General features: G+C 34.5%; 2 protein-coding genes and 1 pseudogene across 8 annotated transcripts; all 3 read left to right on the plus strand.

Moving 5' to 3' along the window:
- Nucleotides 1–11,815: 11,815 nt before the first annotated feature.
- LOC112774725 (protein FAR1-RELATED SEQUENCE 5-like) lies at nt 11,816–21,548 on the plus strand. The gene is made up of 6 exons (XM_025818473.1): nt 11,816–12,847; nt 19,972–20,163; nt 20,268–20,427; nt 20,765–20,915; nt 21,288–21,357; nt 21,477–21,548. Exons 1-6 carry the CDS (start codon nt 11,816–11,818, stop codon nt 21,546–21,548), a joined length of 1,677 nt encoding a protein of 558 aa, XP_025674258.1.
- A 1,237-nt stretch (nt 21,549–22,785) lies between these two features.
- LOC112774741 (uncharacterized protein At4g19900-like) lies at nt 22,786–28,134 on the plus strand (annotated as a pseudogene).
- Nucleotides 28,135–35,210: 7,076 nt separating this feature from the next.
- LOC112789865 (glucosidase 2 subunit beta) lies at nt 35,211–39,340 on the plus strand. 7 transcript variants are annotated; one of them, XM_072232581.1, is made up of 6 exons: nt 35,211–35,518; nt 35,688–35,801; nt 36,473–36,568; nt 36,966–37,142; nt 37,225–37,367; nt 39,210–39,340. In XM_072232581.1, exons 1-5 carry the CDS (start codon nt 35,422–35,424, stop codon nt 37,341–37,343), a joined length of 603 nt encoding a protein of 200 aa, XP_072088682.1. In that variant the 5' UTR covers nt 35,211–35,421; the 3' UTR covers nt 37,344–37,367; nt 39,210–39,340. The 7 variants fall into 7 exon arrangements, with proteins under 7 accessions (XP_072088682.1, XP_025687744.1, XP_025687746.1 ...); XM_025831959.3 differs by lacking the exon at nt 39,210–39,340 and adding an exon at nt 38,244–39,135; XM_025831961.3 differs by lacking the exon at nt 39,210–39,340 and adding an exon at nt 38,331–39,135.
- The last annotated feature ends 32,749 nt before the right edge of the window (nt 39,341–72,089 follow it).

Here is a 72,089-nt window from a genome sequence, read left to right on the forward strand (position 1 = left end):
TCAATGCTGCCATTGGGTTTCAATTTCAATTTGAAGACCCATTTACAACCTATTGGTTTCTTGCCTGGAGGTAAAGGAGTGATCACCCAAGTCTTATTTGTATTCAAGGCTTCTAGCTCAGCTAAAATAACATCCCTCCAACAAGATTCGGTCACAACTTCATAATGTTTTGGCTCAACGGATGATGCAATACTCACAGACAAAGTTCTATGTGTAGTTGAAAGATTATGATATGATAAATGGTTAGAAATAGGATGCCTACAATTGGTTATGGTTGCTGTCTCTTTGGAAGTTTGCATGCAATAAAAATTCTCTAGATGAGCTGGTTTTCTTTTTATTCTTTCGGATCTCCTAAGGGGTTGTTGTGAGTGAGCATGATGAGATGATGCAATGCTATTGTTATTATGTGATGATACTGCATGTGATTGAATGGGAGGGTTGAAAGAAATTGTGGCAGGGATATAAGGTAAAGTGGTTTGGGTATATATGAATATGTCATCAAAGTTAAGTGATGCATGAGATTTGTTGTGAGTCGGATCTAATGATGTCAAAGGAGATGATGCAGTATTACTTTCTTTAAAAGGAAAAATATTCTCATAAAAAACATCTCTAGATACTAGCAATTTATTATTGGTGATGTCAAGCAATAAGAAACCTTTTGTGCCTTCTTTGAAACCAAGAAATACACACTTTTTGGCTCTAGCATCTAATTTAGTCCGATGAGCTGACAATGTATGAAAATGTATGCAAGGCACCCAAACACTTTAAAATTTTCAAAAATTGGGATTTTGTGATAAAGAATCTCAAAGGGGCCCTTGTTGTCTAGTAAATTGCTGGAAATTTGGTTGACAATTTGAGTGGCATATACCGCTGCCAAGTCCCACTAGCAATGTGGAACACAAAACTCATACAAGATTACTCTGGTGACTTGAAGAAAATGTTGATGCTGTCTTTCAACAATCCCATTCCGTTGAGAAGTTTCAACACAAGAGAATTGATGCATAATTTTCTTTGATTTGTAAAATTCATGCATTTGAAATTCTTTTCCATTATCATATCTGATGCATTTAAATTTTTTTTTTCAAATTGAGTGTGAACAAAAATTACAAATTGTTGAATTAAAACTGCTGCATCAGATTTTAAATTTATTGAAAAAATCCATGTATATCTCCTATAATCTTCTACTATTGCTAAAAAATATTTGTTTCCCTTGGTGGAAATAATATTGATAGGACCCTAAATATCTACATGAATGAGTTCAAATGAAGATTGAGTTTTAGAGAAACTGTGAGGAAAAGGTTTTCTTTTATGCTTAGACAAGTGACATGAATCACAAGGAAGAGCAGCAGCATCTTTATTAAATTTGAACTTTAAAACTGTGGGATACAACTGTTGCATGGAATCCAATTTATTAAATGGAATATGACCTAGTCTAATATGCTAAAGTGCTTGATTAGTGTGGTGTGTGACTGGTGAAGCTGCTACTGTTTGTATAGACATAGTTGTGTGAGTGTTCAATTTTTTGGTATCTGATTTTATTACATACAAACTCTGAGTGAGTTTAGCTGCTCCAATCATCTTCATTGTAGTGTAGTCCTGTATCTCACAACCAAATTTGTTAAAAATAAATTGGCAACTAATTGACTCTATTAATTTTGAGACTGAAATCAGATTTAATGCAAAATATGGAATGTAAAGAATATCAGTGAGATACAATGTATTAGAAATTTTAACTATGCCAGAAATCGAAGTTGCGACAATGCTTTTGTTTGGGAGCCTAACTCTAACATGATTGATTGTTTGATGTGAATGAAATGCAGCAAAAGTATGTGTAACATTTACCGTGGCTCCTGTGTCAATAACCCATGATTCACTATTCTGTGACAACACTATGGACATGATCATAGAATTACCTGCATCGGAGGACGTAGGGTCTGGGATAGTGGAAAGGTTGTTCACATTATGAGAAGTGGTGGATCCATGGTGTTGGAGCAGTGTTAGTAGATCTTGCTTTTGTTCTTGTGTAAATGAGGCTTGGGAGATACTACTTTCTTCCTTGTAGATATCAATAGTGTCACTGCCTTTCTCATCAGTTACCTCAGCAGTGATGTTGTTGATGTTATGGGCTGTATTGGCTTTGATGTGCGGAAGAAAGGCATGCTTTCGGTAGCAATTGTCCACTAAATGTCCCTCTTTGCCACAAAATGAGCGTTGACTGAGTGTGTTTCTTCCTCCATAACCTCTTTCTCTGCTACCTCTACCATTTCTTCCACGACCTCTGCGTCTAAAGGAGGTGTGACTATTTTAATTGCTGATTGCATTGATTTGCAAGTTGAAATTCATGAGATATGAACTGGAAGCTTGTCTCTCTTGTTGTAACAGCATCGAGAAAACTGTATCTATTGGTGGGAGGGGTTTCATCAGCATTATGTTGGATCTAACTGTGGTGTATTGTTCATTCAATCCGCGCAAAAATCTAACAACAAATGTATCATCTCTATAGGTTCTGACAATGGAGAAGCAATTGAAATTCGAGACATAAATAAACGTGGGAAGAGGTCTATAATCCTCCAATTCTTCCCATATGCTTTTCAACTGTGTAAAGTAAGGTGTTATGGATAGGTCACCTTACTTGATCGAGAAAAGATCCTCTTCAAGTTCTGCAATCCGGAACACATCTCTTGAGTAAAATCTCTTTTTTAAATCTTCCCACAAATTATTAGCCACACCATTCCAAATCACACTATTTCGAATATCTTGGCTGAGAGACAAATTGATCCAAGAAACTACCATCGTATTACACCTTTTCCATGCTTCATAAGTTGGATCGGTTTCAATCAATTTTGGGAGAGAACCATCAACAAATGCGATCTTGTTCTTTGAAATTAGGGCTCGCAGCATCAATCTTGACCACGAATTATAATTCTTGTGATTTAATATTTCAGATATGAGGGGGTTACCTGGACTATCACCAGGATGAAGAAAGAACGGAGATGAGGGATCCATGATAGGATTAGCTGGAGGACGAGGAGAATTTGCCTGAAAGGTGTTGATCTGAGCTACCAGAAAAGCTAGGGCATTGAGATCGATGCCACTAGGTGCTGGTTGTGTGTTAATCGTTGGAGGATCCATGGCTTGAAATTCAAAAATCAACGAATCTGAGAAATTGATGCAGATTCGGAACTTCTTTTCTTGATCTCGTTGATTGGAAATGCTTCATTTCAAGATGTGTGGTGTGTGAAATTAGACAAATCTCATCAATCTCTACGGTATGAGTTCAAGAAAAGAGGAGAAAACAAGAAGGGAGAAAGAAACTGAAAAAAAGAAAAAAATTCAGAGAAAAATTGTGAAATTGTGAGGAGAAGAAACGGAACAAAAAGAGTGACCGAAGTGATTGCAAGCGGCAATCGCTCACCGCACCATGTAAAATTCATAGTTGGGAGACATTGAAAAGAGACATAAATTTGAATTGAAGCTCTGAATATAAAAGACTCACAAACCAGAAGAAGAGAGGGTAAAGTTGAGGGAACTAACAATTATAGTTCTCACTCAGCTAATCTAATGACTTTTTAACTAACAATTGATTATATACACTAACCTTGTAACTAATTATCTGTACTACACTAATATATGCGTATTACTGCTATACTCACTCTTTTTATATGTATGTGCCTATTACTACTATACTCACTCTTTATATATGTATTAGTTTATTACCTAACTGACATTTATAAACATTATTTTTAAATAAAAATTATTTATATGTAATATGTCAAATTTAATGTTTACAATAATTTTTAAAATTTTAAAATATTTAAAATATATAAAAATATTTATAATAAAATATAATAAATTTAAAATATTTAATAATTTTATTAATTATAAAAAATTATTTATATATTTATTTATGTTTTAATATGTCTAAATAATTTTAATAAGTCAATAAAATTAATTAGTAAGATCTGACTTATTAACATATTAAGATTTTTATAATAATTTAAATTTAAATTTATTTTATAAAAAATTACACCAAATACATATTAAATTATAGATGCGTGACAGATCACTTAATCTATATCCACCTTAATTACAAATAATAATTTACACTACATTATATTCGATTAAAATATTATCTTCAACTATAAATCTACCATCTTAACTGTAGACTCTTATCTCAAATTTTTTTGAGATAGTAGGTCTGATTTCTATTTTTAAATTATTATAACGAAAACTAAAGAAGAGACATAACGAGACTAATTTTTTCATAATAAATTTTAGTATATCACTTAATTATTAATTTTTATAATTTTTTAAAATTTTGGAACAAGATAATTCGTAAGGAGCATATTATAATTTAATATTTAAATATACAATATATAAAAATAAATTGTATATTTTAATATTAAATATATAATATAAAAAAACGTATTACTAATACACAGCAATATATTATCTTACCTCTAAAATTTTAAAAAATATTATAAAATTTAATAATTAAATATTAATTACAATAAAGTTTGGTCAATATGCAAAAAAATTTACGGGGTAATGGGGTATATATATCATACGCAGGTTTACATTTCTACTTGGGGTGGTACGCATAAGAGTATTTCAGCTGGCTAAAATGCTTATCACATCCATATTTAACTTACAAATTATCATTATTATTAATGAAAACTCTACTTGATCACAACGAAGAGAGCAAAATAAATCGGCGTTTAAAATATGAACGAATAGTAATAAGTTATGTAGAAAATTTTTTACATCAATATTTAATTTTTTTTAAATACATATTATATCACCACTTTTATTAATATATTCTTTTAATTAAATAAAAATAAAAATATATTTTTTATTTAATTTTATAAAAATTTTAAATATTCTTACTTTATTTGATTAGACAAAAATACCTTTTTAAATTAATCAAATTTTAGAATTTAATTAATCCTAATTTTATAGTTTCAATTAATTTAAACAACAAAATAAAAACATATAAAAAAACAAAAATCACTCGTTCTTCATCTTCTCCAATTCTCCTAATCATTCGTGCCTCCCTCTGAAGCAAAGCAAAACATATCAAAAAAAAATAAAAAATCAATCGTTCTTCACCTTCTCCAATTTCCCTAATCATTCGTGCCCCCCTCTGAAGTAAAACAGTAAAAGTCCCAAACCAAAACAGCAAAACCCTAGCCCTAGGTTCTTTGTCGCTGGCGTCCCCAAGCTCAGCGCTTCCGCTTCTTCCTCTTCCCTCTGTCCAGAACCCAGGTAGCTCGGCACGTCGTCCCCATCCTCGCTGGCTTCCCTGTCCATGGTCAGGGGAAAAGTTAATATCTTCCCCTCCTTCCCTGCTTTCCTAGTTTCCAAAGTTTAAAATCTACTTTGCGACTTGAGCTGGAGTTTGCAGTTATTTATGTTCTTCTCTTACTTTTGCAGGGCGGAATCGAAGTCCAATCGCAAGTTAGATAAAAAGGTTCAATTTTACTCTAGTAAGTTTCGAATCAATTTTTCTGTTTCTTTCAAATATTGAATTATTACATACCAAAACTATCCATATATTTTAACTACATACAATCCTTGGTGTTACTGCAGAGGTGAAAGATGTTGTGGCTTGCTTGAGTGCTCAAAAGTCTATTACTAAGGTAATGATCTTATTTCAAACGACATTGTTTTTAAGATGGATTATGAAAATACTTTATTGTGCTTGTAATATGTTTAATGGCTAGTTAGATGTACTTTGCACTGTTATTATGTTCATAGACACTTTGAACATTTTTAGGGTTCTTTGTTGTGTATTGCATTTGTTATTGTTTTAGGGATCAGGCCTTCTGTTACTTAATATACATGTCTGTTCTTATACTCATATTTGGATGAGCTTGTATTTTACTCTTGATGTGAGTATTCCAAGGAAAATTTTATTTTTGCTTTTAAAAGAATCTATACTCTTCCTGTGCGAGAATCTTCGGCTTCAAACTTCAGATTTTTTATCCCTGCTCGCTCTGTTGCACATTCATATCCGGGTGAGTCTAGAACAAAAACAAGGGCTAGGTAAATAAAGCTTACAGGGTTACAGCCAGCATAAAGAATTCTTAGACGCCAAACAAATAACATTTTTCTTTCATTAGGCCATGTGTCATGGGGATGAGGGACCCCTTGCCGCATTGGATCGGGAATGTGGCCATTTCACTATTTTACATTGATCCACAGCAGATAGAGGAGAAGACTAAGCCTTTCTTTTCTTTTCTTTTAGACTGTTTCAATTTCAGCGGGGGCAGAAAAATGCTTTTGGAGATCGAGATTCATTTTTTATTCCATCGAAAGTTAGTAGCCCTGCTTTTAATTTTGCTCTGGTTGCTGAATGCTCAGTTTTTTCTTCTTCCTTTTAATTTTTTAAATTTTTGTTCAAATGTTGTTGTAATTTTTGTTGCTGTGTTGTAATTGTTGGGTTGTTGAATGATTATTTGATCTTGCCTAGCTTGTATAAAAATGAGATGTCTAACATAATAGTTGAGTGTTAATAGTACTGCTATGAATAAGGAAAAAGACTAGAGCTAGCTACTTGCCTAGCTTGTAATATATAGTGTGCATTTAATATCAGAAAAACTAGCCATGACCGCCAACCTTAGCTTGGCACAACCCCATGCATGCTCACATTGCATTCATTATATCCCTGCTTTGTAGCCAACCTCCAAATAATTGAGTTCTGCACTTAGTCTTATAATTGAGTGTAGTAGATTGCATCATTATTCTCTCTTCTTTTCTTTATAACACTGTTTGATTGATTTTGAAGGGAAGATGTGATATGGTTATTCCTCAAGTTATGTAACTATAGTTGTAATAATAACATTTGTTTGAGATGTGTTGAAATGGCTATGAGATTTAGGAAAGTTGGGTGTTGGAGAAAGTTAACCAGAAAAGACATATGTCCCCAGCAGCCATAATAGCTAGAAAGTATAGGTTTCATTTGGTTTCACTCATTAAAAATCTTCAGTTCCTGGTGAGTTTCTAGACATGTATACTACTTGTATAGTTGAAATTTTGAATATAAGATGTGATGTTTATATAAATTAAAATTAATCACTTTTCAACTCACATAGAAGAGTCATAGTACCATACACTTAATTGTGAATTTTGTTAAAGAAAAAGTTATTTATCAAAAAATTCTAACCTTTATTATTGGATTTTAATCAAACTGAATTAAAATTAGTTGAATTTCTATTTTCTGATAATAAGCCGCAAAATTCAGTAATAATAATAATAATAATAATAATAATAATAATAATAATAATAATAATAATAATAATAATAATAATAATATGGTAATACTACAGTTATATTAAATTGTTAGTATTGTCAAAGGGTAAATTCAAGACTTTGCCTATTAATTAGTTGTATATATGTATGTAACTTGTATCCAAATAGAGCTATTAACTCCTGCTTATTAATTAGTTGTATATATGTATGTAACTTGTAACCCCAACTTTATTCAACTATAGTGAAGATCCTATGAAATTATTGTCATGGATCCTTCATCACATTCTAACTTTTATAAATAATGAACAAACATTTCATTTATTATTATCTCATAAAGATTTATCTAATATCTAACATTATTGTTATCCTTACTTTATCAAATAGAACACTTTTTACGTGTGTAAGTTATCAGAGAAGCATGTGACTAAAATTGTGATCTTAGAACAGGGTAGTTAAAATAAAATAAGTGCATTGAGTGAATTTTATCACTAAAAAAAATACAAATTGAATAAAAAGAAAATTATAGTAGATCATACTCAATTTTCTTTTTTTATGCTCCTAGATAATAAGTCATTTCATATTTATTTGAATCCGTTGTATTCTTGTTTTCAAAAGAAAGACCATAGAAAGATAATAAGTCAGAGAATTTTTTTCGTAACTCTTGGTTGTCATATAAATAACATTCTTATGCACTAATAGCTCTTAGGTTTCATAGAATTTGATTGACCAATAATTATAATAATAAAAAATTGAGTTCATTTTGCCTATTCCATTCTCCAAGCATTTATTTAGTACCTATCATGTTAAAATTTTAAGTTCAGTCATGGAGAATGATGGCAAAGAGTCGTATAAGGATGGTGATCAATCTGAGGATTTAAGTGTTGAGTATGAGTGCAGTTCCGATGAAAGTGATGATATGGTGGATGTAACTATAGATGAAGCAGAGACAGATATAATTAGGGGTGTTCAAAACCGATCCAATCCGAACAAAACCGATCAACCAAACCAAAAAAAACCGAAAACTGAAAAAACCGAAAAAATAATTTTTTACAGTTTTTTGCGGTTCGGTTCGATTTTCGGTTTTGTTAGAGAAAACCCTAACCGAACCGAACCGAACCGGTGTTATTAAAAAAACCCTAATATAAAAGTAGCCTTCCTCCCCACTTCATCCTAATCTAGCCGCAGCCACTGATAAACGAAATTTAGCATGCCGATTTAGAATTCAATAATGGATATGATCGTGAGTATAGTCTAATCGACATTCACAACTTCGCATCAAACAATCCTACAATCTATAACTGAGAGTACTAGTCTCCCGAGTCGTCCTCCCTTGGAATTGCTAGAGAATGCATATTATTGATTAGGAAGCTTTGTTATGATTCTTCTAGATATTTAGCGAGAATAGATGGTAAACTATCAATATTAAAAGACTTGGCTTAGGGTTGGAATTAGAAATTCTATCATTATAGTTTCTTCAATGATGATAACAATTAGGCTTTACTTCATTTAGTTAACCCCTAGGTATAGAGGAAAGTCAAATGAGATTAACTAACTTGAGTCACAAGTCCTAGTTTTACCCTAGGGAAATCTAGCTTTAGTGCACTCCAAGTCAATTAGCAATTCCTAATTCCCAATCAACAATTGACATAAACTATTCAACGTTCTCTAATGGTCCAAACCCCTATGCCAAGTAAGAAACTTTTACTCCATAACTAGTATTGGCATTTTATCAAACACTTGATGAGCAAGGATGAAAGACGTAGTAAGAATGAGAAGAAATTAAAATTAAGAGCACTTCAATGCAAGAAATTAACAACAGTTAACTAAGAACAACAATAGAAATGAACTTCTCAAGAAATTGATAGAATCCAAAACTACAAAGTTGAATCTAGGATCTATGAGAATTGATCAATTACAAGCATTAATTGAGATTAGAGAAGAAGATCTATAATAGGAACAAAGTAAATTGAGAATTGCAAATTGATCTCACCAAAGAGTGATTGAGAATTCAGAAATTGAAGAAGATGAACCCTAATGAGAGCTTGAGGTCTCTCTCTCTACCCAAGAGTGTAACTACCACAAGGAGAAAAATCTAGAAACATGTAAAAATGAGCTAAAAGTCCCTTAACCCTTTAACCCCTGGTCTTTTAAGCTTTTCCCGCCAAGGCACTTCCCCAAAATGGGATCTCCAACTGTCTCCACGCCCAGGTCACGTGACCCCTTAAAAAAATCATATTCGGGCATCGGCGTGCGCGCGTACTTGGCCATCTCGCAATTCGAGGGGACGCGTGACGTACGCGTGCGCGTCCATGGAGGTCACGGCTCAGCCGCTACATGTGCCGGCTCGTGGCTTGGCTTCTGACTTTGGCTTCTGGCTGCGCAATCCACGCGGGCGCGCCAAGTACGCGCACGCGCCCTTGTTGAAGTTCCCAAGCCTCAATTTCTCATGCTCTCCTCTTTTGCACCCACTTTCCTTTTCTCCTCCGGGTCATCCATGCCCTATATCCTGAAACCACTTAACACACAAGTCACGGCATCGAATGGCACCAATAGAAGAATAGAAATATATCTAGTTTAGTGCAAAATAGGCATGCTTTCATCCATAAGGCAAAAACTAGGGGAGAAACACAAAACCGTGTATTTTCATATGAAAAGTGTATGGAATCGTCGATAAAACCCTTGAAATTGATACAAGATAAATCCTAAAATTGGGGTTTATCAGCCACCCCTCCCCTATCAGGAACCCTAACTCCTCGAGCTCTCTCTCAGTCTCTCTAGCGCAGTGTCTCAGCGCCGGACCTCCTCCTTCTTCTCCGCCATTGACGTCGCCGAACAGCACCATCGCGGTGGTACGGTCCTTTCCTCTCCCTCTCTCTTCCTCGTAGGCTCGTAGCGCTCCTCTCTATCCCTCATTCTCGACGGCTCCACACACCACCTCTCCAGTAGCCGTCTCCTCCACGAACCAACAGCCGTCGTCGTCGTCCTCAACGAACCGCAGCAGAACGCACTAGACGCAGTCGAAGCCGCTGCAGTTCGTCGCCCTCTCTCGTTTGTCGTTGAAGCCGTGTCGGTGTCCAGTCTCTTCTTCTCCGTCATTGAAGCAGTGCTGTCCTTCCATCTCAGGTTTTTTTTTGTTCTGATCCTATTTATTTTTTAAATTCTGGTTTAGTCTTCTTATGGATTCAGATTTTGTTTTTTAATTCTGAACTTTTTGTTCTATTTTGATTTGGGGTAATTCTGGTTTAGGGTTGGTTCTGAATTTTTGTTTATTCAATATTAATGTAGGAAAGGGGAAGGTGAAAGACGAAGAATTTGTGGAATTAGTGCACCAAATAAAAATTGTGGAATTAATTTGGTTGTGTTTCTGATTCTGTTTGGTTGTATATCTTGATTCAGTTTGGAATTGGTGCACCATTTTTGCAAAATTTTTGGAATTAGTTTGGTTGTGTATCATGATTTTCTTGATTCAGTTCAAGTTGATTTATTTTGTTAGGTATTGTTGCTGGTTAAATTATCGATTTATTTTGGTAATTTGATTCATTGTTGCTGATTTTGTTCTGTTTGTTGAAGTGTTTGCTGACTTGGTTATTCATTGATGGATTGCTGGCTTGCTGCTGGTTGTTGTTAACTTGTTAATCAATAAATCAATAATTTCAGTTTTATTGTTCTATATATTTATTGTTTGATTGTTGATTGTTGTTCATTGCTGATTGTTGTTCATTATTTTATTGTTATTTTTTGAAATTGCTAGTAATTACTTTGCTGTTCATTGTTCATGGTTGATTGTTATTCATTGTTCATTGTTGATTGCTGGTTGTTGTTTATTGTTCATTACTGATTTTTTAATTATTTGTTCATTACTAATTGTTTGAAATTGTTAGTAATTAGGTTGATGAAGGTAGCTATTTTGCTCAAATTGTAGCTAATTAGGTTAATCTTTTTTTTGAAATAATTTTTCAAATTAATCATAAAATCAAGTGCACTTTAAATAAAGGTGTAGTGGTCTATGTGTGTGGATCTTTTCTGATTGGAGTATTGGACATGTCAGTAGTAAAATTTAACATTGTTTGATAAGCTAGTCCCTAGAATGGGTCCTAAGAGATGATGGTAAAGATTCACTTGTGACCTGATCAAGTGCTTTTTCCAATTATTATTGTTTTTATTATGTAATTGTCTTTTGATTTCAGGTAGGTTTGCTTGAAGAAGTTTCATTGTTTTGTTGGAGAGGACACCAAGACGTGGCTATCTGTTGCTGGAAATTTGTTTTTATTTTTTATTGTGTTGACTATTGAACCTTTAAACTTCTTTAATTGTCGTGTTTTAATTTCTTTTTTTGTTGAATTTCATTGAATCGAGACTTTTGTTAGTTATGGTGTACTTGTATTCTATAATTTCAATGTTATGACTTTGCATAATAGTATGTGGTTATTTTTTGATTTGATTGAAAAAACCGAAAAAATCGAACCAAACCAAACTGGTTTTAATTGGTTTGGTTTGGTTCAGATGACCTTGACAAAAAAACCGAACCAAATCGAACCGCAGTTTAATTAAACGATCGGATCGGATGGCTTTTCCTTCAAAAACCGAACCAAACCGCACCGCGAACACCCCTATAATTAATGCTGATGGTTTTGAAAAGTTGATAACTGATTTGACCATCGAAGACATATGGGGACTGGTGTTTGATATAGAATCTCAAGTTTGTGAATTTTATGCCAAATATGCCAAGTGCTATGGATTTGTGTCTCAAAAAGACTTGAAAATGGTGGATGCCAATGGCAACATTAATACAAGACAGTTGGTTTGCAATAAAATAGGAGAAAGACATTGGAAGCACCTTAAAAGGGACAATCGGCAAAGGGAGCATAGGGCAATTACTCGTGTCAACTGCAGGGCGAGGATTCGGTTCATTCGTCACTATAGAACGGGTAAGTGGAAAGTCAGTGTCTTTGAGAGTGAACACAATCATCTACTGTGTCCACCTAAGTACAGACATCTTATTGCCGCAAATCGTGGGCTTAATGAGGCCGATAAAACACAAGCAGACAGCTTGCGAGCATGTGGTGTTAAAACTTGCCACATAATGGGTTACATGGTTTTCCAAAAAGGTGTATATGATAAAGTGGGTTTTACCAGCAAAGACTTACATAACCACATTAGTAAGATTAGGCGTGGCAAAGTGAAAGTCAGTGATGTATTTGCTGCGTTGGCCTATCTGTTGTCCAAGGCAGACAGTGACCCGTTATTTCTAGGAAAGTTCACCTTAAATGATGGTAGGTTGGATAATTTGGTGTGGGCTGATGGAGCAAGCATTGTTGATTACGAATGTTTTGGCGATGTACTCGCTTTTGAAACCACTTACAAGAAAAATGTGTATAACAAGCCCTTAGTCATATTTTTAGGGACCAACATCTATGGCCAAACAACTATCTTTGGTTGGGCCCTACTCTCAGATGAAAGGTCCGAAACTTTCAAGTTGGTACTGAAGGAATTTTTGAAAATCATGTCAGGAAAACTACCCGGAGGCGTTGTGATAGACAGAGACCGTGCTATGAGAGAGGCTATCTTAGAAGTATTTCCTGGTATACCACATCGTGTAAGGTTCCACATCAGTTAGGGAGAGAAACGAAACATGCCTTATAAGGGTGTGGATACCGCTCCTTAGCATGACACGTTTTGATGAGTGAGTGTGGGGGGTTTCGGCTATCATCTCTATCATAAAAGGCAAAACCATGAGGCCTTGGGTGCCAAAGCGGACAATTGTGCTAGCGGGTGGTCTGGGCTGTTACACATGGTATCAGAGCCGGAGCTCGGATTGATGTGCCAGCGAGGGCGCTGAGCTCCTTTAGGCGGGTGAATTGTAAGATCCCATATCGGTTGGGGAGGGGAACGAAGCATGCCTTATAAGGGTGTGGATACCTCTCCCTAGCATGACACGTTTTGACGAGTGAGTGTGAGGGGCTTCGGCTATCATCCCTATCGTCAAAGGCAAAACCATAAGGCCCCAACAGACGGCCCTTCCCAATGCATGCGTGCACACAGGGCTGTGCGTACGCATAGGTTGTAAATCCTCATTGGGTTGTGTGTGCGCACAAGGCTGTGCGTGCGCACATACCAGAAATCACAAAATTTTGCAACTTTGAAGAATTTCCTATTTTGACACCAAATTTTGAATGATCATAACTTCCTCTACGTAAATCCAAATTTATAAAATTTATATCAATTTAAAGATTTTTCATTGAACTTTAATTATAAACAATTTTCAACAATTTTTGAAAATTGAGGCACAAGTTATGACCCGTCAAAGTTCACTAAAAATCAGTTTTTACCAAACTCCACAAATTCCTCAATTTTCCAAATCCTCAAACCACATCCAACCAAAACAATACCAAACTTCCATTTACAACACAATCTACCCTCTTGGTTCACAATTTACCATTCATACCACCTTTCCATCACATTTCACTATCCTCAATCACCAACATCAAATACATATAACATTAAAATTAATGCTCCACCAACACATTCACCAATCATCAATCTATCACTATCATCAATAAACCACATCAATCAATAACAATCCTCAAAATCCTCATTTACCCAATTCCCACATCATACATCAACATCATCCTCATCATAATCATCACAATCATCAAACTCATCATATTTCGCAATTATCAACAATCAAGAGCATCATCAACATCCATCTTAAATTTCAACATCCACCAACACAACACATCAATAACTAATATTATTTAGCAACATCAACAATATTTCTCATCCAGAATCATTACACATCGTACCCCCAACACATACATTTTTCTCAATCTCATAATCATACATATATCACAAACAACCAGATATCCAATTCAATCCTATCCTATAGGCCACTAGCCTAAGTGTCTAGAAACATTACATATTACATAAAGGAAACCGAAACTTGGCCGATTTCCAAAATGCACCAAACATCAAAACAAAACCACCAAGCTTGATCCAAAGCCTCAACCAACTCCAACAAACTCCAAAACTCAATCTAACATCATAGATATATATCAAAATCAAAACCTAAGATACGTAAAACAACTAAACACAAGGGTTTATTGGAACCTTACCTTATCCAATGAGATTAGGGGTAAAATTCAACAATTACCCGCTACTAGAGATCACTTAAACAAACAAAACCACAAAAATTGCTCAAAACCCCAACCCAAAAACACGCAGAAACTTAGGGCAGAAAACTGGGGTACGAAAAGAGAGATTATACCAGTAAAACCTAGATAGAAAATAAGAGCTCGTTGAGAGCTTCGCATGGCCGCAAACGACTCGTCAATCGGAGGTCCGTAGCTCAAATTATGGCTCCCGGAAGGTGGAGGTGAACCTCTCCTCTCTCTCAATCCGAACTCTCTCTCATTAGGGAGGAGAATGAGTTGAAAAGCTCATTTAATGAGCTTATATATGTTGGGCCTTGGGCCCGGTTTGGATCCGGTCCAACTCGTTAGTATTTTTTGTCTATTTGGCCCATTTTGGGCCAAAACCTTTAAGATTAGTGTCCGGTTTTCAATTCTAAATTATTTTTGTCCTTTCAAAACAACAAATCAATTTTTAAAATTTTATTTTCCCAAAATAAGCAGTACAGGACAGACTAGAGCTGGAACTGCCAGCTTAAGCGCCAGTACGCATTTTTACAAAAACTTTTCGAAAGAAATACATTTTCCAACTCAGAAAAATTCACTGAAATCAAATTTCACATTTAAATTTTGTAATTAAAAATTCTAAATCGTGAATCTATCTCGGGCACTTAAAATTATTGTTTTTATTAAAACGGTTTTTAATGTAATACCCCGGTTCTTACATTCTCCCCTCCTAATAAAATTTTTGCCCTAAAAAATTCGAATCACTCGATATGTCCCCACCAAAGAGTCCTAACGCGTCGATGTTCCTCTTTACCTTCCGCTGCATCACTTTGATTATCGTTATCAAGAATCCGAAATTTTCCTTAAAACAAGATACTGCTTTTGTAACATTTTTCAAAACCTTCAAAACAAGTTTATTCTAAACCAGTCCATTGTCAAAGCTTTCTCAAAAGAGTCAAAAATCATTTACTCGAAAGTCAAATACTTGAAATCACATTTTCTTTAAATAAAAACTTTCAATTTTTGATCCCTTTTGACAAGATAAATTAGATACCAAGTTCACAAATTGATAAAATCATAGAACTCACTTTTATTTTAAATAATATCATCCAAACCAAGAATTTCCGACATAGTGTCAAAACCAAATCATTTAAACCAAAAGTTTCAAACCAATTTTCAAAATCATTTTAAACTTTTAAAAGTTTTTCAACAAAATTCAAGACCATACTAGTTAGAAACTGAAAATCAAAGTTAAAAACCACGAAAGCATCTGTTGTTATTTCCGTTGTCACTACTGCTGAGCCGCACCCATCAACCAATATGCCACAAACTCCACGAACGGATTTTTCAAAACATGCTGAGCTCGTAACGCATAGGCTAGGTTATCCATCCTCACTACCTCTCCGTTAATGTAATCGACCTTGTTTGTGAGTTGCCATTTGGGTTTTTTTTCCACACCAAACAATTGATATCAAGGTGATCAGTCTCAATATCTCAAGTTCAGTGCTTCAATTATCCCCAAAGGCACTCACAAATAAGCATGCTATGCACATCAAGTAGATAACCTGAATAGCATGAAAGAAAAATGACCCAGAGTGTGCACCGAAGCACAATCGGTCCATCCCTTAGGTTCACGACGATGAACCGCTCTGATACCACTAAATGTAACACCCCAATTATCCTAAGCATTACCTCTAGCCGTAAAGCAAAGGTTAATTCAGAAGTTATGACAATTCTAAGGTTGATACTTATATATATATATATATATGTATATAGAAGGAAATGATATATTCTAGAAGTCCGATAAAGGATTAAGCTCAAAAACAAAATTGCAAAAGCGCGAAACGTTCACACGAAGCTAACGCGTAAGATACAAGATATAGATACAAAAGAATTGAATATATATGAATATATATATATATATATATATATATATATATATATATATATATATATATATATATATATATTAGTATAATAATCATAGGAAACTAGCCGCAGCTTGTGGAGTTTAAACCGACTAGTTACAAATAGAAAAATACAGAGTTTTGGAATTAAAAACAGCTTATACAACTATTCTCTCAAATAAGCCTCTAAGGCCATAAAGATAAATATACAAAAGGCGAGAGAATACTACCACAAAAGTAAAACAGAAATATATAAGGAAAGAACCATACTCCGCTCTGTTACCATGTCATCAATTTCACCGAGGTGAATTACGACCTGCATCTGAAAAATAACAACAAAGTATGGAATGAGAACTGGGGGGTTTTTAGTATGGTAATAGTGCCCAATAATTTAAGATGTAAGGCTCCGGGACACCGAAGGCAATCCTAGAACTTCACATCACATACGGATAGTCAAGCTTAACAAAAATAAAATAATTAAATAAGAAACTTAAACCATAAATCGAGTTATCTAAACTTAGGGAAAATTCTAACTAATACTAAGCACACCGCTGCATCCCACAACCTTCGCCAACCTAACCTCCGTACGATCCCATTGCCACCGCCTACCTAACCTCCTCAGCACCAGACAATCACAAATAATGCAAACAAGTAACACACAGGTAGTAATCATATATAACAAGTAGTTCAAGAAGCAAGTAGACATATTATACAATTAGGCAAATCCAAGTAGTCAAAGCAAGCAAACACATAAGAGATGCATATGATGAATGTCTATCCTATTGGCTCGTGATATCACTTGTCGGTCCGTAAATGCCAACCCGACACATCTTCCTAGATGTAGCCTTTTCTGCCACGCCAGAGATATAGTGCTCTGTACACTCATGCAGCAGCGAATCTGCTACATCAGAGATATAGTGCACTGCATACTCATGTAGTAGGGGAGTTTACTACGCCAGGGATACAGGCCCCGCATATTTCCTGCACCAGAGAAGGAACCAACCACAACGAATCATGCAGCAGAACAATCTACCACACCGAGGATATAGGCCTCGCACACTTTCAACATTCAACAAGTCATGCGACAGAAATATCTGCCATGCCGGAGATATAGGCTCCGCACACTCTCAACAACATCTACTCATGCAATAGAGAAATCTGCTACGCTAGGGATATAGACCATGCACACTCTTAACAACCATTCGTCATGCAGCAGAACAATCTGCTACGCTGGAGATATAGGCTCCACACACTCTCATATATTCCAATCATTTTCTCATCATTCCTTTCCAAGTTCTCAACTTATCAAAACCATCTTCGATTCATAATTCTCCATTCCGAACTCATCAGTTCATCAATTTCTCAATTTATACACCATTCTTCCTTCTCACTCCACCAAACCCGTCATCAATACATCAGAAACATAAACCTCCGTCTGCTAACTTTTCAAAGAAAAACCAAATAAAAGCCTCCTAGGACCTTTCCCATGTCTGATACCCAAAAATAAGCCAACGATTCTTAAAATAGTGTCGCAGAATCTTACAAGCTTGTTGGGAAGGTGAAATAGTTGAAAACAAAGTTTAATTTTGAGAAACAGCGCATGTGCGTACGCACAAGGGTGTACGTGCGCACGCCCAGGAGATTTTAGAAAGTGTGCGTACGCATAGGGGTGTGTGTACGCACAGGTACAAAAGTTCACAAGTCTGTTCGCTGGCACAAGCTGTGCTAGCACCTCCAACAGACGGCCCTTCCCAACGTGTGCGTGCGCACAGAGCTGTGCGTACGCACAGGTTGTAAATCCTCATTGGGTTGTGTGTGTGCACAAAGCTGTGCGTACGCATATACCAGAAATCACAAAATTCTGCAACTTTGCAGAATTTCAGATTTTGACACCAAACTTTGAATGATCATAACTTTCTCTACATAAATCCAAATCTTACAAACTTTATATCAATTTAAAGATTTTTCAATGAACTTTAACCGAGGCACAAGTTATGACCCGTCAAAGTTCACTAAAAACCAACTTTTACCAAACTTCACAAATTCCTCAATTTTCCAAATCCTCAAACCACATCCAACCAAAACAATACCAAACTTCCATTTACAACACAATCTACCCTCTTGGTTCACAATTTACCATTCATACCACCTTTCTATCACATTTCACTATCCTCAATCACCAACATCAAATACACATAATATTAAAATTAATCCTCCACCAACACATTCACCAATCATCAATCTATCACTATCATCAATAAACGACATCAATCATTAACAATCCTCAAAATCCTCATTTACCCAATTCCCACATCATACATAAACATCATCCTCATTATAATCATCATAATAATCAAACTCATCATATTTTGCAATTATCAACAATCAAGAGTATCATCAATATCCATCTTAAATCTCAACATCCACCAACACAACACATCAATAATTAATATTATTTAACAACATCAACAATATTTCTCATCCAGAATCATCACACATCATACCCCCAACACATACATTTTTCTCAATCTCATCATCATACACATATCACAAACAACCAGATATCCAACTCAATCCTATTCTATAGGCCACTAGCCTAAGTGTCTAGAAACATTACATTTTACATAAAGAAAACCGAAACCATACCTTGTTCGATTCCCAAAATACACCAAACATCAAAACGAAGCTACCAAGCTTGATCCAAAGCCTCAACCAACTCTAATAAACACCAAAACTCAATCTAACAGCATATATATATATATATCAAAATCAAAACCTAAGATACACAAAAACAACTAAACATTAGAGTTTAGTGGAACCTTACTTTAGCCAACGAGATTAGGGGTAAAATCCAATAATTACCCGCTACTAGAGATCATCTAAACAAGCAAAACCATAAAATTGCTCAAAACCCCAACCCAAAAATACGCAGAAACTTAGGGCAGAAAACTAGATAGTGAAATGAGAGATCTTACCAGCAAACCTAGATAGAAAGGAAGATCTTGTCGAGAGCTTTGTGTGCTCGCAAACGGCTCATCAATTGGTGGTCCGTAGATCAAGTTATGGCTCCCAGAAGGTGGAGGTGAATAGTGAAACCCCACCCTCACCTCTCTTCTCTCTCAATCCGAGCTCTCTCTCATTTGGGGAGGAGAATGAGCTGAAAAGCTCATTTAATGAGCTTATATATGTTGGGCCTTGGGTTCGGTTTGGGCCCGGTCCAACCTGTTAGTCTTTTTGGTCTATTTGGCCCACTTTGGGCCAAAACCTTTAAGATTAGTGCCCAATTTTCAATTCTAAATTATTTTTATCCTTTCAAAACAACAAATTAATTTTCAAAATCTTATTTTTCCAAAATAAGCGGTACGGGACAGACTAGAGTTGGTACTGCCAACTTAAGTGCCAGTACGCATTTTTACAAAAACTTTTCGAAAGAAATACATTTTCCATCTCAAAAAAATTCACTGAAATCAAATTTCACATTTAAATTTTGTAATTAAAACTTCTTAATCGTAAATCTATCTCGGGCACTTAAAATTATTATTTTTATTAAAACGGTTTTTAATGTAAAAACCCTGGTTCTTACACACCGCCTTTGTGCATGACATCTCTATTGTAATACGGTACAGAATATAAAAAACAAGCATTTTTGGGATGATTTTAATGTATTATTGTATTGACAGTTTACCGTACAAATATTTGAAGAGAGATGGAATGAGATCATATCCAAATACGGATTTGCCGATAATAAATGGGTCCAGGGCATTTATAATGACAAAATGAAGTGGGCTAACGCATATTTGAGGGAGCACTTCTTTGGTCGCATAAGAATTACATCACAGTGTGAGGGAATTCATTCATTATTGAAGAACTATGTTGACAGTAAAATCAGTCTCCTTGAATTCATGCATAAATTTAGTGAGTACTAAGGCATTACCAAAACAACCATCTTACTGCTGACTTTGAAACCTTCTATAAGCTTCCTGTTTTGACTACGTGCTTGGAAATTTTTGAGAAACAAGCTACTGAATTCTATGCTAAAAATATTTTCAAACTTGTGAAAGATGAGATAGAAGCAGCAGGTGCCTTAAATGTGACTGAATGCCCAAACAGTGGAGACATTGTTGAGTACAACACGAGTGAGTATTTTATTTAGCAATGGCAATTTGAAGTATCTTACAATAAAAACAAGGACATGTTTGCGTGTGAGTGCAGGCTATTTGAGACTCGTGGATTACCGTGCTCCCACATCTTTGGGGTCTTGAAGCATCTCAATGCAAAATGTGTCCCTACATCTCTTATCCTTAGTTTTGGCAGTTGGGATCTCTATAAATTAATATTGTATATATGTATGATTGTAGGTGCTGATTAATTTGACTAATGACAACCCTATTGGCTGTCATTAAATTGCTGAATATGGAGGATTGAAGATTATACTTGTGTTAATTGCTCAACATTTTCCTTCTTTTAGTTCAGCTTTATTGCCCACTTTTCACATAAAGGAAAATAAGCTAAACAGTGTGAAAGACCATCAACATGATAGGCATCTCACTGATCATGAGATATATTTTATTGTTGCTATTCTTGGCCTGCTTGTAAACTTGGTAGAGAAGGATGGCCATAATAGGTAATTTAAATAATTACTTACTGGCAATACTGGTATTCAATCAGAGATTTGCTAAGCAAAGGAAAAAAATTTCTAATTTGGAATAACCAAACACAACTTGAATTATATCGTCACTAATATTCCCATAATTACAGTGTAGCAAAAAGTTTGGGATTCCATTCTTTGTGAAATCCATCTATCTATCTATAGATGTTAGTACTTTCTATTTGATCACCTTTTTATAGAAAAACCAACTGTTGTTACCTCCTTCTAGGACAAATCAAAATTACAATATGCTACAGAGAAGGTAAACAACAAAATGAGCTTTTGTATTGTGATAACAAGATGTATTGTCTCACTATTGCAGTATCGCTGCTACTAATGTTTTTGCAGATCACGGCTTGCAGTAGCCAGTGTTCTGCTACCATGCTCAGATGTCTTAGACCATGAGATTCAGAAGGATGTTATTCTATTATTATGCTCTATTTTCTTAGCTAACTAAGGTGGAAGTGAGGATAGCAATGAAGATAAAGATCTGCTACTGGTATGTATTATGATCTTCTTTTGTTTACTTACTATCAGATACTTGAACCATTTAGATATAAGTTGTGTGATCTAGACTATAATGGTTGGGGAGAAGGGTATGAAGTTTGATTCTGATCTTCAGTCATCTTGTTCTCCATCATGCAGAATGAGGAGGCAGCTATTCTGTAAGGGAAAAAAGAAGCTAGGAAAATGATTGTGGAGGCTTATTCAACACTGCTTCTAGCCTTTGTATCCACTGAAAGGTTAATATACTTTTCTTTTTTTGGTTATATTTTTTTGTTAATATGTATCGTAGATATTTTTTCTTTTCCCTTTCTCAATTACAGCAATGACATTCACGAAGCAGTTGCCAACAATCTTCCAGATCATAATTTGTCCATTCTTGTGCCTGTGTTGGAAAGATTTGTGGTAAGTAGCTGTTAATAGATGTAACTACCTTGGCTTAAAACTGTGAAGCTAGCAAGAAATATTGGGATTATTGAAAGTGATGTTTGGAGTCATCTTTTTACTACTATTAAGTCTTTAATCATATTTATTTCCAGGAATTTCATTTGGCCTTAAAGATGATTTCTTCAGTGACCTATAAAGCTGTTAGTGAGGTCATTGAATCATGTAAAGTTCATTGAAAGCTCAGCAAATGGAAAATTATGTACAGCCTCAGCTGGTTTTGCTACAAATATCTTCATTTTGTCCAACTAGTTACACTAGATGCTAGTATATAAAAGTCAACAGAGGGTTGCCTACTTGTCTTATATAGTTACACACACACACATACAAGTGTCTAAACAAAGCATATGTAGTAAGCACGATTATTAGAAAAAATGAAAATAAAAATTAAATGAAGAACCAACCAGGAAATCATTTCACAAAGGAGTAATTATTTGGATATTCTAGATTTTATCTATAGTTTCTTATCCATGTACTCTGATTTGTCAAAACCAATGAAGCAAAGTAATCTACACGTAGTCAACAAGAGAGTAGTCTCCAATTCATATGAACCTTTTTTCCCTCCTACTATTTACTTGCACTCAATTTGATTTAAGAGAAGACTTCAATTTGCAAAAAAGAAAGGACTTGAGGTGAACTTGAAATGAGCAAAAAATACAAAGAGCTTTCTATTTGACCACCCCTTTCTACCAAAAAATAAGAGTATGGTCCATATAGAAGAAACAGATTACAATAGCCTCACACATTGCCATTTTCAACCCCTAAAATAAATCACTGGGAAAAAAAAAGAAAAGAGAGAGAGAGAGAGAGAGAGAGAGAGAGAGAGAGAGAGAGAGAGAGAGAGAGAGAGCATGTAACTATAACTCCACCACAACCACCCACAGTCTCTAATGTAAGCATGGGGTTGGGGAGGAGTTTATTATTCTTTTCTCTATAGCAGCATCAACTGCCTCGGTAACCAATCCAATACAAAACTTCTTGAACCAAGAAACAGTTCCCTCCTTTCCTCTATTCTCTGTGGCCTCAGAAGCATACTTCTAGAAGAGCTTCAATTCCCATTGTTTCGGTCCAGAATCAAGGCCTTCTTTTATGGCAATTTCTCTTCTTTTGGTTCTTGTAAGTTCAGGTTCTTCATGACTTAGATTTCACCATTGAAGGCATTTGGTGTAAGAGAATTGCTTTCCATGGAGAGCATGTTCAAGTCTCACCGTGAAGCTTGTTTGGTCATAGTTTCAAAGTCAATGGACTTTGACACAAGAACTCAGATTCTGAATCCTTTTGTGGAAAAAGGATTCAGGGTCACTGCCATTGCACCTGATTTCAAATACATATTCAAGGGAACTCATGCTGAATCATGGTTTCAAAAGTTAAAGGAAGGGAATGTGAACCCCAATGACGTTTTCTTGGGACAAAACCTTTCCAATTTGCTTAGGTTTGCATTGTTGTACAAGTTTGGAGGTGCATACATTGATGCTGATGTAGTGGTCTTGAAGAGCTTCTCCAAATTAAGGAACACAATTGGAGCTCAGAATCTTGATCCAAGAATTGGTGAATGAAGTCGTTTGAATAATGCAGTGTTGGTATTTGACAAGAAGCACCCTTTGCTTTTCAAGTTCATTCAAGAATTTGCACTCACTTTTGATGGGAATAAATGGGGTCATAATAGTCCTTACTTGATTTTAAGGGTGGTTTTTAGGGTGAGAAAGAACCAGCAAGAAGGGTTTGAGAAAACTAAAGGCATGATCTCCAATGTAACAAGTCCTTCTATCTTTAATTCCGAGTTACCTTGGCCTTAACCAAGACTAGGAAACTATTCACTTTTTCTTAGCTTGTTAACATTGTTGGATTTCAAGCAGAAAACCATTATAAATTAATACTCATCATAGCCATTATTATTGTTTCACAATTTCCTGCTAGAATCAAAGTCAAGAAAGCATTAGATGTGTGTTTGTAATAAAAACTTTTATTTGAAAGGAGTTCTATATGATTGTGCAGTCTAAGTGGCAATGATCCTGAAGAGTCAATGATACCACCTCCAAGAAATTGATTCATTTGCAAGCATAGGTTTAAATTACACATGATACTTTCAAGTTTAATAGAGTAGCAAATAAATAAGTACCTCTTTATCTGATAGGAAAATGCCACACTCACTTTCAAGTTGTAATGTTGATTAAAAGAACCAATGCACCAACATAAAAGAAGTCAGAAAAATACTCAAGAGGTTGCTAGGTATTGTAAATAAAATTCGTGAGCTATTGCTTATCAGTTTTGGCAAGAAAACTAAGTGAAACTATCTTGAATAAGAAAGATAGAAAGCAATAAACTATAGAAAAAAGGAATTAAGTTTTGTGATTTGTTATTGATCATAAAGGAAGAAATCAGAATCATAGCTTTCTCTCTACAATGAGTTACACTATACATCAACTGGCCTCTCTCTATTATATACTCTTCACAAAAAATCTATGGTCTTATCATACAGTGTTAAAACTCACAATATAGGCACAGATAAAAAGAAAGAAAGAAAACACATGCAGGAACAGAGAATGAGACTTAAAATGTAAACTTAGCATTCGTGATGATATTCACCAGTTGGATTCTCTTAGTTCATTGAATAGCAGCGAAGATTCTGTCATTGTTCCAGATGGATCTAACTGCCATGAACATGTGAGAAAACAAAAACTGTGAAAGATTCAATTTGTAATATTCAAGCATTTTGTGTTCATTTCTAGACTCACGAGCATGTTTATCACCTTATATTTGCGTGGGAGTTTTTCAATTTTAAATCCATGTAGTCATTAACATATTTTATCTACATCTAGAAATACTGTCAGAAGTGCAACTTGCGAAAAGCTCTTCAAGACAAGGACCTTATACGATGTGATGGTTTAAATATTTACCTAACTCAAATTTTAGAGACTAATAGTTTAAATATTTACTCCTGATTCCAGATGTAAAATCAAAATAGACAAGGGGATCAAAATCAATAAACTGGAGAGAAAACTAATCAAAATACATTATTTGTATATAAATAAGGCAAGCAGGTCAATAATCTTCAAGTAGGCAAAGAGTAATAATATTGAAGCAAAGCAGAAATCTTCAAATCAAAGCATCAATATTGAAAGCATTTGCACTTATGTAGTTATATTAGCAAATGATAGATATCAAAAGGCAGCTTCATCCACAATGATCCACCAAAACCCAGATCAAATCACAGTAAAAGGAAGTGTAACACCCTATCATACTTAATCTTATGATTAAGTCATAAGACTGAGATAGTAAGGTATTACGACCTCTAAGAATATCTCTAATAGAGAAAAGGATACTTAACTGGGAGCCTTGAAACAGGGGTAAAACAAAATTGCAAAATAAAAAGCGCAACGCTCAGGAAAGGATTACTTGCGTGCTAAGAAACCTAATAGGAACATGATAAAGATAAGCAAAAGAATAAAGGAAAGCCAAGGAAACAACATAACTAGCCCCTGAACCTCTAAGAGGAGCAGCATACATAAGTTACTTGGAGAATAAGCTAAATACATATATACAAATAGAAAAACAAAAATACACCCAAGGACTACTTCGTTTCCCAGGATCCAGACGCCTAGCGAGGAGCCTCTCGACCTGCATCTGAAAAACAAAAATACAATATGGAATGAGAACCGGAGGTTCTCAGCATGGTAAAAGTGCCACGCATATAATAAATAAGGTCTTGAGAATGCCATAGGCAATCCTAGAACTTCATTATTCAATTATCCAACTTAATTACTAAACAAAAACCATAAACAGGGGTAGGTATTCTAAATCCCCCTAACTTACTCAATTTCAATCCACACCTATCACCAAACTATTTCTCCATTTCCTCGATCCCTCCATCATCCATAATGCAACAGGAACAAACAACCAAACAAGTTCAAGCACAAGTAATGAACAGATAATACAAGTAGTAAATATACAAGTAGCAGGTGAAATATATCAATTAGGCATTCCCAACTAAGGCATAGCAAACAAAGCACACATATGCATATGATGAATGTCTATCCTACTGGTCGTGAGCTCACATGTCGGTTATTTTGCCAGAACTTGACACATCTGGTAGCTAACCCAGACATTGGTCTCTAGGTTGCGCATCTCTAAGAGGATCATAAACGAAGGAGAGTGCCTTTTCACATCGAAGGATTGTGCCTTTCCACCTTCTCTTGGAGGATATACGAAGAAGAGTGCCTTTCCACATCGAAGGAGTGTGCCTTTCCACCTTGCAACCAGAGAAGGATGTGGGGGAAACAATACGAAGGATAGTGCCTTCCACCTTCCCCACATCTGCATCACGACAAGAGAGGGAACTTCCATCCTCAACTTGCCATATCGACCATTTTAGCCACACACAGTCATTCCTAAATCTCATCATTTATCATCATCATTTCCTTACATTCGTTCTTTATAGCCATAACAACATGTATTCATTTAACTTTCACATCATTCTCTTATAATTTATCACGTTTACCCTTTCCTGGTCCCGACCAAACCATTTATCAAACTCTTCTCAACCTCTTTAATATCGAATAATCTTAAAGTCAACCCAACTCTAACATTAAATCAATCACATCACACGAAGATTAAACTTTAACTTCTCGAACACATGACTATCATTAAGACATCCTCGACACTCTATTTTCTTTTCTATTTTTAATATAACAAATGAACTCGGAATTGCGCAAACTTTATGTTCAGGCGTTTATCTTGAAATAAGCTTTCTAATAAACCAAAGATCATAATTTTCTGATTTCTCTAGCCTCAGGAATAAAAGAAAAACCGTGACTGCTCTGCAGTGCATAAAACCAGAAAAACAGCAGCAGCATGTGATATTCAAAATTCAATATAAAATCCAAGTTAAATCCAATGACTTTAAAAATTAATGTAGTTAAACATTAATCATCCAGGTTTCTTTCTCAATTGGTTCTGAGTTAATACCATTTCTAATGAAGAAGTTACATTACAAGAAGGTAAGTAAAAATGAGTCAAAATCTGTTTTAGAAACCAACAAGCTTAGTACCTTTCAATTTGAATAACTTTTATTACAAAACTCCAATTAAGCTAAATTTTGGTTTGGGAACTCCTAGCTCATCCAGGAACAAGTGTGTCTTGGTCGCAACCCAATTTCTATTCAATTCTAAGAGTTACAAGCATTGAAAGTTGGTGCATAACTTGCTAAAATCTGTTTCTTTTCAGCTTTGACCATTAATATTCAAAAATTCACAACTCCTAATCATCAACTCTTAAAATTATGAAATTTGATAGAAATAAAGCAAGTTATAAATTTTTATAACAAAATTGGTTTTGCTCCAAAACTAAACTCGTAGAAGTCGCAGCAAGACAAACAAGTTGCTGCCCTGTTTGACCTTTTCTGCTGCTGGATAGATTTAACAACCTAACTTTAAAAATTTTCCATAAATTGTATATTTAACAAAAAGGTTCCAAATTTTTCAGTTTAGTTTCTTATATTCCCAAGTTTAGCCCAAACTTGGTTTCATGCAATTCTGATTATTACATACTTAGTTACAGCATATGCAATACCACCAAAACACAACTCTACATTCTTATTAACAAACACCAATCCTAATCCATCATAAATAAATATAAGAGCACACCATTAATAACTTCCACACCTCATAATTCCATTATATATCCACCAAAAAATCTATTCCAACAACATTACAAGGCTAATCATTAAATACAACAAACAATTCAACTTATCCTATGGTTCTTCTAACCTAAGTTTTCACAACACCGTAAATATTAAACGTGCGAAACTTAAACCATACCTTGGCCGATCACTTAATTCACCCAAGGCAGCCTCTCAACACAAAATTACAGCCCCTCCAAGCTCAAGTAAAACAACCACAAACTAAGCTTTGATCACCAACAAGCCTCCAAATATTCCCAATTAAATTCCAATGCATATATACCCACTTAATCTACACCTAATACATATTCATATTCCAATTTCAGTTTTTCCATAATAAATACAAGATTAAGCTAGGGTTAGGGTATCCTTCCCATACCCATATGCTCAATAGCTTGAACCCATAAGTCCCGGAAGCTAACTTGAACCTAGAACACAAGAATTGAACAATTTTTAACTTAATTGTTCATGAATTTTCAAAATTAGGGGAAGCTGGATGAGAAGAAAATAATGAGTTACCTACCAAATTGTTCCATGGATTTCCTAGAGCTCGTCGCGGTGAACATGTAGTCGTAAACGGTTCGTCAATCGAAGCTCCGAATCAAAAGTTATTGAGAGGTGAAATTTGAGTGAGGGTTAGGGACTCTCTTCCTCCCCCAACCTGTTTGGCGTGTTTGATGCAGAATGGGGAAGAAGAGCTTCTGTCCCCTTTTTAAGTATGGGTCCGGTTGGACCCACGAGTCCGATTTGGATCCTGGTTCAATCGTTTCGGTTTTTTTGGTCCAATTTTGGGCCAAATTTTTAAAATTGGTATCAAAATTCTCGTTTTGACGAGCTCTATCCTATTTTGATATTAGTTTTGTATTTTTAACTTTCCTAATTAAAATGCAATTTATTAACTAATTATTTACCGCTTTGAGCGGAGTTTACAGGAAGCATTTTTAGGCAACCCAGATCAAATAATCATTCAACAACCCAACAATTACAACACAACAACAAAAATTACAACAATATTTGAACAAAATTTTTAGATATTAAAAGGAAGAAGAAAAAATCGAGCATTCAGCAACCAGAGCAAAATTAAAAGCAGGGCCACTAACGTTCAGCGAGAGCAGAAACGACGGCAAGCAGTGACCCAATGGCGAGCTACTCCAAGCCACGGTCAGAGAAGCCAGCGAGGATGGGGACGACGTGCCAAGCTACCTGGGTTCCGGATAGGGAGAAGAGGAAGAAGCGGAAGCGCTGAGCCTGGGACGACGGCGGCAAAGAACCTAGGGTTTTGGTTTGGGACTTTTACTGCTTTGCTTCGGAGAGGTAATTGGAGAAGATGATTGATTTTTTGTTTTTTTATATGTTTTGCTTAGAGGGGAGCACGAATGATTAGAAAAATTGGAAAAGATGAAGAAATTTTAATTTTTTGTTTTTTTAATATGTTTTTATTTTGTTGTTTAAATTATTTGAAACTATAAAATTATGATTAATTAAATTTTAAAATTTTATTAATTTAAAAGGATATTTTTGTCTAATCAAATAAAAGAAGGATGTTTAAGATTTTTTATAAAATTAAATAAAAAATATTTTTTTATTTAATTAAAGGGGTGTATTAATAAAAGTGGTGATATAATATATATTTAAAAAAATAAAAATTAAATACTGATGTGGAGAATAAATTTTACGTAGCTTGTTATTACTTGTTCATATTTTAAACGTATCGGTATGTATGAATTTATCATCGTACCGTAGCAAACACCAAATAAATAATATTTAAATTAAGAATATAAAAAAACACGGTAAGAAGTAAGAACATAAAATACGAAAAAAGAAAAAAAAACTTGTTGTATATTTTGTTTGTATTTTTTCTGTTATTATTTTAAAAAGTTTTGTGCTTAAAATTTTGTGAAAAAAAATAAAAATAAATTTTTTTACTATTTTTTTATTCATAAAATCTTAAAAAAAATACTGATAATAAAAAGATAAAATAAAAATGACAACCAAACAAATTCTTAAAAATAATTATTTTTTCATTAACTAGATAACAAATATTATGAGTAATATTCCAAATTAATTCTCAAGTCACACACATTACTTCCTAACAAATCTTAATTACCAAATTAGTATCAAACTTGTTGCAAATCAATTCTAACATCAAATTGTTTGTCTTTGCCATGAAAGGATTAATATAAGAATTTTAAAATTTTAAAAAACTTTCACGTCTTTATTAAATAATGATGAGAGATTGTTTTGTCTAATTTTTTTTAACAAAAAAGTAAAAAAAAATTAGACATACATATTGATTTATACATCAATATTAAAAGATTAGGAGACTAATTTAATAATAAAAATTTATTAAAAATTAAATTGTTCGACTAAATTTAACTAAAAAATTTGTAAAAATTTTTGCACTTAATGTAATAAAATTAAACTCAATAAAAAATGCATAACCATCACAGTCTACTCTATCCAATCTAAATATGCATAATAACTTAATTAAGTTATTGATTGGTCTATCTCATGTCAAGAACATGCATCCTAAGCAAGATGATTAACTGCATGACTTTTATCATAATAAAATAATATTCAACCACTACAATTCTAGAAGTATATTATTAAGTCAACAACTTATACTCTTATACTAATAATGGGTCTGATCTATTTCAAAAAATAAAAAAAAATAAAATAAAAAAACTAACCTGTGTGAGATCATAATTTTTTTAATAATTATAATAAATATATACAAAAATAGCTTTTAATTTATATATTTATATATATAATCAAGACAAATTTTTAAAAGGAGAAAAAGATAGAAAGAGAAAAATAAATAAAGAAATAAACCAAGAGGAAATGAAGACAAACCAAGTAGTGCTGATTATTGGTTGTTCCATGTTTTATGGGTATAGTAGTTGATATATTGTTGCTATGTTCTGAATGCAAAACTGCATGGATATCTCCGAAGAAAGTGGATTTAACTTTCCTCTATAAATTGAGAAATCTCATTCTTCCTATGTGTGCTATTTAAATAATTTATCACTTCCAAGAAACATGAATAACCTTGATCTTCTTTCTATGCCCTTCCAACACAAATAGTTATTTCTATAAAGAACTAGGTATATATTTATACATATATTGCTTTTCATTTGCCTGAAGACCATGCATAACAATTACCGAAGGTTTGTATCTTGACTTCCCTTCTAATTTTAAGTTATATATTAGCGTTTTTGATCTTATAAAATTAAAGGATAGAGAAATTTTATAGGGATTAACTTATGGAATTATGATATATTTATGTGATATTTCACAAGGGTGCATATATGCTATGAAAAGAAATTCAGGAAACCACGACGATTGATGTGATGGTGTGAAAATAACACAACTCCTTTATTATTTTGTAAATTCATTAATACTACATATTATGGACATATCTAGATGTAATACAACATTACTCCTTTTCCTTTATCTCTTCTTCTTAATTAATTATAAAATAATGATAAAGCTAAATAAGAGTGTTACATATATTTCCCAATTGTATTTTTTCTCAAAAGTATATCCTACTCTCTCTCCTTCTCTCTCTCCCATTTCATTTTGTTTTGTTTTGGTAGAAACATTTGACTAGGGCTCATCAATAATCAAAGTAAATATTAAGAAAATAATTAAGATAATGAATTTAATTAAAACGTTTAATCATTATTCGTAAAAAAATGTTTTGATATATTTATAATTTTTAGATAAAAAATTTGAATTTTTTATTAACTTTTAATATTTTAAAATAATAATATTTATTTTAATTTTTACTCATTTAAATATTAGAAAAATGAATTAAAATTTTCTAATCATTACTCTTTATACAATTTTTTTTACATATTTTTTAATAAAATAATTAAATATTTTTATAGCACCCCACCATATATTATTAAACTTAATTTCCATTAAAATCAAATATGCATTCCTATACCGTGGATGGCCTTTTGAATTTAATTTATTTAGAATACTACTACTTTTAAATTCAATTAAGAGTTCCTTTTAATGTTATATTAATTATCTATTGAGTTAATTAATTAAAATGGGCTTAATTATTATTATGACGAAGGATGCAAAGAAATAACAACGGAATGCATCCAGCATGTGCGGCATGCAAACATCAAAGGAAGAAATGCAGTGAGAATAATTGCATATTAGCCCCTTATTTTCCAGCAAATAGAAGCCGTGAGTTCCATGCAGTGCACAAAGTTTTTGGTGTTAGCAACATAACTAAGTTAGTGAAGAGTGCAAAGGAAGAAGACCGAAGAAGAGTTGTTGACTCATTAATTTGGGAAGCATGTTGTAGGCAAAGAGACCCTATTCATGGTCCTTATGGAGAGTACACAAAAGTTTACAATGAGTATAAGAAAGTGTTCAATGAACTTAAGATATTTAGGGGCCAAAATACTAATACTAATACTAATACTAATAATAATCATCATCATCAACTATTGCAAATGCCGTTACCATCATCTCATCATCAAGGACTAAAATCCGTACAAGATTTGATTATATGCAATAATAATAATAATAATAATACTAATAATGGGAATAAAGGGAAACACAAAGGTGAAGAAGTTGATAGTAATAATACTAATAATAACAATAATGGTAATAACAACTCATTGGAATATCATCATGTTCATCATGATGAGAACAAGAATGAGATTATGGACTCTTCTACTACTATTTATAATGCATATTGTTCAAATTATTTGCATGATTTGGATAATATGATGAGGCAGGAGGTAGTCATCCCCTTTCAGCAGCACTCTCAAACATACTATATTACAGGTAAGTCTTGATGATTAATTCCTTGATTTTTAATTATCATATATACTCTAGTATATGTAAAGTACAATATCTTTTATTTATGTAATTTTTAATTAAAATATTCAATAGAAATTAATTATTTAATAGTCAATATCAACAATTTATTTAAAATTTAATTTTAATTTTTATTAAATTTAAATAAACTACGTACAAGATGAATATCCAAAATTTTACTAAAAAAATTTCAAAAATGATATAAAATATCTAATATCAGTGATAATTTTGTTAAAAATGACGAGAAATGGATAATAATAAGTATTTGGAGTTAAAGATAGATTTGATAAGTAAAAAACATTATTTAAAAAAAGAATCAATTAAAATCGGATATAAAAAAACAAAACTTAACTTTTTTTAAAGATAATGTACTAATACTTATCCTATATTATTTCTGAGAGATATAATTATTTATGTATTTTTTTTATTAACTTAAACTTTTGGGGTTCAATAAAGATTAAATTCTAAATTGTTTTTGTCATAAAAATTCTAATAATATATTATAAAATTATTTTTTATATATAAGAACTTGAATCGATAGAAAAACACATAAATTAAATAATTATATCTCTAATATTATTATCATGTGACTTAGAATAATTTAGTATTTATTCGTGTTTTATAAATCATAGAAAAAAAATAACTATTTTCCTATCCAAATATTACATTATAGGTAATCAATTCAATCGTTGAAAAACAAGAACATGGAGGATGGCCTATGTGATCGATGGCAGATATGTAATGGCAATAAAGGATTTAGATTCTTTTCTTATTACAGGTTTTCTTGTACAAACCAATGAACCTTGATGGGCTATGACATGCAGAAATGATGTTTACAATTATTTCTATCTTTTATATATTTAATAGCTCTCTCCCCATTATTTAATTAATAATTAAAAAGTTTAAATTTATCCTTTTTTTTAATTTGGCATTTATATATAGTATCTTAAATTTCAATCTACATAAGAATTGAAAATATTGTTGCCAAATAAAATAATTTCTTATATTTTCTAATAATAAATATTTTTCTGCATTGATCCTTTTTTATACTTAATTATAATATTTTAAATTTGTATTTACATAAAAATTGAAAAATATTGTCGTCAAATAAAATAATTTCTTATACTATTCGCATTTTCTTGCTAAGTTACTATATTATTTTCCATTAATCACAAAAGTAGGCAAGTCATCATTTACTTATTGATGCTACTATTGAAAATGCTAAGTTTTAAATAAGTTGATTTTCAAACATGGTAGGAATTTCTGATAAATCCATCCATTCTGGCAGTTGCCTCTCTTCAACAATAATTGGAATTTAATTCAACCAGTAACTTTAGTTTTATGTTTTGAAAATATGTAGCTTGACTGATTAATTTTACAAGATATTAAAATTTTATTTTTTGTTATTATAAATTTATAAATTTTTGTTGTTGATAATTATTAAAGGAATATTTTTACAAGCATAGAAAATTCAATTATCAATTATTTTAACTTTCAATCATTTTAGATGGCTAGGATTTTGAGATAAGTTGATCCAACCCAATATATAAGTAGTTTTTTTTTTATAAATTTGGATTCTCTAAATTTTGGATTTTATTTTAGAAGATAAAGTATGATCTTTTACTATTTATTTCATAAGTGGGATAAAAAATATTAGAAAAAAATATTCAATAATTAAAAATTACATTTTATCCTCTAAAATAAAAATTTAAAATTTAGAGGCTCAAAATTCTTTTTATATATATATAGATATATAGAGTTTAGTTTGGCAACTATTGCATCTATAAATATTAAACAAAAAAATTCATTTAATTTTATCTCTAAATCCAAGTTCACCTACCCATTAATAATAAAAAATTAACCTTTAAACAATGATCACTTATATTTAGGTATCATATTAAGTTTTTTTTTTTTTGGTTAGATTAAGAGTCCGTTTAGAAAGTGATAAAAGTTTTTTTTTATTTTTAAATTATAAAAAGTCATATTAATATTATTTGATACAATTTAAAAAAATGATTTTAAATTTTTAAAAAATTATTTAAAAATTTTTGAAAAAATAAAAAATATAACTTTTTTCTTTCTCAAAAACTGTTTATCATTTTTATTTATTAAAAAGAGTTTAACTAAGTTGTTTACCCAAATAAAAATAATTTATTTATAAGCTGTTTTTAATATAAATTTTTATATTTTAAAAAAATTTAAATTTTTTTAAAAAAACTTAATTAAGTTATTTATCTAAATTAAAACATAAATCCAAATAATATTTTATATTATATTCGGGTCAAATTTGCATTAAAATTTATAGTATTTTTTCTCATAATAATATTATAGAATTATGTACTTTTTTAAATGCACTGTATGTCAATGTTTAATTTTATTATGAAATAAAAAATCTAATAACATTTAATGTTCTTGTAATAAAAATGAAAAAATTTATCAAATTAAAAGATAAAAAAATATATTACATTATCAATAAATGCCAACCTCGCATAGTTTGGTCATGACCCCGTGGATTACAACAAAAAGCTCAATAGGGCTAAGGGAGATCAGTTTTCCAAAAATGTTATAAGGTGTTGGGCCAAAGGATCATTGAAGGTCGGTTAGTGATAACAGTTAGTTAGTTACGGTTTAGTGGGTCAGTCGACCAGCGTCGTTCAACAGGGTCATTTTCTGCGTGTCTCTTGGCGGTCGATAAGCCATCAATCAGTGGGTCCGAGTCAATCGATCAATTAGTTGACCCAGGTCTATTGGCAGTTGGTGACTTGGTTGTTTAGTCCATGTCCATAGCACTATATTACAGAATTATGGATTATTATGGCAAAAAAAAAAAAAATGAATTATAGATTATAGAAATAGATCAAAAATAAAAAGGAAAGGAAAGGCGAATTGGGGCCTAATCCAACCCAACCAAATAGAAGTGGAAGTCCAAGTCAACTGAAGCTAGACTGAAGTGGAACTGTGGAGCTTCATTCATTTCTTCTCTCTCAATTCTCAAAACACTACAACGTAACCAACATGGAATCGCATTTCTTCCTCCTCCGATGTTTTCTCCTCCTAGCTTCTGCCGCATGTTCTCTTTCCCACCCTTCTCTCCTCGGTGTTCACCCTCTAGGTACCGCCTCCGACATGCAATTTGCTTCCAACACATTAAAGTTTCAAACTTTCTCAATTGGGTGTGCAACCCAACTCAAAGTTTGAAGACCCATTTTGGAGTTCTTTGCAAATTTCTTTCTTTTTTTTTTTTTTGAGACTTAAATTGCTTTTTTCTTTTGGTGGTGTAGATGAGAAATATTACAGCTCTGAGGTAATCAAGTGCAAGGATGGATCAAAATCCTTCTCCAAAGATCGTCTCAATGACAATTTCTGCGATTGCCCTGATGGCACTGATGAACCAGGTGTGGCAGATTATAAAATTTATGATTTCTGTTATTCCTTATTTGTTGGCCTTTCTTAGTTGCAGGATATGTATATATAAATTTAAAATAAAAAATGCTATTTGTATATCAACGATCAGCCACTAAAAGCAGCCACCAATGTATTTGTGTATATATACATGCGTGGCTTAATTAATTTTCAATATGTATTTGTATTCTACCATTTATTTTATACCGATGGCTGATTTTTATGGTTGATTTTGGTGCTAGTGTATAAATACATGTATGGTTTAATAGTATATGTGTATTCCAACATGTATTTTATACTTGATTTTGGTGGCTGATTTTGATGTACACGTAGCATAGTCGATTTAAATTATATACTTCTATTGTATACTTTTCTTTTTAAAAAAGAAAGGAAACGGCCTGTATTATTTGGAACACATATGGAAAATTTGACAACGAATTCCTTGTTTGCACTAAAATATTTACTCTTTGATCTTTTGCAAAATGTGGATACAATGTATGTACTTCTTTTGGCTGTTAGTGTCACAATTTTCTTACTGTTTGATTTATGAATACTCATATAGAGATATGCTAGCAGATGCACCTCTATGCCAAACTCATGAGGTGCTTTTTTTCTAATCATTTATTTGTAACTTGTTTGGAGGCTGTTATGCATTTAACTGCAGGAACTTCAGCTTGCTCGGCTGGAAAATTTTATTGCAGAAACCTGGGAAGCAAGCCACAATTTATATTCTCTTCTCATGTTAATGATCTTTTCTGTGGTAAGCAATTTCTTCTGGACGGTGTATTTCTTTTTCATGTTTATCTCTCTAAGTTGCTCTTTCAAGTCTATTTATTATATCGCTTCGCACATGTCTTTGGCATTTTGCCAAGTGAGAGGAATTCGATAACCAGTGTCTCCCTTTAACAATGAATTGTTTGAAATGTTTTCTTAATCTCCTCACTTTCAACTATACAATTTGGAGATGGAACAGATAATCCTAAACAAATAAATAAACTTTTGATTGCCTTCTTTGCATTATTTCTTAAATTATAAGATTTTAAGGTCATAAAGTCATTAGTATCTTCAAATTCTATACCCTTTTGTGGGCTCTATGTTTTTAGCCGTTTTGCTTGGCTTTCAAATTTATATCCAAGTTTGATTCAATATTACTGCAGATTGTTGTGATGGGAGTGATGAATATGATGGACACATTCGGTGCCTCAACACTTGTGTAATGGGTGGGAATGCCGAAATTGGCAATTACAATTCAAAACTGAGTCAGCAGGCCTCTTTTGCTGGAAAAGTGACCAAAGATGAAGTGAAGTATGAGGACTTGGTTCATAATCTTATGAGTAAGATCGTATCCAATAATGTGCTCATGTGTTTTAAAACTCATAGGTGAATATGAATTGAAACTTGATATTGATGGCATAGGTTTGAGGTTAGCAATTATTCTACAAGTGGTTCTGCTTGCTTTTATCGTATTTCTATGGCGTTTTGGTTGCCGTTCCAGATCTAAAAGGAGGCGTACAATTGAACTGAAGGAGATCTAGCTATTTAACTGATACTGAACTGTGGTAATATTTTTTAAATATTTCCCTCATTTTCGATCACTTAATTTTGTTTGCTTTTTTTTCCCATATGCTGATGTTAGTTGATGAAATGTCAAATACCAAGGTATTAGTTAAGAACTTTCCACAGAATTAAAGTTAACATAACGAGATATGTTATTATATAATTAGGAGTTTTCTTTTTTTGTCCCCGGAAAAATGTTATTAGAATAAGATAGGATGTACAAAAAAGGATAGGCCATCCTCGCATAGATTAAAAAGGTTTTGTTTAATTAAGTATTTTATTTCAAAATTCAAATGTGGGCAGATTTATTTTTGGAATTTACTAATATTTTAGTATTTGTGTTTAATATCTTCCTCTGGTTTGCTATTTGTTTGACTCCTTGGTGATGCTTTAAATTTCAATACCATCAGATTTAGTTACAAAACTGCAATGTCTACTATTTTGCCCAAGGAAATCCATTATGTTAGCTAAACTTATCCCATGTTTAGATTACAAAATAAATACTACAAATGCATGATACTTAGCAATGAGATTTTCCGCCATTACGTCTCTTCCTTTGATCTCTTCACGTTGTTTTTCAAACAGGAAAAGAAAAGGACTGGCTATATAATTATATTTTGCTCCTATAAACGATGATTAATGCATACATAGGCTTCTTTTCATATTTTTGTATCTCTCTTTTTTCTTTTCTTTTCTTTTTTTCAAATCATATTTTCTTATTTCCTCGGATTGAGTATTAGATAACTCTTCACTAGTTCTTGAAGGCTTTGTCACACTAGAGGAGTTTGTTATATTCTACGCGATATCCACTGCAGTGCAATAATCCTAAGGGTAGTGCAAATTTGCACACTCAAATTGTGTTTTATTTATTTTTTCAGGTATATTTTCACAACAATGTTAAGAATAGTGGTACATGAAACTAATGGAAATAACATACTAATAACATACTAATGCTACTGTTGAAGTACACTGCTAAGAATGCCAGGCAAGAGAAGTTTATCCTAGGAAACATATATTGATGGGAGATAGCCAATGACAAGGATTCAGCCAAAGTCTCAAATTTGTTTGTTCTCTCATAAGAACAATGCACATTGAAGAATTCATTAGTCAATGTAGTAAGAATGATGGGTGCACAAGTCTTATTTCAAGAAATTCAATCCTCTATCTTGTTAGGCTCCACCGATAATCTGGTTTGGGATTCTACCAAGAATTTCAACTCCATGCATGTCAAGGATGGAGAGAACCCACTCTTGCCATCGCGTGACTAATTGATTTTAATTGTTATAGGTTAGGCTGCCTATATTATATACCCTTTGGGTGCGGTCCTTCTTTGGATCTTGTATTAATGCGGGATACTTGTGCACGAGGCTGCCATTTTTTATTTGTTTTTATTTCAATGTTCAAAGCGAAAGGGAACCTTGGTGGAACGTTGAATTGTCTCCGCGTGCAAAGTCACGGGTTCAAACATTGGAATCAACCACTGTTGCATTTATTTGGTTATGCTATCTAAATTACACCTCTAGGCACGCTCCTTCCTTAGACCTTGCTTAATGCAGGATGCTTATGCACTGAAATGTCTTTTTGCCCTTTTATTTCAATGTTCAGAGCATAGCCATTTTGATTAAAGTTGTATATGTGTTTTTGTAACATTACGAGATTTTATAATTTCATCCTCTTATTTTATCTTTTGGGTGTGTGGCTATGCCTCGTGATTATACAATTTTCCATGTAAAGGATCAATTTTCTGGTATGTTATCAATAATTGGCTGATATCTTTTGCACTTGTTTGTTCATCTCATTTCTCATCCCTATATATTCAAGTCTTTTTTGACAAATCTCTGCAGGTTGTGTCTTATTAAGGTGCTCTAATACTGTATAGTTGATCAATAATGGTGATTGGATCAACCGAGTAGCATATAGTTCTTCATCTTCACATGTTTTTTGAGCCATGGCCCATGCCAAAGCAGAAAGAAAGTGTGAAATTCCCAAGTCCCAACATTTTAATTCCCTTGAAATTTTGCCAAACTTCATACCATTTTTCTTTCTTTTCATGTTTTCTAGTTTACTTGAATGTGAGACGGTTAAAACTCCCTATAAAATCAATTTTCGTTATTATTTAATGAATTTTTTAAAAGAAGGTTTATATTGTCTCAATAATAATGTTTGGGGGCTGAAGTGTTCCTTTGTTTGGATAAAGGGTCGTATTGTCTTTCGGAAAAATAGATACGGGTCAGATTGGGTCTTTACTCCTTTTTGTTATCCTTACAGCTCCCATCCGCTGCTTACTATAGTTATCCTTCAAAAGACTGTATGTATGTTCCGTTTGCATTGCTATTTTTGAACCCATTCTTTGTCTATGACAGAAACAGGTTTGGCTTAGTTTATAGGAGGAAAGGTAAGGAGTTGATGGACTGATTTTTCACTGCTTAATTCCTAATTGTTGCTGGATGGCTATTTGTTGGTCCTTTTAAGCTAGTTTAGCAGACCAAAAGCAAGAATGCTAGGCCTAGCTGTCGCCTATAAATACTAGGGGTTAGTTAGTTTTTACTTAGAAAATTCTGTTAAGTTTGTTAGTTCAGGAGAGGGACAATTCTCTCCACAGTTGGTAGTTCCAACAGTGTACTCTAATAAGGGATTGTAATTTGAAATCCCTAGTTCAACAATAACATCCCCTAATTCTACTAGATCCCTAATACTATCAATTGTTATCAGAAGTCCATGGATCCTGGAAGTGGTGAATGGTGCAACCACGATCGCAGAAAATGGAAAGGAGATTGGATGTGATGGAAACACGATTTAACCGACTTGAAGACCTGCGCCACGTGTTGCAGGAGATGATGCAGAGGATCGATGCGTGAGTGGATTCCATGGAGCAGGACGCTCCGATCTGTCACAAACGGAGTTCTCCAGCGTCGCACCAGGCTGTTGGCGGCTTGTACTGGTGTAGAACTGCGCTGATGCAATGGAGAAAACAAGAACTCCCGATTTTTTGCGGTGAGGACGCAATGAATTGGATCAAGCGTATGGAGCAGTTCTTGCTCAGACCAGCGCCAAAAAGGGAGTGGCTTGCGGTGGTGATGTTTGCCATGGAAGGCCGCACGTTCACGTGGTGAGAAGCAACCTTGCCGACGTTGCAGTTGTAGTCCCTTCGCGTAGCATTATTGCGTCACTTCTAGCTTGAGATGTTGCAGAGTCCCTATCAACTGCTGCTGAAGCTGCGATAAACCAACACTGTGCGGGACTGCATTGACCAATTTGTGATGTACGCACGTCCCCTATCAACTGCTGCTGAAGCTGCGATAAACCAACACTGTGCGGGACTGCATTGACCAATTTGTGATGTACGCACGTCCGCTGTGAGGTCTTGGTCCAGAATTCTTGATTGACTTGTTCTTGAATGGATTGAAGCTGGAAGTGAGTGAGGAATGTAGGTTATTCATGTTCTAAACAGTGGATGAACTGATGGAGCTGGCGTAGAAAGTGGAGAATCGTAACACAGCATTGTAGGACACTCCTGGCCATGGCGGGGGCAAGGCTATGACTTAGAGCTTCTTAACTAACAAACCGGCACTCGCAGCAACAATGACAGGGCCAGCAAGTAAGGGTGTGAAGTAAGTGGCAGAATTGGCGAAACGAAGGGGAGTTAACACCTTAGTAATGATGAATACAAAGCTAATGTTTTTTCCAGTGATGAACCATACTCAGCGGAGCATGTGTGCAAGAACAAGGAATTCAAGCTGCTGGTCATGGAACTGGAGGCTGAGGAAGGGAACTAGTTAGAGCATGAGGCTGTTTCAGAAGCAATAGCGCAATTGGAGCTCAAACTTCTATGCTTCAATCGCCACCATAAGGCATCCAAGGCGTGGGTCAATGTGAAGGGACGTCGAGTGAGAGTGCTGTTGATTGTGGTGCCTCGGATAACTTTGTAGCACCAGAAATTGCAGCGGAATTAGGACTGGTCATAGATACTACACCTAAGTTCCGAGTGAGGGTGGCTGACCTACAATATTCGGAGGGATAGGGCATTTGCAAGGGGGTCACATTGAGCTTCCAGGGGCTGTCCATAAAAAGAGGATTTCTACATTTTTCCCATCAATGAGGCTGAGTTTGTTTTTTGGCTGGCATGACTAAATAAGCTCGGGGTCATTCGAGAAAATTTTAAGGACTCTTGGATCGGGATATTCAAGGGTGGGGAGGCTTTAACCTTGAAAGGCGACTCGAAGTTGTGTTATGGTGGGCTAGGTTTACATTCGGCCTCGGTCAAGTGTGCCACAGTTGGTACAAACAGTGTTGGACGATCATGAGGTAGTCTTTCACCCACTGCCAAGGTTACCACCGCATCGATCGCATGATCATGCTATTCTCTTAAAGGAAAGGGCTGTTGTCCCTAATATTTGGCCTTACCAAATTAGGATGCGTGACGAGGATATTCACAAAATTGCCTTCTGGATGCATGAGGGACACTACGAGTTCTTGGTAATGCCATTTGGCCTAACCAACATGCCGAGTTCTTTTCAAGCATTGATGAATAACATCCTTAAGCCGCTGTTATGGAAGTTCTTGTTAGTCTTCTTTGACGACATCTTGATCTACAACTGAGATGTTGAGAGTCATGCCGAATTGCCGATCACTTGCAGCGAGTATTCCGCATCCTCATCACCAATCCGCTTGTGTTAAATGCCAAGAAATGTACTTTCGCATTAAATTTGGTGAACTTTTTGGGCCACATAGTCTCAGTTGAAGGGGTGGTTGCAAACCCTAGCAAAACTGCAGCCATGCTTGCTTGGCCAGTCCCTAAGGATGTGCGTGCCTTGCTGGGGATTTTGGGCCTCACTGAGTACTATCGGCAGTTTGTGCTAGGGTATGGCATCATTGCTAGACCATTGACAGATTTAACAAGAAGAATGCTTTTGAATGGAATGATAGGGCTATGGCAGCTTTTGTAAAATGAAAATCCCACATGGCAGCCCTTCCCACATTGGCTGTCCAGATTTTAAGGAAGAGTTTGTCATAGACCAATGCCATGAGGGAAGGGTGGGGGGCTATGCTGTCTCAACAGGGGCACCCGATTGCAATTTTAAGTCAAGCATTGTTTCCAAGAATGCGTCAAAATCAACTTATGACAGGAAATTAATGGCGGTGGTGCTTACTGTCTAAATGGCGCCATTACTTGTTGTGAAGTCACTTCATGGTACTTATGGACCAGTGGAGTCTGAAATTTTCCACCGAGCAGCGGGTGATGGATCCGGCTCACCACAAATGGACAACAAAGTTGTTAGGCTTGGATTTCGACATCAAGTATCGTTCGGGGCTGGAAAATAAGGTAGCAGATGCTCTTTCGCGGCAAACGATAGCCAATGCTATTTTGGTAGGGCACGTAAATCTTTAGGAAAGTGTGGACGCGGAGATAAAAGAAGATCCGGAGCTGCAGATAGTTGTAGTTGCCTTGCAGCAGGGATCTAAGGATTTTCTTGGTTACTCCTTAAGAAAGGGGAGGTTGTTCTATCAGGGAAGAGCAGTGTTGCCAACAAATTCGGCTCACATACGCTCCTTATTAGCTGGGCATCTTCAAATGTACAAGAGGCTGGTGGCAGCAGTCTATTGGAAGGGGATGCAGTGACATGTAAAGATTATGTGGCAGCTTGTTCCTCTTACGAACAAAGCAAGTACGCCGCGCTTAAGCCAGTGGGACTGATGCAACCCTTGCCAATTCCGAGGAGAATATGGGAACATATCACGATCGACTTCGTGGTCAGCTTTCGAAGGGCATGGACACCATTTTTATGGTGGTCAACCAGCGGAGCAAATATGCCCATTTTATCCCATTATCACACCCTTTCTCAAGCAAGGAGGTGGTTGCAGTTTTCATTAAGAAAGTGGTGAAGCATCATCGGTTTCCGAAATCCATTGTTTCCAACCAATATAGAGTTTTCATGAACAGATTCTGGTGTGAATTATTTCAGGTGGCGGGCATGAAGCTGAAGTATAGGACAACGTTTCACCCACAGACGAACGGGTAGAGGAGGTGGTGAATAGGTGCCTCGAGACCTACTTGCGATGCTTTGCGGGTGGGTATCCAAAGAGGTGGTTAGAGTGGTGGCCATGGGCAAAATATTGGTTTAACTTTAACACTTCATCTCGCACTACCCCATTTCAGGCCGTTTATGGGGTGCCTTGCCCGATTTTATTCCAGGGAGAAACATACCCGTCGCAGGTTGAGGAAGTGGCTACATTGACAGCAACAAGGGATGCGGTTCTAGCTGAGTTAAAGCAACATTTGGCACAAGCTCAGCAGAGAATGAAGCAAGCAGCAAATAAGAAGTGAAGGGAGGTGGGGTTCGAGTTAGGAGATTGGGTGTACCTCAAGCTACCACCTTACCGAATGCGTTTCTTGGCTCGGAGGATGAATGAGAAGCCGAGTCCTCGCTTTTATGGGCCTTTCGAAGTACTTGAGAGAGTGGGAACAGTAGCATATCGATTGACGTTGGCGGACAGATGCAAGCTCCGCCCGGTCTTCCACGTGAGCAAATTGAAGAAGGTTGTCTCGACATCACAGCAACCTCAGGTTTTACCACCAGTAATGGCCGAGGATGGTGAGTTAATTATGCAACCCGTGGGTATTTTGGCATCAAGGTCAGCTGGGGATGGCTCCTTAAGAGTACTTGGTTCGTTGGCAAGGTCTTCCATCATGCGAAGATAGTTAAGAAGAGGCTGCCGCACTGCAACACTCCTTTGCGGAGTTCCACCTTGAGGACAAGGTGGTTGCCTAAGGGGGGAGTAATGATAGAAACATGTTTGGCTTGGTTTACAGAGGAAGGTAAGAAGTTGATGGGTGATTTTCAATTGCTTTCTCTGCTTAATTCCTAATTGTTGCTGGATGACTGTTTGTTGGTCCTTTTAAGCTACTTTTGCAGGTTTAGGAGCAGGAGTGCTATGCCTAGCTGCTACCTATAAATACTTGGGGTTAGTTAGTTTTTTAGTTAGTTAGAAAATTCTATTAAGTTTGTTAGTTCAGGAGAGGAAAATGTTTTCTACCGTTGATAGTTATAACAGTGTACTCTAATAAGTTTGTGATTTACAATCCCTAGTTTATCAATAAAATCCCCTAATTCTGCTAGATTCCTGATCCTATCAGTCTACTTGGTTGGAGCGGCAACATCTGTTGTGGTGCATATAATACTAGAACTTGAAACGAATCTTGGAGATCATCTTGTGTTTGAGAGTTTCAATTATTTACTATCGTTTCATTGTGTTGATCAGATTTGAGGGTGAATCTTGGTCCTAACGGGCATTAAGTCATGTAATTGAGGCTGGATGTGTTCCTCATTTTGAGAGTTACTGCATCGTAACGGCATTGATGCAATGCACATATTTAGAAGGACTTGAGGCACTGGATATGATGAAAGCAAATGCTAAAACATGAGCTGATCTAGAACATGGAAATTTTGTGAAATAATTGAGTCACAATGGGGATAATAGTAAGAGGAAGCATACTAGTTGACTAACGTAGGCTGGGTTCAATTAGTTTATCAGGTCTATTTTGATGTGACTCTAAATTGATTAGAAATAAATTGGATTAAATTGGATCTATCAGATATAAAATTAGTATATACAAATTTTATAGAATAAATTAATTGAAATATAAAATATATATTTTAATTATAAAATACAACTTCAGACTGGCTAGCAAAAGTACGAATACTGAGTAAAAATAACAAATTTGAACTTGGCAAAATATGCCCAAAATCCAGGCCAGGACGGGTCTTAAACAACCCTAAATGCGATTGTGTTGTAAGAGATTTAAATATTATCATATAGCTGTGTAAATTATTTATAGTGGATAATGTGCAGTTTATTTCTTAATTTGGAATTAGCTAGTAGAAATTTTGTAGAAGCTGTGTGCTAATTGAATTATGGTGTCGTTATTGTTCATGTTAATGACAATAATTTTGTAATCTGAACCAAATGATGCACAACTCGGATTTTTTTTTTCTTTTTTCTTACTATAATGATGCTTGTTATGTTTTATGGCATGACTCATATTTTTTTTTTATATATGTATATATAAAATTTAAAAGTAGTTATGTATGTGAAATGTATCATATTACGAATTGGTAAGAGGTAATATGGAGTTTATGTTCATCAGTTTTTTCACTTTCCAGCATTTGTTCTGTATCTGCTAAGCGATAAATTCTTTATTTCTTTGTAGTTTATTAACCTTTTAATTGTTTTCTTGGTTAATAACTAAAACTTGGGTTGGTTCAATTGATTTACTAGTTTTTTATTGGTTTAGAGACAATTGGTCTTTATTCTGATCTAGTGATCATTTTCGGTTAACTCAATTTATTTCAATTCTCAGAACCCTGATTCTCAAAGAAAATTATATTAAGAGTTTTTATACTAATAACAACAATAACAAAATCTTATTCCGCTAGGTGGGATTGACAAGAATTTTTATACTAGCAACCTAAAAATCTCAGTTATACTGACATAATATCAAAGTTAAATAAAAGTAAGATTTTTTTTGAACTAACACAAAATCAGCCAATATGATTAACTATTTTAATTAAATTTCAAATAATGTTGTTCTCCCTTTAAACACAATATCATTGAGGTTTTGAAAAAATTTAATCAAATATTGAACGGGTTAAGTTATTGGTTGAAAAGTTTAGAGTCTTATTTAGAGTTCAGTTAGAATTATTGAATTTTTTTTAATTAAATAATATATAAAATTATACATGAAAATATCATCAGTCACATAATGCAACATTTTTAACTTACCCCAAATTTCTTTGATAAGTTGCCACTCCTCATTACGTGGAACAAATATATGAGTTGGGTCTTTCTGTCTTAATTGAGAAGAAACATCTCTATACAACCATGTAGGTTTTAATATCACATAAGTGGAGTTCCTTCTAAGAGAGAATGTGGATTTGAAGGGGATGTGAAGAAGGGAGCAAAAGGGGTAAAAGGAGAACAGAGAACTGAATCAGGTGAAAAGTACCAAGCACATCCATTTTGATTTGTTATTTTTGTTTTGATAAGGTTTTGGTTTTGATTTGTTATTTGTTTTTTTAGGTTTTGATCCTGATTTGAATATACTGATTTTTTTATGATACTGTTTATATTTTAAATGCAAAAGAGAAAATGCGTGAGACATTAAAGCTGAAGATGTATTTTTTACAATCATTTAATTGGGTATTATTAAAGCAGTTAATATTTTAAATTGTGAATGATATTGTGACTATTTATTGGCTGATTTTATATTTTATGTTGGCTAATAATATTTTAAATTGTGAATAGGAGTGTTCATGGATCGGATTTGATCCATATATCCGCAGTGTTTATTCGAATTCGATCCGAAAATTACGGATATAGATCTGACCCGCAAAACTATCGGATCGAATCGGATCCGTACACTAATAGGATCGGATTGTGGATTTTGTATAGATATTCGCATATTCGATTCGCAAAAATAAAAAAAATAAATAAGTAAATATTCTTTTTTATATTTTATTTTAACTAATAATTATCATATATGTTGTATTATTTTAATTTATTATTTAAGAAAAGTATGTTTAATATTATTTTAAGAGTAAACATATTTAAAAGAATAAAAAAATGAATTTTATTGATTTTTTTAATAAAAATAATCTTTAAAATTATTTTTGTATTTTGTGGATATACCCGATTCGATTTGATCCTTAAATGTGCGGGTCAAATTGGATCAAATCCAAATTTTAAAACGATAAATATTGGATTCGATCTAATCAGTATTTAATGCTAATTGTGAATCATATTGTGACTATTTATTGGCGGCTTTATATTTTATATTGGATGAGTAGCATTTTTCATGTCTAAAATCGACCAAATTTCATTATTTAATTGACTAAATTTTAGTTGTATACTATTAGTTACCTAAAAGTACGATTTCTTTTTGTCTCATTTAGTAATTACAGAATATTTAGAAAAATAAGAAATGCCAATAATTATTCTTCAATTCAATTTTAATTTTATCTTTTAACACATAATTAATTAGTTAATTAGTTAATTGTTGTAAAATAAGAATAATAATTATTAATATATCTAATTATAGTATCAAGTCATCTGTCTTGTCTTTGTAAAGTCTTATAGTCATTATAGAGTGATTAAGTTTGGATATGTAGAGATTTACAATTTATTAATACCAGTTAATAACTTATAAATATTAGGATTTAATGAGAAGAATTGCTAGATTAAAAGAAAGTACAGGTAATTAACTCTATATCTATTTAACACATAACTTAGCAGTCAATTTTTTAAAAAATCAAATTTTAAAATTTTAAAAAATTAGATTTGTGCTTAAAAAACATGGACACTCTCATTCCAATTCCTTACGTCATGATTTTTCCTCCAACTCGTCTCACTGTGTCGCTACATCCTTTTTATCGAACTCCTCTTGCTATGACGCGACACCCTCCCCCTTCAACTCTTCCCGCTGTGCTCTCCACGTCCAACTCTTCTTATCGCGACACCGCACCATCCCTTTCTAACTCCCCTCGTCGTGTCCTTCGCATGCAACTCCTCTTATCGCGACGCCTTCCAATTTTTCGGTGTCTTTTTTTTTTCATTCACGTCTCTTTGATGCAATTTTCACGTTTTTTTTTCTTTTAGGTTTTGGATGACTTTTTAATAGTTTTAAATGTTTCTTTTTCTTATGTTTAGGATATTCTATTTTATTATCCGATACTCCTAAAATTTACACATCTAAAATTCGAATATAAAAAACATTGAAAATGATATTTTTTAATAGTTTTCTTTTATTTATTTTTTATTGTACATTTTCAAAAAAATATCTACTGGCGACAAACGACAGCTGAGCAACATACGGTGATAACATGACACAGTAGCTGAGGCAGTTAGAGATGATACTAAACAATGCGGCTAAAGATTTTGTGGTTTTTTTTTTACTGTAAATATGAGAGCGAAAGTAAGATTAAAATTATGGTTGATTTAGAATTTTTTTGTTGGACTTTTTTCACATTTCATATACTAATTGCTTACTTTTTTTTTCCAAAGTCAGATAATTTCATTCATGAAACGAAAAAAACATATAGATGTCTATATATGAGACAAGTAAAAAAAAATGGGAGACTCCCAACACTCTACTATAGAGGTCACATCATATAATAATCTAATAAGAGAAATAAAAGAAAGTGAAGTGCTCATCAATTAGGAATTAGGGATTTGTTGAAGCTCCTTTTGCAACTTCAAAGTCGACGCCATTATCTCTTCAACACTAGTTGATACATTATCAAAGGTGAACCTGTTCCTAGCCTTCCATAAGGACGAGCTCAAAATCACCATCATCATCCTTTGAGAGGAGCTATTGGGTTGGGTATGCAAGACTCCCATTCTCAAGTTCCACTCAACATAGAAATCAGAGTCTTTAGTGCCCCTTTCAGTAGCTGGTAAGCCTATTTTTGACAAAATTTCTTTTGATTTTTCACAATAGAAGATGAAATGATTGATTGTTTATGGAAATATTAGGCATTTTGGCAGGTAGGTTGAATCGATGGGATGTGATGATGAAGCTTTTGCAGCACTAGAAGTTTTTCATGGAAACCCCTCCAGAGAAAAATCTTAATCTTCGATGGGATTTTCATCTTCCACAATTCTTGCCACAAATTTTGTTGTCTCATAATCTCTAGGTAAAATTCAATGGGAGGATGCGAGAACCCATAAGCCACACGGTACCTAATACTCACTTCATACAAACCACTTTTATTAAGGGCCCAATAAATTTTATCTTTTCCACCCCCAATTGTTGTTGCTAGCACACGCTGACTAGTGCCCTCAGAAAAAATACTTCTAATTAAAGTCTGATTCCACTTACCATTAGAAAGTATTAAGTCTTTGACCATCAATAGTGGTTGATTTTACAGATTGAAAAGTTTCAGATGAAGGAACAACACAAAGATGTGAAGGAGTAAGCCAAGGATCGCTGAAGATTCGAATACTGAACTCATCACCAACTTGCCAAATCAGCCCCTTTTCAACAACCTTACGCCCTTCCAATATACCACGCCACCCCCTACGAAGGTACTATTCCAATCTCTGCATTCATTATAGAACTGTATCGAAAATATTTACCTTTGAGGAGTCTAGATAGGAGTGATTGTGGTTGAGAGACAACTTTCCAACATTGTTTTACTAGTAGCGCCAAATTCTGAGTTCCTAGGTACTTAAAACCTAGTCTACCTTCCAATTTTGGTATTGTCATAGTATCGTAACTAACCCATGCCATTTTTCGCTCTGTACCTTTTTTACCCCACCAAAATTGGGGGAGTATGTTGTGAATCTCCCTAATTAAAGTGTCAAGAAGGCGGAAACATGATAATGAATAATAGGGGTGCACATGGTCCGACCCGACCCGAAGATCCGATATGACCCCGAACACTTTAGGAGCTAATTTGGTGTGATTTCATCGGGTCTAGGGTCGGGTAAGGGTCTCAAAAATAGACCCGGTCATTATTTCGGGTCGGGTTCGGGCCATAGCTCAAGTCACCCGAACTCGGTCCGGTGGCCTGATCATCATACACAATTAATATTGTGTTATTAGTAATGGATGATGGCTATTCTTATATGAAATTTAAGTATTGTAAACCTTAATATTTTGTGTTATTAGTCATTATAAGACTATAAGTTAATGTTTTATATTTAAAATGAATAAGACTTTAGACTAATGGCATAATATTGTGTTATTTGTATTAATTTAAATATTTGGTGTTATTAGACAATATTAGTATTGATTATGGTTATACTTTAATTTTAGAAAATGGTTGATTCTTGTTATATTTTTCTAAGTGAATTTTACCATGTCAAATAATGGTTAGAGTCTTGAAAATTTGGATATTTTCACATGCTAGCTTACAAGAAGATATCAAGGTAATGTAATGTTAACGACCCGATTTTCACCTAGTTTTTACCCGGTATAACCATTGCCCGAAAGTGTATAGGTTTCATCGGGTCTAGGGCCGGATTCGGGTCTAACAAATAGACCCGGTATATATTTCGGGACGGGTCTGAGTCGCATCAAACCCAGTTTTACCTGGTCTATAAACACTCCTAATGAATAAATTGGGATAGCTTCCCCAGTAACTTTGATTAGAACATGTCCCTGCAGAAGAGAAAAGTTTTCTTTTCTACCCTTAAACTCGCTTTTTCACCTTGTCCTTGATTTTTTTGAAAATGACTTTTTTTTACTTTTGAACTATAGATGAAAGACCTAAATATTTATCTTGTATACCAATACGAATAATTTTTCAATTTCTGAATTAGTAGTAATCAAATAACAGGAAAAATATTGTTATTAAAGAATAAAGTTAATTTATGCAAATTAATTTGTTGGCCACTAAATCTTTTATATAACTAAAGAATACTGAAAATATTTTTACAACTGTTTTCTTGACACTTCGTAAAAAAAAATATTATTACTAATTGCTTACTTTGACAAAGTTGATTAATTAATAAATATAAAAACTCCTTAACCAAGATGCTTTATTGGCAAGCACTTCCCTGATTTAGAATGGGAATTTTCCTTTCTTTTCCATTTCTTCCTTTTTCTTTTTAAATATATCGTATCACTTCCGTAATCATATGATTTGGAACTTTGTCAAACTATTTTTCTGATTTAAAAATCTTTGGAGTCTTAGTAGTGTGATAAGATCGCGGAAGAAGGTACCTAGAAAACACTTGGGCACGCAGATAATAAGCAAGCACACCCACAGATAGAGAGATTAAAGAGCATATACCCTACATGTGGGAATTGTTTGTGGACCAAGCGAAAATAAATAAATAAATAATAAAATATAAGATAAAACAGTATAGTGAGGGTAAACAATTCACGAGTGCATTACACACTACTATATATCCTTTTACATATGTATCTCTTTTCTTTCATTTCTTTCACAGCTAATATACCCTTAAATCCCTTTAACCAATATAAAATTTCTGTTCATGTGAATTACTGCAACGATGGGTGACATTAAAGATGAACTGTATACGGAACTCTCCTGAACTTTGATGAAACTTATTTGGATTTATTTTGGTTTCTTTAAATGACAATTGACTTTTTTTTTTCCTTCTAAATTATTTTGAATTATATTAGAGAATTATCCTAAAACAATATTATATAAATATATTAGAATATATATATCTAAATAGACAAAGAATAAAAATTAGTAAAATATGAGGGGGTATTATCCTAAAACAATATTATATAAATTTTGATTAATAATTTTTAAGGGTATTATTATTTTATTTAAAGATAATTTAAATTTTTTGTAATATTTTTATAAAAGTTGATTAATAGGATTTTTTTTTCAAAATATTGTTTTTAAATTTTTTTAATAAGATCATATTTTAATTTTTCTCTTTCATCTTTTGTATTAATTAATTATATTAATTTTCTATTATAATACATTTTTTATCTACTCCTCACATTATCTTTTCTATCTTCTTTTACTTTTTTAATTGTTCTTTTTATTTTATTTTTAATTGTTTATTCTACTTTTACTTTTCATATAGATTTATTATAATTCATCAAGATTTTTTTGAATTTAAGTGATTTTTTAGTTTATATTTTACCATTGATACTTTTATTTTGTTTAGTATGTTTTTTTTAGTCTGTATTTAATATAATAATTTGTAAATATCTATTTTATTATATAAAAATTAAATTTCTGCACTTAATGATAAAACTGTCGTGGCATGTTTCTAATGGTGTTTTTTGATTTATTTCTTTTAACTCATTAAATTTAATTTATTATAATAAATTAATTATATCAACTAATTGATTTGGTTAATTATTTAAATATCATACAATTTATTATAATTTTTATCAATCAATTAATTGTAATTCAAATTGAATGATTATTTTGTTACGAAATTATTATTTCCTAATCTATTTATTGGCACTACATATATTAATTATAATTACAAATTAAGCTATTTTATATTAAATGACTTATATAATGGTCATCTTATTTATTATCATAAATGCTAAATTAAATAAGTCATTATTACTTTTGATTTAGAATTAAATGAGAATAAAACTAGAGATACTATTTTATTTGGCATTTCGAGTTTAATGGGTGTCACACTCAAATATAAATAGTGACTTCCGGATTGGTCTCCAACACATCAAAGCCACCTTCGTAACTCTTTTTCCATAAAAGGAATTGCGATTCAACTCTATCAGGGAGATAGAAGATTTTCAAAGAACAAGGGAATGGTTTGAATTTGCACGAATTTTAAATGATCAAACTTACGATGTTATTTTAGTTGGTTGTAGTTACGAGAATGACTCTAATCTATACGTGTCTAAGGACTAGAATATATTAAATATTATTTAAGTAATTTATTTCTAATATTGGTATTTGATTAAATTAGTTTTAGAGAAATTTAAATTGTTGACTCAATTTATATATTACGACTATTCTTTTTAAATATATTATTTTTACATTTTTTAATATAATTTTTTTTTAAGTTTATTTTCTTTCTTGGATATATGTATCACTTTTTTTTATTATATATTTTAGATCAGTAATGTAATTATTAAGAAAAATATATTTAAAAAAAATATTATAACATCACTATTTTTTTTAAAAAAAGAAAGATACGTGAAAAAAAGAAAAACGAAAAATTAAAACATCACTATTAGAAAAAAACTGTTAATATGCATATGAATGGGATCGAAATTAAGGAATATATATATATGGATATAAAAAATAAAAAATTATTGCACGATTGTAGAATAAAAAATAATCATATATATATATATAAAACAAAATAATTATAACAAAAAAATAATTAATATATGTGATTTAAATGTTTTTAATAATCGGTAATATAGAGTACGTTTAACAAAATATAATTCATATATTTTTTATTTATGTATATGTATAGAAATGGTTCTCATGGATAATAAAGTAAGTTGATTATTTTCTATGATTCTTTCAAATGATGCTAGGTCCGTTTTATAAATATTTTTTGTTCATATTTTAAGTTTATTTGATAAGTAAACCCTTGCATGAATCAAAGACAGAGCGATTTTATAGATTTATAAGTGCTAATATAGCTTTTATATTTAATTTGTTTTATAGTGTGATAATAGCCAATATATTTGTTGATGGATTTAACTATTACTATATTATTTATGATCACATTCAGTACATATGTCTGATTTATTGAAGAAAGTAGATTATTAAAGCCGATTAATAACTATTTTAGAGTTAATCCAATTAACACTAAATTAAAAAAAAAACAAACAATACATAACATATTACTTTTTTATTAATCAAATTATTATAATTCAAAATAATTTTAAAAAATCAATTTAAAATGATAATTTCAATCTTATCACTTACATGATACGGGTAATTACACTTGTTAAAAATTTTATTATTGAGAAAAATAATTTCAAAAAATACAAACAACAAAAAAAATCTCTAAAATTGATTAAATTTGACAAAAATAATCATTCGTCAAATGATTTTATATTTGTTGATGAAAATACTGAGTTCACTAATAAATTTGATGAGATGGTATCCATAAAAGCTAACATGGCACAGATTAAGTATTTAGAACTATAAATCCTAATCTCAACTATCTCCCACTATTCTAAACTCTCACCACCACCAACCTCCTACTTTTGTCAATCCACTCCACAAATTTATAAAAGACCCACAAACTAGAAATGCAGGACAACGTGGCAGCACTGATGCGTCATTGGCAGATTGAATTCTGCTTCACTCTGCGTTCTTGGCAAGAAATTGAAACCAAATCAAAAGAAAAAAGGAATGGAATTAGAACCAAATAATAGAGAAAAAAATCTAAACCAAGTTAAAAGAAGGCAAAATCTCAACCAAGTGACATAAGAAAATCAAAAGTGAAGGAGCAGAGCAAAAGAATAGAAGCACAAGTAGCAAACAGATCTGGGACAGAAGCATCGTTTGGAATGGATAAGGGACACTTCTCCTCTTGTAAAAACATTAACACCTAGCCCAAAATTGAAAAAAAATAAACGAAATTCCAAATAAATAAAGAAAGGAAGAAGGAGAAGACCTTGCGATGGGCAGTTGTGGAGTTGATGGAGGTTGGAGGCAATGCTGGCAGGACATTCAAGCACAGCATAAAGTAGATGGCAAGCGGATCTGACAGAACAGAGGAAGCAGAGGAGCAAGGCATAAAGAGAACGACGTTGAGAGATCACGAGACCGGAGCAAAGACGATGATGGAAGTTGAAAAGAGAGAAAACTCCGATAATTATTAGGGTAAAAAGCAAAATAAGATTGAGATTTAGGAAAAAAAAGGGGGCGAAGTTACGAGAAAAATAAAATATATTACAGCTTTTTTCAAACTGTTGCGCAAACCGCCAATAAATTGGTAGATAGCGGCTGATTCAAATACCGCCTCTAAAAAGGCGCTGCCATCTGTCGATATTTTTGTAGTGATAATCCTTAGTAAATTTTGAGTAAACACATTTATCCACACTATTATGTGAGAAACCATTTGATAACACCATTGAATTAAATTTCTCATGCCATTATTTAGGTGCTTGTTTTAGGCCATACAAAGACTTAATTAATTTACAAACTTTTTTTTCATTTCCGGGTAGCATAGCCTTCCGGTTGCTCCATATAAATTTCTTCATTAAGATCTCCATTTAGAAAATAGCTCTAACATCTATTTGATGTATATGAAGCTTATGAATGGATGATAATGCTATAAAAGTTCTAATAGAAGTTATTCTTGGCACATGTGTGTAGGTATCAAAATAGTCTAGAACTTCTTGTTGTCTAAACTCCTTGGCCACGAACCTTGCTTTAAAGATTTGTAATGAACCATCAGTACTATACTTTCTTCTAAATACCCACTTACATTCTATAGACTTTGATGGAGGCAAATCAACAAAGACCTAAGTATTATTTGATAATATTGAGTCCATTTCATCATTGTTGCTTCTTTCCAAAAAAGTAAAATCTCTTGAAGTCGTAGCCTTTTTGAACGTTTGAGGATCACCCTCTATGTTCATCACAATAAGAATCTTTTTTGTCACATAATTCCTAGTTCCTTCTACCAAAAAAGTGATAACCTGGAAAGAAATAAAATCTGGACCCAAGTCCTTTTCTTTTCTCACTTTCAAGCTCTTCCTTGATTCGATAAATTCTTTGTCGCTTAGACGTTGATTATTTTAATTATTTATTTCTTGTGAAACATTAGTATCATTTTGGGGATATTCTGAACTAGAAGTTGAATCATTAATAAATTTATTTTCAATAAATTCTACCTCTCTTGATTTAACAACTACGTTAGACATTAAGTCTAATATTCTATATGATTTAGAATTTTTAGCATATCCTATGAAAGTGTCTTTTATGGCTCTTGGCTTTAATTTGGTTCTCTTCTAACTAGGAATTCATAAAAGCTAATCACCCCCACACTTTCAGATAATTCAAATTAGATTTTCTTTCTTTTTATATTTTATAAGGAAAAACCTTTCTATGTCTTGACAATATCCTATTATAGATATGACATGCTTTCAACAATGCTTCACCCGACAAATTAAAAGATAATTTTGCATTTAGTAACATTGAATTAACCATATCCACTAAGGTACAATTTTTTCCTTTTCGCCAAATTATTTTGTTGCGGAGTATACAAAGTGAAAGATTCATGCACAATACCATGTAATTCACAAAAGTTATCAAATTCATTAAAAAAATATTCTCTACCTCAATCACTACGAGGAATTTTTATTTTCTTATCATGCATATTTTCTACTTTTATTTTATATTTTTAAACATTTCAAAAGCTTCTCTTTATTTCTAACCAAATACAAATAAATAAATCCAGAACAATCATGAATAAAAATGATAAAATATGTATTTCCTCCTCTAGTAATATTGTCATTTAATTCATAAATATCACTATGAATTGATGCGTCTGCATCATTAGTAGTTTTTCTTGCATTTTTCATATTTTCTTAGAGATAATTATAGTTTCTTTCATCTAAACCGATTGATTTGAGGTATTTTCTGTTGTTAATATATTTTCTAAGTATTTTAAAAAATATAGATAAAGAGAATAAAACCAAAGAGTAAGGGAACCACGATTCAAAGGCAAGAAAAGGGAGCGGCGTGCAACGCCAAGCACATGGCTTTAATGCCATGAAACCATATAGAGAGGCTGGCATGTAACACTACAACAAGGCATGCAATGCCTCCAAAGGTCCACAGGTTGGCGTGCAACACCACCAAGGACATGCAACGCCCTCCAAGTAAAAAAAAGCTGGCATGCAATGCCTATAGCATGCTGGCAAGTTGGGGTGCAATGCCACAAACACCATCGAAGGAATAATAAGCTGGTGTGTTACACCACAAGTTGGTGTGTTACACCTTCAATAAAACCATGAAGCTGTCGTGCCACACCAAGTCCAGGCGTGCAACACCTTGAAGCCCAGAACAAGTTGGCGTGCCACGCACAAGCCCAAATGCAATGCCAATCAAGGTCCACTCTCCCAGATATGTAAATTCGGTTAAGATTAAAGAAGATTTTGTTAAGATAGGATTTGATTTTGTTTTAATTAAGATTTGAATTTGAATTATTGTTATTAATTATCTTATTCTTTCAAAAAGATAAGATAAGATTTAGTTCTGAATTTGAATTTTAGGTAAACTTAGAATATAAATAAGTGAACGTAGGTTGTGTTTGGTTGTTGTCTCAACATAAATGAGACATAGGCATAGATACACAAGAGTACATAGACATAAGAAGACATTAATTTTATATTTTATTTGATAAGTTAGACATGACAAAAAATTGTAAAAAAATTAGTGTCTCAAGTTAAAAATTAGTGTCTCAGTATTTTAGAGAGACACAAAATACACGTTTTTAATGGGTGCTTGTGTATAACTGTGTCTTTCATCATTTTTGTCTCAGTAAACAAACACCATACATGTACTCCTGTGTACTCCCGTGTCTATGTTTTGATGAACATGTATACAAAAAACAAACGCATTCATACATGTTTCCTGGTTCACGATGCATGGTTGCCTCTCCTGACAACAGAGCCTTCCATTCCGTGAGATCAGAGTCTTCGTGGTATAAGCTAGAATCAATTGGCAGCATTCTTGAGATCCGAAAAGTCTAAACCTTGTCTGTGGTATTCTGAGTAGGATCTGGGATGGGATGACTGTGACGAGCTTCAAACTCACGAATGTTGGGCGTAGTGACAGACGCAAAAGGATCATTGGATCCTATTCTAACACGAGTGAGAACCGACAGATGATTAGCCCTACGTAACCCGTAGCCGGACCATTTTCATTGAAAGGACGGATGGTAGCCATTGACAACGGTGATCCCCCAACATACAGCTTGCCATGGAAAGGAGTATGAATGATTGGATGAAAGCAATAGGAAAGCAGCGGTTCAAAAGGAACAAGGCATCTCCATACGCTTATCTGAAATTCCCACCAATGAATTACATAAGTATCTCTATCTTATTTTATGTTTTATTTATCTTTTAATTATCAAAACCCATAAACATTTGAATCCACCTGACTGAGATTTACAAGATGACCATAGCTTGCTTCAAGCCGACAATCTCTATGGGATCGACCCTTACTTGCGTAAGGTTTTATTACTTGGACGACCCAGTGCACTTGATGGTCAGCTGCGCAGAGTTGTGAAGAAAAGTGTGCGATCACGATTCCGTGTACCAAGTTTTTGGCGCCGTTGCCGGGGATTGTTCGAGTTTGGACAACTAACGGTTCATCTTATTGCTTAGATTAGGTAATTTTATTTCTTTTATTTATTTTGTTCTTCAGAATTTTTAAGAATGAATTCTAGAGTTTCAGATGATACTCTTATCATCACAGGAGCCAGTTGATTCCCATCAATTTAGCTGTTGTATGTAATGTACTGCTGAAGCTTGGCTAGCCATGTCTAATCTTTTAGACAGAAGCTTTAGACTAACATTGCATGATTCCTGGAATTCATATTAAAAATTTTGAATTTCTTTATTTTCTTTTCCAAAATAATTTTCGAAAAATACAAAAAAATAATAAAATAAAAAAACCAAAAATATTTTGTGTTTCTTGTTTAAGTCTTGTGTCAAGTTTTAAGTTTGGTGTCAATTGCATGTTTTCCTTTTTCTTGCATTTTTCAAAAATGTGTTCTTGTGTTCTTCATTGATCTTCAATATGTTCTTGATAATTTTCTTTGTCTGATCTTCAAATTCTCTTGTTTTGTGTCTTTTCTTGTTTTTCATATGCATTCTCAATTTGTTAGTGTCCGCAGTATGAAAATTTCTAAGTTTGGTGTCTTGCATGTTTCTCTTTTCTTAAAAATTTTTCAAAAATATGTTATTGATGTTCATCATGATCTTCAAAGTGTTCTTGGTGTTCATCTTGACATTCAAAGTGTTCTTAGATGCATTATTTGTTTTGATCTTAATTTTTCATGTTTAATTTTATTTAGTTGTTTTTGTCTCTCATCATTAAAAATTAAAAAATATCTTTTTCAAGTCAATAATACAGAGAATTGAAGATTCAGAACATACAGCAGAAGAATTACAGAAAAGGCTGGGCGTTCAAAAAAATGCCCACTAAGAAAGGATTTCTGGCGTTTAAACACCAGCCAAGGTACCTGGCTGGGCGTTAAACGCCCAAAAGGGTAGCAATTTGGGCGTTAAACGCCAGAATGGGCAGCATTCTGGGCGTTTAACGCCAGAAAGACACTAGGGAGGTAAGTTTGTTTTCAATTCAAATCTTTTTTCAAATTTTCATAATTTTTCAAAATCAAATCTTTTTCAATCATATCTTTTTCAGTTCATATATTTTTCAAAATCAAATCTTTTTCAATTTTCTTTTAATATTTTCGAAAATATAGCTGACAATTAATGGATTGATTCAAAAATTTCAAGTTTGTTACTTTCTTGTTAAGAAGGGTTCAATCTTTGAGATTCTAGAATCATATCTTTTAATTTCTTGTTAGTCAAGTCAACAATTTTAAAAATCAAATCTTTTTCAAATTGTTTTTCAATCATATCTTTTTCTAAATCCCATCTTTTTAAAATTCTAATTTCAAAAATCTTTTTCTTACTTCTCATCTTTTCAAAATTGATTTTCAAAACCATCTAACCACTTTCTCACTTTTAATTTTCGAAAACCACTAACCACTTTTTCAAAAAATTTTTTAAATTAACCAATTGTTTTAAATTTTTAATTTTAATTTTCAAAAATTCCCTCTCTTATCTCTTTCTATTTAGTCACTAACATTTCTCCTCTCTTAATAATTCGAATCCTCTTCCCTCTTTATATGTTCGAATTCTTCCTTATCTACCTCATCCTTCTATTCTTCTTTTCCTCTGACACATCAAGGAATCTCTATACTGTGACATAGAGGATTCCATATTTTCTTTGTTCTCTTCTCTTTCATATGAGCAGGAACAAGGATAAAGGCATTCTTGTTGAAGTTGACCCTGAACCTGAAAGGACTCTAAAGAGGAAGCTAAGAGCAGCTAAAGCACAGTACTCTAAAGAGGACCTAACAAAAATTTTCAAAAAAGAAACAGAAAAAGAAACAACCATGGCCGAACCCAACAACAATGCAAGGAAGGTGCTTGGTGACTTTACTGCACCAACTTCCAATTTCTATGGAAGAAGCATCTCAATTCCTGCCATTGGAGCAAACAACTTTGAGCTTAAGCCTCAATTAGTTTCTCTAATGCAACAGAATTGCAAGTTTCATGGACTTCCATTGGAAGATCCTCATCAGTTCTTGACTGAATTCTTACAAATCTGTGATACTGTCAAGACCAATAGGGTTGATCCCGAGGTCTACAGGCTTATGCTTTTCCCTTTTGCTGTAAGAAATAGAGCTAGAACATGGTTGGACTCACAACCTAAGGAGAGCCTGAACTCTTGGAAAAAGCTGGTCAGTGCTTTTCTGGCCAAATTCTTTCCACCTCAAAAGATGAGCAAGCTTAGAGTGAAAGTCCAAACCTTCAGACAGAAGGAAGGTAAATCCCTCTATGAAGCTTGGGAAAGATACAAGCAATTGATCAGAAGGTGTCCTTCTGACATGCTTTCAGAATGGAGCATCTTATGTATATTCTATGATGGTCTGTCTGAACTGTCCAAGATGTCCTTGGACAGCTCTGCTGAAGGATCTCTTCATCTGAAGAAGATGCCTGCAGAAGATCAGGAACTCATTGAAATGGTTGCTAATAACCAGTTCATGTACACCTCTGAACGAAACCCTGTGAGTAATGGGACGCCTCAAAAAAAGGGAGTTCTTGAGATTGATACTCTGAATTCCATATTGGCTCAGAATAAAATATTGACTCTGCAAGTCAATATGATTTCTCAGAGTCTGACAGGATTGCAAGCTGCCTCCGTTAGTACTAAAGAAGCATCTTCTGAAGAAGAAGCTTATGATCCCGAGAACCTTGCAATGGAAGAGGTGAATTACATGGGAGAACCCTATGGAAACACCTATAATCCTTCATAGAGGAATCACCCAAATCTTTCATGGAAGGACCAACAGAAGCCTCAACAAGGTTTCAATAATAATAATGGTGGGAGAAATAGGTTTGGCAATAGCAAGTTTTCTATCATCTTCTCAGCAACAGAGAGAGAATTCTGAGCAGAGTCTCTCTAGCTTAGCAACCATAATCTCTGATCTATCTAAGACCACCCTTAGTTTCATGAATGAAACAAGGTCTTCCATCAGGAAATTGGAAGCACAAATGGGTCAGCTGAGTAAGAAAGTAACTGAAACTCCTCCTAGTACTCTCTCAAGCAATACAGAAGAGAATCCAAAAAGAGAGTGCAAGGTCATCAATATGACCAACATGGCCGAACCTGGAGAGAGTGAAAAGGCAGTGATTCCCAGTGAGGAAGACCTTACTGGACGTCCACTGACAAAAAAGGAGTTCTCTATTGAGGATCTAAAGGAATCTGAGGTTCATAAAAAGACCATAGAGATTCCATTCAACTTACTTCTGCCCTTCAGAGCTCTGATGAGTATTCTTCCTCTGAAGAGGATGAAGACATTACTGAAGAGAAAGTTGCTAAGTACCTTGGAGCAATCATGAAGCTGAATGCCAAGTTATTTGGTAATGAGACTTGGGAAGATGAACCTCCCTTGCTCACCAACGAACTGAATGCATTGGTTAGGCAGAAATTACCTCAAAAGAAATAGGATCCTGGTAAATTCTTAATACCCTGTACCATAGCCACCATGACCTTTGAGAAGGCTCTGTGTGACCTGGGGTCAGGTATTAACCTCATGCCACTCTCTGTAATGGAGAAACTAGGGATCTTTGAGGTACAAGCTGTAAGAATCTCATTAGAGATGACAGACAAATTAATAAAATAGGCTTATGGACTGGTACAGGACGTGCTAGTAAAGGTTGAAAGCCTTTACATACCTGCTGATTTCATAATCCTAGACACTGGGAAGGATGATGATGAATCCATCATCCTTGGAAGACCCTTCCTAGCCACAGCAAGAGCTATGATTGATGTGGACAGAGGAGAGCTAGTCCTTCAATTGAATGAGGACTACCTTGTGTTTAAGGCTCAAGGATCTTTCTCTGTAACTATGGAGAGGAAGCATGAAAAGCTTCTCTCAATACAGAGTCAAGCACAACCCCCACAATCAAACTCTAAGTTTGGTGTTGGGAGGCCACAACCAAACTCTAAGTTTGGTGATGAGAGGCCCCAACCATGCTCTGAGTATTTGTGAAGCTCCATGAGAGCTCACTGTCAAGCTATTGATATTAAAGAAGCGCTTGTTGGGAGGCAACCTAATTTTATTTATCTATGTTTAATTTTCTATTTTCCATTGTTATTTTATGTTTTCTTTAGGTTGATGATCATGTGGAGTCACAAAACAAATGAAAAAATTAAAGCAAAATAAAAAACAGCATGAAAAACAGAACACCTAGAGGACAAACTTGCTGGCGTTTAAACGCCAGTAAAGGTAGCAAAATGGGTGTCAAACGCCAGTCTGGCACCATTCTGGGCGTTTAAACACCAGAAAGGGGCACCAGACTGGCGTTCGACGCCAGAAAGGGGCACCAGACTGGCGTTTAACACCATAAAAGGAAGAAGAACTGGCGTTTAACGCCAGAAAAGGAAGAAGAACTGGCGTTTAACGCTAGAAAAGGAAGAGAAATTGGCGTTTAAACGCTAGAAAAGGGCAGCAATCTGGTGTTTAACGCCAGAATTGCACACTAAGGGCATTTTTACACGCCAAAATGGAGCAGGGATGAGAAGTCCTTGACCCCTCAGGATCTGTGGACCCCACAGGATCCCCACTTACCTCAACTCACTCTCTCTCTCTCTCTTCTTCATCTCTCTCCCCCAAATACCTTTCACCAATCACATCCATCCACTCTTCCCCAAAAAATCCCACCTATCTCCAAATTCAAAATCCTTTCCCTCCCAAACCCTAACCCAAATACACGAACCCAACCCACCCTCCACTTCTATATAAACCCCTCAACCCTCCTTCAATTTCACACATCACAAACACCTTATACCCCCTTGGCCGAATTCCATATCTCCCTCCATCTCCTCCATTTCCTCTTCTTCTCCTTCTTTCCTTCTTCTTTTGCTCGAGGACGAGCAAATCTTTTAAGTTTGGTATGGTAAAAGCGTTGCTTTTTGTTTTTCCATAACCATTTATGGCACCTAAGGCCGGAGAAACCTTTAGAAAGAGGAAAGGAAAGGCAGTTGCTTCCACCTCTGAGTCATGGGAGACGGAGAGATTTATCTCAAAGGTCCATCAAGACCATTTCTATGAAGTAATGGCCAAGAAAAAGATGATCCCTATGCAATTCAGCTGGAATTGTCATAGAGGAAGACATCCTCATTGAAGAGGATAAGCCCATCACTAAGAAAAGGATGGAGCAAACAAGAGAGCCCACTCATGGAACTCAACAAGAGCATGAGGAAGCCCCTCATCAAGAAATCCTTGAGATGCCTCAGGGGATGCAATTTCCTCTACATAACTATTGGGAGCAACTCAACACCTCTTTAGGAGATTTGAGTTCCAACATAGAGCAATTAAGGATGGAGCACCAAGAGCACTCCATTATTCTCCATGAGATTAGAGAAGATCAAAGAGCCACGAGGGAAGAGCAACAAAGGCAAGGAAGAGATATTGAGGTGCTCAAGCACTCCATAGGATCTTCAAGAAGAAGAACTAGCCGCCATCACTAAGGTGGACCCGTTCTTTAATTTCCTTGTTCTTATTTTTCTATTTTTCGATTTTTATGCTTGATGTTTTGTCTATGTTTGTGTCTTTATTACATGATCATTAGTGTCTAGTGTCTATGCCTTAAAGCTATGAATAATTCCATGAATCCTTCACCTTTCTTAAATGAAAAATGTTTTTATTTGCAAAAGAAAAGAAGTACATGAATTTCGAATTCCATCTTAAAAAAATAGTTTAATTATTTTGATGTGGTGGCAATACTTTTTGTTTTCTGAATGAATGCTTGAACAATGCATATTTTTTATAGTGAAGTTTATGAATGTTAAATTTGTTGGCTCTTGAAAGAATGATGAAAAAGGAGAAATGTTATTGATAATCTGAAAAATTATGAATTTGATTCTTGAAGCAAGAAAAAGCAGTGAAAAATACAAGGCTTGCGAAAAAAAAAGTGGCGAAAAAAATAAAAGAAAAAATAAAAAGCAAGGAGAAAAAGCCAATAGCCCTTTAAACCAAAAGGCAAGGGTAAAAAGGATCCAAGGTTTTGAGCATCAATGGATAGGAGGGTCCAAAGGAATAAAATCCTGACCTAAGCGGCTAAACCAAGCTGTCTCTAACCATGTGCTTGTGTCATGAAGGTCCAAGTGAAAAGCTTGAGACTGAGTGGTTAAAGTCGTGATCCAAAGCAAAAAGAGTATGCCTAAGAACGCTGGACATCTCTAACTGGGGACTTTAGCAAAGTTGAGTCACAATCTGAAAAGGTTCACCCAGTCATGTGTCTGTGGCATTTGTGTATCCGGTGGTAATACTAGAAGAACAAAATGCTTAGGGTCATAGCCAAGACTCATAAGTAACTGTGTTCAAGAATCAACATACTGAACTAGGAGAATCAATAACACTATCTGATTCTGAGTTCCTATGGATGCCAATCATTCTGAGCTTCAAAGGATAAAAGGAGATGCCAAAACTGTTCAAAAGCAAAAAGCTACTAGTCCCGCTCATCTAATTGGAACTGAGCTTCATTGATATTTTGTAATTCATTGTATTTTCTCTTTTTTTTATCTTATTTTGTTTTTAGTTGCTTGGGGACAAGCAACAATTTAAGTTTGGTGTTGTTATGAGCGGACAATTTATATGCTTTTTGACATTGTTTTTAGTTAGTTTTTAGTATGTTTTAGTTACTTTTTAGTATATTTTTATTAGTTTTTATGCAAAAATAACATTTATGGACTTTACTATGAGTTTGTGTGTTTTTCTATGATTTCATGTATTTTCTGGCTGAAATTGAGGGATCTGAGCAAAAATCTGATTCAGAGGCTAAAAAAGGACTGCAGATGCTGTTGGATTCTGACCCTCCTGCACGCGAAATGGATTTTATCGAGCTACAGAAGCCCCATTGGTGCGCTCTCAGTTGCCTTCGAAAGTAGACATCTTGGGATTTCCAGCAATGTATAATAGTCCATATTTTGCCCGAGATTTGATAGCGCAAACTGGCGTCTAAACTCCAACTTTCTACCTTTTTCTGGTGTTAAACCAGAACTGGCATAGAAGTTGGAGTTAAACGCCCAAACTGGCACCCAAGCTGGCGTTTAACTCTAGGAATAGCCTATGCACGTGAAAGCTTCAATGCTTAGCCCACGCACACACCAAGTGGGCCCTAGAAGTGGATTTCTGCACTATCTATCTTAGTTTACTCATTTTCTGTAAACCCTAACTACTAATTTTAGTATAAATACTACTTTTTCTCATTGTATTAGACGTCTTGGTTATTCTGGTTCCCCCTCTGGGACCGAAGCCAATGAACACCATTATCACTTATGTATTTTCAACGGTGGAGTTTCTACACCTCATAGATTAAGGTGTGGAGCTCTGCTGTTCCTCGAGAATTAATGCAAAGTACTATTGTTTTTCTATTCAATTCAAGCTTATTCTTATTCTAAGATATTCACTCGTACTTCAACCTGGCAGATGTGATGACCTGTGACACTCATCATCATCCTCCCTTATGAACGCGTGCCTGACAACCACCTCCGTTCTATCTGCAAGAGCTTGAGTGTGTATCTTTTGGCCTCCTGATTCACGACGCATGGTTGCCTCTCCTGACAACAGAGCCTTCCATTCCGTGAGATCAGAGTCTTCGTGGTATAAGCTAGAATCAATTGGCAGCATTTTTGAGATCCGGAAAGTCTAAACCTTGTCTGTGGTATTCCGAGTAGGATCTGGGATGGGATGACTGTGACGAGCTTCAAACTCACAAATGTTGGGTGTAGTAACAGATGCAAAAGGATCATTGGATCCTATTCTAACACGAGTGAGAACCGACAGTTAATTTGTAACACCCTAATATTCAAATCCTTATGCTCGAGTCATAAGTCAATGATATTACGGTGGTACGACTCTCAGGTGGATTTTTAATATATAAATATAGGTAATTTCGAAAGGAGTATTAATCGAGAAGCCTGAAAAGAGTAGAAATAAATCGCGAAGACGTATTACTCACGTTTCGACAACGAAAAGTTAAACTGTGAAGCCGAAAGTGATATACGGACAAGGCATAAAGGAGATTAAGAGATAGATAACAAATAGATATATATAACATAAGTAATAGCCACTAGTCGCGACCCGCGAAGTTTAGGCCGGCTAGGGTACAGTATGAAAGTAGTTGACAACAGTATATCCTAATCTCTCCCAAAAGAAACATGAGAGCCTCTATAGGCAAGTTCAAAAGAGTTCAATACATAATATAATCTTTTCAAAACAAAGGTGGAGAGATTCTAAGCAAAACACAAAGTAGAGAAAATAAAGATCTTCGCCGTCTCTCAGACGAACCACAGCTCACTTCTGAGCACCTGGACCTATATCTGAAAAACAAGAGATATGTACGGAATGAGAACCCCGGGCCCATGGGTTCCCAGTACGGTAAAAGTGCCAAATAAATACAATGCACTGCAATAAAAACTCACTAAGTATCCTAAACTTCTTCACCAAATATCCAGCCTAGATTCTCACTAATCCATGAATAGGCAACTGTCGTAAGGGGATACTAAATCTAGTTCATGTTACACATGTTTCCCAACTCACTGACTCTTCCACGAATCAGACTCAGAATCATAAGCAAAACCATCACCAGTTGTTCTGCCTCAGCAACTCTATATCAATACATCATACCCTCGCCTGGAGCTAGTGAAATCACATCACTGCGTCTACCCAGGGGGCTCAAATTATCTCATTCAAAAATCATCATCATCATACAATTGCATCATCAATTCACCTCATCAAGAATAGCCCTCAACATCCACCGACACCAACATGAGGGGTCACTCAGTTGTACAGACACAAGCAATACAGGCAAGTAATACACAAATAAGGTACAAGTAGAACAAGTAGCACATAATCAGGTAACATAGCATATATGATGTAGAAATAAAAAACAAATAGGCAAACCCAAACAATTCAAACATATGCAAATGATGTATGCCTCCCCTATGGCTGATGGTATCATCTGTCGGTTATATAGCCAACCCAACATGTCCTGGTAGCTAACCATTGGACAGAAACACCCCTTACGGAGCACGTAGGTTTGAGCTACAACCCCCTTACTACTACCCGCTCAACCCAGAGCCAGTGGAACAACCACTACTGTGGCTACTATCCATGCGGGTGTTTAAAAGCTCAACCTGGAGTGAGTGGATTCACCACTACTACCGCTACTACCCAGGCGTCACGATCTCTAACCTGGAGCAAGTGGGACAAACCACAACCCTTACTATTGCCCAGGATCTCAAAGCATACATTCGTTCAGTTTAAAAGCAATCATCATTGTTATCAAATCTCAAACATTAACCTAGAGCAAGTGGGACGAACCACAACCCTTACTACTACTACCCAAGTATCACAAATACATTCATTCGAAACTCCATAATTAAACTCATTTATCATAAACATCCTCTTCCGTCCCATACCCGGAGCAAGTGGACAACGCCACTGCCTACTACCCGGGGTTACACATCACATTTCCATATTTTCCATTATTATCCATTTAACACATTCATTCATTAATCATATATGCATGTATACTCAGCCATAATCAATAATGGCTTTGCCGTAACCCGACAATAACTCAGCCATCCGGCTCATGGCTCAATCAAGAACCAGCCATGTATCAATAAATATAGCCCTTCGGCTCATGACATACACGGTACTTCCACCGTCATCCTCCATATGTCATATAATCATCTTTGATCATCATTGATCACAACTTTTCCCCTTGCTTTATTCGCAAGTTACCACATCCCCTAGCTCCTTCCTCTTTGCTAGGCATATCATAATGATTTAATACATAAGGGATGAGATCAGAGGCTTAGAAGTATGAGATTTAGTTTTTAAAACTCAAAAATCAACTTTGGGATGAAAACAGGGCCACACGCATGCGTACTCCACGCGCACGCGTGGATGGCCACAAAGCTCATCGACGCGTATGCGTCATACACGTGGACGCGCGGATTGAAACACAGCCAGACGATGCGTACGCGTCAGCCACGCGTACGCGTGGGTGCATTTGCTCCCCAAGCACAAAACTGGCACAACTCTGGCACAACTCTCGGAAAAATGGTTAAGCACTGGGTGCAGTGCATCGACGCGCATGCGCACACCACGCGCACGCGTGGATGGTGCCTTCTTGAAGAACGACGTGTACGCGCCAAGTGCGCCTACGCATGGAGGGTCATTCTGCTAAAAATTTTTCTAAGTTAAAAGCTGCAGAATTTATAGATTCAACCCCCAATCTTCCGACGGACATAATTTTCCCATTTTAAATCGTTTTTCGCCCACAAATCAATATTATACTCACTGTCATATGGTTTCACCCACAAATCAACCTTAATCATTTCTCAAGTATATATCACAACATACATATCTCTCATGCATCATTATACCATCAAGGCATCAATAATCATGATCACAAATATGACCACATAACATACCTTAACCAAAACCAAATATACCTCATCTATACAATTTCACCCAAAATTACCAATTTCCACACTTCAACTCCTCAAACCTCATTATTGAATAACCAACCCAATCATTCATATATTCATTATTTGAAATTCATCCAATCATTTGTGTCATCATACAATGCACACATCAACTTACCTTCCTTACCTCTTTCCGGCCTCCGGCCCAAATTCACAATTTAAATGCATAAACCACAAATCAATACTCATTACCCAATACATCAAATTCTCAATACACCAAGCATACAAAGCCACACATTTCTCAACCCAATCATTAATTCACATTACATACCAACTATGCATATTAGCACCAACCATTTACACAATCCAAACTTAATCCTAGGGGCATCTAGCCTAGGAATTCTCATCAAACCACACGGTACTTAAATGAAACTTAAATCATACCTCTTATAGCCAAACCAATTGAGCCTCTTCTTTAGAAGTCTCCACCAACCTTAGTCCCAAGCCTCACCAAAGCTCCTCAAGCAACACCAATCTCCCAATTGTGCACCAAAATCATCAAATACACTAACATAACCAATATCACATACATACATCAACCTAGGGCTTATAAAAATGACAAATCACAAGGGTTTGAGCACTTCTTACGTCAGCCCATATAAAGTAGGGATAGAACCCACTTGGAATCCATGTTGGAGTATCCCTAAACATCCAAAATCACAAGATTTCAACACTAACTACCCAAAAACGTGTAACAGTGGGAAATTTCAAAAACTGGGCAGAGATGAATGGAATACAAACCACAAAACTTAGATAGAATTGTAGAGAATGAGAAGAGCAACGCGTGGCTGCAAACGGCTCGTCAATCGGAGCTCCGTAGCTCAAGTTATGGTGGTTTGAAGATCAAAGAGAGTTAGGTTTTCTCTCTTCTCTTCTCTCTTCTCAATTTCAGCGCCCCAACCCTTCCTTTTAGGGTAAATTGAGCTGAAATGCTCATACATAATGTTTATATATGTTGGGTCTTGGGCCCACTTAGGTCCGGTTCACTTATTTTTGTCCATTGGCCCAATTTTGGGCAAAAACCTTTAAGATTAGCGCTCCAAATCGCACTTTAAATATTTCTACATCCCTTAATTACAATTCCTCATTTCTTAATCTTATTTACTCATAATCAATTTTCTCAGCTGCAGTATCAGACAGATCTCAGCCGGTACTTTCGGTCAAAATTCCACTGCGCGCTTTTACGCAGAAAACTATGTCTTCCGACTCGGAAAAATTCACTGAATCCAAATATCATATTTAAATCATCAAATTCCAATTTCCAAATCTTCCAACCATATTCGCTCCTACTTAACTTATTATCTAATTAATTTCGGTTAGACCGGGTATTAAATTCTACCCCCTAACAGAATTTTTGCCCTCGAAAATTCCATCTATCACTACGAGTATGCGAGTATAGTCTGCCTTTATATCAAATGCATAAAAGTTTCAAGGTCCTTTTACTCTGCGCGCTTCCGTTGCCGCGCTCTAATTTTTCTATTTCTAAGGGTCTCGGTCGTTCGTTCAACGCCGACCAACAGCCTCGTTCCTTACTTTTACCGTCTCATCAACCCACACCCTATTAAATCTCAAATCATGTCATCAATAATATTGCCATCATCCCACATCACTATAATCAATCAAAGCTTTCTTCATTTTTAGAATTCAATGAGTTTGGACTAACAAGCTGACAAACTCTTAAGAATCCGCTTTCCTTTAATAATCTATAAAAGCTTTCGAGACACATCTCTTTTGTTGAAGTTACTCAGATAAAAAATTATTTTCAAAAATATAACCAACACTCCTTCAAATTCTTGGGAAAGAAAAAAAAATTCAACAGCACCTCCCCAAAAATTGGAGTTTACCACCCATCACGGGTTCCCTCAAACCAATCTCAGTACCGCATCAGCATTGCAGTTTAAAGGTTTCCAAACTATTCCTCTGAAACCGATCATTACAAATCTTGATCTAAATCCAAGGTCACCATGACCAAACATCATAGAACTCATCTCTCGAACACGACAACTTGCACTCAATCATCATCTAAATCTGATTACGCATCAATGATAATTTCCTCATCCGTTTAAGAACCGTCAAGGCTCACAGCCACAATCAATTCCAACTATTTGGGGATCATTACTTGCAGTAACCCGCTTAACCCTTCTAGTATTCAAACATAAGATACTATAGTAAACTTTTATAGCTCCTATTCGTAGCTATCATGTGTTACTGCTTCCACAAGTTTTCGCTGCTTTATTCTGATCTCTCGTCTAGTGCGAGCTCTATCACTTACTCCCTCAAGTACTCAACCACAACTTAGCATGACTGGCATTCACTAGATTTCTATCTATGATAGCCAAAACCACATACCAACTTAATCGTACTTTTAACACGTTGTTACCAATCTTTCGCTTACCAATTCCCAAATCGTTGGATCTAACGGTATCACCCGTTGTTGTAGTGAACACACGACCTTGTTGTTGGTCCTTGGTAGTATTCCGGTTGACCTTCTTAGGACGTTTCTAGGACACATGTCCAACTCCTCTACAACCATGGCAAAGTCCCAATCTACCTGGACACGGAGTTCCCGGATGATGGCTTTGACATCGCCCACCAGTCATTCCACTCTGAGGTTGCTTTCCGTTAAAGGCCTACCTAATCATTTTATGCTCACCAAACCTTCTATTAAGATAACTTAGGGTTATCTAGAATAGATCATAATTTTTCATTCGACCATGTATTATGAGTGAATACCAGCCTTCAGCATTATCTAAAGTGGTAAAGAATTAAGTTACCAGTTTTCATATTACCTCAGGTACGAAAATCGGACCTGGCAGTCTCCCAGTCCTTCCGGTGTGGGCAATCTCTGACCAAATGTCCTAGCTTTCCGTAATTGTAACACAAACCCAAACCATAACGACACGGTCTATTTCGGTGATGACCTCCACATCTTTGACAGCTCAAAACATCCGAAGCAGCCAGTATTTGTTTTTCCCTACCTTTTCCTTGGGAATTCTTATTCGTCGCAAGGTCATTTCACCTCTGAGGAAAACGTTGTGGGTATCCTCTTCTCTTAAACTCTTGACCCCTTGTTGGGTATTCTTGATTGTGCTCCCTGCGGTGGGACTCTCGACGGTCATTCTTCGCCTCAACAGCCTTCCTCACACATTCTTCAGCAATACGGCTCTTGTTCACAAGTTCGGAGAAGACCCTAATCTCCATCGGTCCAACGGGGCTCAGGATTTCACTTTGAAGTCCTCCCTCATACTTAATACACTTCCATTCCTCGAAGTCTCCTGGGGTTCCTTGGCACATACGAGAAAACCTGAATAACTCCTCAAATTTATCCGTATACTCAGATACGGACATTGTACCTTACTTCAGCAGCAGTAATTCAAGTTCCTTGACCGTTCTAGGAGAATTCGGGAAGTACTTCTTATA

The sequence above is a fragment of the Arachis hypogaea genome, chromosome 3 (genome assembly GCF_003086295.3).
Source record: "Arachis hypogaea cultivar Tifrunner chromosome 3, arahy.Tifrunner.gnm2.J5K5, whole genome shotgun sequence".
NCBI lineage: Eukaryota > Viridiplantae > Streptophyta > Magnoliopsida > Fabales > Fabaceae > Arachis > Arachis hypogaea.

Coding starts and splice junctions, on each gene's coding strand:
- LOC112789865 (XM_072232581.1), top strand. CDS start 35,422: ATGGAATCGCATTTCTTCCTCCTCCGATGTTTTCTCCTCCTAGCTTCT. Junction 35,519..35,687: donor CCTCGGTGTTCACCCTCTAG/GTACCGCCTCCG, acceptor TTGGTGGTGTAG/ATGAGAAATATTACAGCTCT. Junction 36,569..36,965: donor TGTTAATGATCTTTTCTGTG/GTAAGCAATTTC, acceptor ATATTACTGCAG/ATTGTTGTGATGGGAGTGAT.
- LOC112774725 (XM_025818473.1), top strand. CDS start 11,816: ATGGCTTTTCCTTCAAAAACCGAACCAAACCGCACCGCGAACACCCCT. Junction 20,428..20,764: donor CATTGTTGAGTACAACACGA/GTGAGTATTTTA, acceptor CTTTTAGTTCAG/CTTTATTGCCCACTTTTCAC. Junction 20,916..21,287: donor GAGAAGGATGGCCATAATAG/GTAATTTAAATA, acceptor ATGTTTTTGCAG/ATCACGGCTTGCAGTAGCCA.